The following is a 72089-nucleotide window of genomic DNA, read 5'->3' on the forward strand; positions in this document are numbered from 1 at the left end:
ATAATATCCATAATAAGAGGTTATATTATGCAAGCACACAATCATATGTCAACATAACACATATTTATACCGAGCACTTGTTTATATTATATATTGTTTTTTCACCAACGGTTTGAGTCGACTCTTGTGTGTCTCGGTGGAATTCCGAAAGACTACTTGTGTAGTGATTGTCATGCGTCATCTAAACCCTAGTTTAAATGTAATGAGATATGCGTTACAGTTCGTGTGATCTTAAGTTTGAATTAATGGAGTTCAGATTAACGGAGTTAACCTGAAATTGACGAGTGTCATACTTATGGCCTCAAATCATGTATTGATGGGATGCATCCGGTTTCTAGACACTGTGAGTCTTTATGCGGCTTATTATCTGGGCATTCATAATCTGAATATTTCAAATGCTTTAAGAGCGAACCCTAAGTCAATAAAATTAATCACTGTTGTACTTCATACAAATTCATTACTGACTTGATCAAAATCCTCTATGAGTCATACATTGTTCCTCCCTTGCGTGCGTCTTAATACCAATAAGAAACGGAACCCAGGGGATACAATGTCTGTAAGCCATACAGATGAACTCGTGCATACTCATTCACAATAAAGGAAGCTTGGTGTATTTCTTGATAACGAGGGTATACCTTGTAGTGGGGATGATAAACTAAGATTGCCTAATCAATATAAATCATATATTTTGATCTTCAGGCATAATGGTTTAAGTCTAGTTGGGGTGACATGGTAAAAGTCAAATTAGGCCTGAATCAAGACTAGAGGCTAATAGATTATGATATTATGTGCCTTAATTGAAACTAAATCATATCACAAAAATACTAGAAAGTTTGTTATAAGACTTAAGTGGACAACAATATCAATGACCGACTTAACGCCAGTCATAATAACGCTGAAATATAAAGCTGAGACGGAAGGGCGATTTGTTAAATATGATTCTCTACTCAACTCTCAAAAATATGCACTCTTTCTGCTTTATTTTCATATTTGTCTTAATCTTATTTGTTTTTAATTCGAAAATATGCAAAATCCAAAAATATTTTGCAACGAATGGAACTCATTCGCTATCATTATTGATAACGAATGAAGGTCATTTGCAATAAAAAATAATAACGAATGTAACCATTCGCTACACCTATTCGCTTCCGCTGGCCTGATAACGAATGGCCTATTTCGCTATTGATTAGGATAACAAATGTAGACGAATAACATGCTATTCGTTATGGTTTTAACTTATTCTTGATTCGTTACCTGTTTGTTAACGAATGAGACAACGCATGAATGCCATTCGTTAATTTTTGAATTAACGAATGAACTAATTCGTTTGTCTATGTATGTGTGCCGAACTTATCATATATAAAGCACATTGATCTGAAGAATAAACCATTCATCTACCTCGTTTGTTGCAATTTCTTAAAGATACTCTCGCAAATTTTTCACAAAAATTTTAATCATCACTAAACCTTATTTTGTTGATTGATTAAGTTTCATAAGGAATAGACGAGTGTAACGCAATGATTTAAGTCAAAATTAATGATGGTTTAATGGGATAATTAGGATTTCTAATAACCGACCAATGTATTAATCAAATGAACCATTTAAATGTGTTCGTGTGCGCTATATGTTGTTATGTATCGATTAGAGATGTCACTACGAATCTAGTAATAATAATTTTACATCGATTCATTGTGATTTCAGCCAAATTGCAAATTCTGGGTTGCAATGCTTGACTATTATGATTAATCAATTTGACTTTGACATATGTGAGTCAAAGTTTGATAAATATTGGGTCTAGTCGTTATGGACAAAGAATGGAAGGTCATGCGTGTCTACAGTAGACGAATGAACCCATTCGTTTTATCTGGATAACGAATAGACACATTCGTTTGATTATATAATGAATGAAACATCATTCGACCTATATATTCAATGAATGGACCCGTTTGTTCCTAAGTCTTTCTTTATTCAATAATTCGTTATTGTGATAACGAATCACTTCATTCGTTATAACGAATGAACCCATTCGCCATAACGAATGGATAACGAATATGGTTTGGAATATGTAACATAATACAATTTTCATTAATTTTCACTAAGTGTTTTAGTGAATTGATTTATGTTAAATGATGCTCGGGTTTACTAATGTTCGGGTTTTCTTTACAGAAATGGCTGGTGAGATAATAGCTGATGCTCCAACTCAAGAGAACCCTATTGTACAAGAGGATCCTATGATTCAAGAAGAACCACAAGCTGATGCACCACAAGCACAACAGGATCAAGCACCACAGCCCCAACAACAACAAGCAGCACCGGCCGTAGAAAAACTCGCTTATGATAAGAAACACAATATTTGTGCTTTCTTACAAGAAGAATTTGCAGACCGTAACATGTTTGGAGAGGTAGTTGCATTCTTACGTCGTTCACGTGTTTATTATGCTATGTCCTTTCTTGGATTATACTCGTTACATTGATGCTGAGAAGACTATAACAGCAGAGGTGCATGATAAGACAATAAATATTCTTGCGAGTTTGACAAGACGCTTATCCGTGGTTTATTTCGACGATTGTTTTACAAAGGCAATCTAGATCGTTCCCAATATAACAAGGCATACGTGTGCGAACAATACAAGTATCTGCTACATGTTCTTATACATTTCCTTGGGGACGCAATGGTGGCTTCGACGATTGAAGAATCATACTACAGCTTGCGTTCGTCGCACTGATATTGAACAAACCGTTCATTTTCTCGAAGCTCATGTTTTATCACCTAAAAGAGAACTGTCTGGTCAAGCATCAGAAGAACAAGTTTTTGATGTATCCATGATTCCTCGAGCTCATCATTTAGGATTTGATACCTGATCTTGTGATTGATCAAACATTGATGGATGATGTTTTAGTCTTGGAACATATGACAGCTGACACTATGAAGCGTATGAAGACATTGGAAGCAAACAGCTTAGGATAGACCAAGGTTCAAGTGTTTGATTGGTCATCTAGCGAATCCAGATTATGTATGTCCTTCTAATGATCGTTGGATCCATGATGACGCGGATTCTGAACGTGAAGAGGGACCAGGTGGGAACAATGGTGGTGATGACGGTGATGCTGGTGGTGAAGGTGGTAACGTTGGAAATGGGGGATATAGGAGACATATTGTGGTTTAGGCAGTTAGTTGCACGACTGCTCAACAAAAGAGAAAAGGCAAAGCTATGATGAAAGAACAACCGCCAAAGAGTAGAGTTAGGAGTGAAGAGGTGTGGAGATTGGTCCTCAAATACCAAGGTCGTCTTCTCAACAAGTACCGGTGGTTTCGCCTAATGCTAGCACCCCGGTTTTAACTCTTACGACGACGGCTTCCACAGATCCGAGATTCGCGTCGATTCCACAATCGATGCTGTCCATCATCCCAACCTCTCCTATGACAATGATGGTTACATCTCCTGTTCCATTAACAATACAAATGCAGCCTCCGGCTCTATCATTTATGAGGTTTAACCTTCCACATGGTTCAGTGCAGCCTGTACCTCCTACATTCCATTCCTTGCCTGTCTAACAACAAAGGGACATGCTGTTGAGTTTGATTCATATCCAGGAGAATCAAATGGCTGCCGATCGTTATCAACAAGATCAAATGTTGATGAATCAATGAGATTGGTAAGCCATATATGGTATTTCCAAAAGGAGAATCGAGAACTGCATGAGCTTGTTACTGCTCAGGGGGAGAAGATCAAAGGCTCAGGAGGAAATCATTCTTCAAAACTTGTAAGGATGATGCATTGAAAAAGTTGAAGAACAATGATGATGATCAAGATCCTGATGCGGCTGGATGTGGTGGTAGTGAGCAGAAACAATCTGCATGTATGTCATCTGCTGCTGCCTTTAATTTAAAAAAACGAGAGGCGAAGAAAAGCGATGAGGTTTAAAACAGAAGCATTAAGCGCCTGGCGTAAAAATCAAGAGATTTTTGTACTTGAGTCGAACTTACTTATATAATTTTTATATAATGTATATAGCATAGGTACTTAGCATCCTGACTCATAATGTAGCTATACTTAAGCATAATATATTATTTAATAAATAAACTACCTATATATACAGCCTAAAACGCATATTGTACAACATTTAGATACTTAAAAACCACTTGCATACGAGAGGCGAGCGCCTCAACTTCGCCTTAGGTCGCTTTTTTACTAAAAAGCTCGCCTCGGGCTCGCCTTGACTAGCCTAAAGCGAAGAGGCCCTTGCCTTAGGTCGCTTCTCGCATCGGCTCACCTCAGGCGTGCTTTTTTAAGCCAAGGCTGCTGCTACTGATACTGAGGGCAATGATCGACAATTAGTAGTGTATAGATTTCTATTCGAGGACTTGGGTAATTATGTGTCGACCCGCAATTACTTAGATCGTCGGCTGGTCCACCTAACTCATTCCATTGTGTGGGTTACAAAACATTTGAAAGACATGATTTTGAGAAAACAAAAGTGTTAAGGAGTTTTAATTATAAAACTAGAAAATCACCAATGTATAAGACATTTCAGAAGTGGATTTAAATAAAATAAAGAATTTTCGAAGACATCTTTTAACGTAAAAGTATAAGTCTTTAAAGTTGTAAAAGGATAACTCATTAATAGTTGAGGTTAAATAAATGGGTTGTGATGCATGAGGATAAGAAAATAAGATAGAAGTAGGCTTTAATAAATAGTCTATTTAGTTAAAATAAACTTCATTCCTGAGATAAAACATGCAAATGATATGTAATTCAAATTTAAATAATCCAACGCCATAAAGAGGCGTTATAATTCACTAGCATAAGTTCCCGCGCGTTGCGGCAAGATCGTATTAATGTGTTGGCGATGACGTGTTTGTTGGTATATCTGTAGGACCAATTTGATTAGTCGAACCAGAGTCAAGAACCGGATAAGTATATATATTTTTATATAATTTAGTATATAAATTAATTTGATGAACCGTTAAATTGAATAATTAAATAAACTTTGTTTAGAGTAAAACTAACATAAGTATTATCCTTGACTTCCTTGATCATGAACTAACTTGATAACATTATGTACCATTGTTGGACGCATGGACGTCTTACCCAAATATTTAGTTACATAAATTAATAATCAATTAACTATAACTTAACAAAATGATTAAGCTATATTAAATATTTTGGTTTAATATTTTTCAACTAAATGATAAACCAAAGAAAATGGTTTTCAAAAGCTTAAAAACCAACAGAAAACCTGGACTTTTGTCATTCTCTCTTCTTTATTTTGAGCAAGTGTGACATAAAACGGTTTATTTTCATTATGAATTTCAAAGTTACTTGGTTTGATAACAACCATTTTTCTATCTATACTCGTAAATTATATATTAAGTCTAATGTATAGTCAAATTATATTAATTACTTTGCACGGTTAAAATGTATATTGACATTACACATTTTAGTTTTAAATGTCATTTAGAGTTTGAGAAGCTATTTAAGAAGTTAAATGCAACAAAGAATGACCCTATGCTATTTTCATTGTTGTCCGATATTACCTATTAAATTATCTCAACTAATATACATATAAAATTTAACAAAAACTTAAAAATAATTGAGCAACAAAGCGGCAAACATTGCACGAGGCAATTGTACCAAACTAAAAAACAATTATTTACATAATCTAGCCTGCCTTATGTGACATATTGTTGTAGAGATAATTTTCAACCGGCGTGCGAAAGGCGTCGTACACCTAATGGGTTTATGCTAATTCAAGTCACATTGAGTCCGCCAATTATGTTATAAATATCTACACCCTAAACTTTAATCTAATATATGTTATTTAATTATTATCTCAGCTGAGCAGATTGAAAGATTAATGTGTGCAAAATTAAGAAAAATTCAAATCAACAAGAGGACCATCTCACTGGTTTCGTTGAAGCAAACTCACAATAGACCATCCAAGTGTGCTAGTATTTCTACACCCGTGAAGCCGTTCTGGAACGGGAATGAAATTATTGTCTCTGGACCATAAATGTTGTGTTTCAGGTTCATCGAATAAGTTGTAGTTGAAATCATGTTTTAAAATAGTTCTTTGCTTTGCTGCAATACGCGAACGGGAGTAGTGAGCGGCCTCAAACTCCGGTGTTGATATCATGTCACGCCATTTCCTACACACAGACCTACATTTAACAACTTCGATGGCATCCAAGCGTGTTAGTATGTAGAACATTATGATGTCGAGAGGTAAGAAGACCATATTTGTGGGCTGTAGTGGTGCAAGAAAGGAACATAGATGTTGGAGGAAATTAAGGGTAATAATAACTTATATAATGTAGGAAATGTTGAAGTTCAATGCATGCATAAATAGGTGTTAATTGGTGACTTCATGGAGTGTGAGTTTCATAGATGTTGGAGGAAAGTAAAGGTAATAATAACTTATATAGTGTATGAAATGTTGAAGTTCAATGCATGCATAAATAGGTGTTAATTGGTGACTTCATGGAGTGTGAGTTTCATTTCATCAATATAAAATGATGAGTTATTTTATTTTAAATGACTTTAAGGGATGAACTTAAATACATAGGAAGCTGAGAATTAAAAACTGTAAGCCCTCCATTAAGAGAAAATGGAAAATAAGTGTGAATTATGTATTATCCTATTATCCATTTATTTTAAATACTAAAAATATGGCACCTTTTGTAGCATATCCTTTGTTTGATCCATATGATTAGAAACTCGTGGTTGTTCGTTGTTACTTTTTTCTTTTTTTTTGAGAAAATATTTGAAGCCAGTTTTTTAGTAATAAAACCCCTAAACTCTAGACATGTAAACAAATAAAAGCCAACTTTAAAGAAAAAAAACTAAAATCAGACTATTAAAGAGCCCAAAGTTACAAGAAATAAAAAGAAACAAACACAAACTGCAACAACAAACACAAACTACATCAACAACTATCTGCAACGGAAAGTTAATAAAATTGAACCGACTCCATTTCTCTCACTCCAAGCCGGTAATGTGCTGTTTTGATTTGAAAAGCTTGACAATTTGAAACTTGAAACTGACTTATAGATTGTTAGTTATTCTACCCATATTATTAAACTTACATTTTAAAGTGCATATAATGTATAAAATTTTTATGAGGTAATATGGTTAACAACATCTTATATTGTTAGTTTTTACCTTTTTTTTTGGATAAAATATTTGAAGCCAATTTTCCAGTAATAAAACCCCTAAATTCTAGATATGTAAACAAATAAAGGCCAACTTTAAAGGAAAAAAAAACAAAGTCGGACTATTAAAGAGTCCAAAGTTACAAGGAATAAAAAGAAACAAAGACAAACTACATCAACAACACAAACTACATCAAGAACTGTCTGCGACGGAAAGTTAATAAAATTGAACGGACTCCATTTGTCCCACTCCAAGCCAGTAATGAGTAATGTGCTGATTTGATTTTAATAGTTTGACGGAATTGAATCTAATTGTTGTTAGAATCAATTAAGCAGTGGAAACAATAATCAAATAGCACTATACAGCTTTAATGTCATTAATCACTTTAGACTCCCTATCTTTTAAAACTTCTAACAGTAATACATACAATTAAATATGCATAATACTAACAATCCATATAATCAAAGTTCACAAATTTATAGACAAACAAAGTCTAAATTCGATGTCTCAAATCAACATCGCATTGGTCATCTTAAAGAAACTTGGTTAGTTCTCTCAATCTACTTTACTTTACTTGTTCAATGTATTACCAATTCAATTTAATTCAATTCATTGCTTACTTATTTACTTACTTGCATATTGTAGGTTCCCAGCCGGATCTACACGGAAGTATCTCGTACTACGTAGGTGCGGAATCCCTACGTAAGACGATACGAGCGTAGGATGTAAACTATGTTAATACCGAACACGAATACACGTTACAATACTCAAAAGACACGATGTATTGCAACTCCTTTAACACGTGATACACAAATCACAATTACACTTACTGAAAACCTTACTTACAAACAAGCCGTAGCCAAACATATATAGTTATCGACAACTTCGCCTAACAGAGTAGGCGAAGTTGTCTATAACTTCGCTTGTCCACAAGTTCGCTTATATTAGGCGAACTTGTGAGAATAGTTATCTAAAACACATAAACAAAACCAACTAACACGATTACAGACACTAGATACTGAACTACTGACATCATGTACCAACAGACTCCCCTTGGCAGTAGCTTCATATCTCTATCTTCAATCACTTGTCTTGTAATCCCAAAATCTTGTCTCTCCCGTCTTCAAGCATGAACTCCCTGTCTTACACAGACAGAGACAACTCTCTGGTATTTCTTGGCTTCTTCTTTCCATGCAGGAATATAGAATAACTTTTTCTCGTTCAGCACCTCCAAGTCAGCTTGAGACAAATTCACCAAGTGCATAGGATCATACACTCTCAGCAACTCTTGTTCATCTTCATCCTCCATCACCGCTTCAGCTGTTTCACTATCGGCATACCACCATTTCAGATTCTTTAAGACATCCTTGGGCATTTGTTTCATCAGCACTTCTTTTAAACACCGGATAGGCTTATACTTCATTATCATCCAAGGTTTGCCATCAGCTCTCATACCTCTGTCTTTGTCTTCAACGAGCTTCCCTTTCTGCGGCTTTAACAACTCGAACCTTTTCTCTTTTATACTTTCTTTCCACACGATCTTTCCAATAATCCTAGCCATATTATCATCACTCCTGTTTATCAACCCCAACTTGGCTAAATCCTTCACCTCACACTCCGGCAAGGTATTCAACGATCTCAACAGCCTCTTGAAGTACTGAACTCCGTCAAAACGTTTAATTACAAATAACTTCAACTGCTCATCATATAACCAGCATATAATCCCCTTCTTTGATTCAGCATACCCTTTGATATTATAACTCTTTTTTAGACATAGTAGGAACCGCTGGTTTCTTTGTCTTTACGAACCATTGAGCGTAGCCTTCTTTCCATCTCGGCTGCTCTTCCCATTCAGTCTCATCACTTCCCATATCATGACCCACATTTGTCTTATCAACTTCCGGAATCTCATGCTCAACATTTTTCTTCACAATCTCTCCCTCTTCAATCTCACTATCAATTACAATCTCAGCTCCTATCTTCTCAATCTCTTCAACCGGTAACACATCGTCGTCACCTACAATATCATCATCCAAACTTTCCACATCATCCACTACCACCACATCATCACCCCCTGATTCACCAGTTGCACCAGTTGACTCCCCCTGAGATGTGGAAGTCCCAAGAGCTTGTTCAGTTCTTGGCAACTCACCACCTGCACCTTTCGATGTATTGGGATCATCGTCTCTATCATTACTCTTCTTCGTCCTCAGCTCATCGCCCTTGCAGCTCATCTCCCCCTGAGATGCCAAGAACTGTTTCAAGGCATCAAAAAGTTTACCGTGCTCAATCAGGAGGGACGACTGAATCTGATTTTCTGCAACAAGGCGCCGGATAGCGTGAGTCTGGATCAAGTTTATTCTCGACTATTCTGCCACGACCCTTTCAAGAGCTGCTATCCTGTCTGAGTCAGATAAGGTTGCATCAAAATCAAAACTCATATGAGAGGTGTCTTGAGCATACGGTGAAGGGATCCCCAAAGTAGCCGGAACATCAGAAACAGGCTGAAAAGTAACCGCAGGTGGTATTGTAACAGATAATCCTGCAGTGGCAACCAGTGTCGACTCAACTAATCTTGCAACAACCTCCGATGGAGTAAGTGTAGGAGGTGGCAAGGAAACAATTTCTGGAGCCGAAAACTGGAATGTAGTGGGTGGAATGCCAAAGGAGGATGATGTAGATATAACAGGAACGTCCGAGGTGATTGGTCTTGTCACAGTCATGGATGCAGGGACCATAGTCATACCAGATAAAGCGGGTGGAGAGAAACGAACCACCCTCGAGCTTTCACCAGCTCCCGATCCTTCACCCGTTCTTGCCCTTTTTGATCAACGAACCGACCGATCTAACTCCTCCTCAAAATCAGATTCACTGTCATCTGTATCTTTCTTTCTTTTTCCATGAATCCTTTCTTGAGCGACCAGTATCTGTCTTGCTTCGGCAACATCATCAGCTGAGTAGTCAGAGTCGGTTCTTTCAGAATCAGCTACCGACGTAGCTATCAACGGCACATCAGCACTAGAAACCTCTGCTACTGAGACCTGAACCTCTGCCTCAGGATCAACTCGTTCCATATCGAAAAATCCTTGGCCACCAAAAGCAGCTTCAAGGTCTACTTGATCCTCCGGCGCCACAACAGGAGCAGCAGGAAACGCTTGCTGTACCACAGGTGGTGGTTAAGAGACAACAGCCTGTTGCGGTGCCGGATCCGGAAACTCGTCTCCACGAGGACCAACATACGCCGGGTTTATCAAATACCCAAATAGCGGAGTATGTCGTGGACGAAGCTCTGGTTTACTTCGAGCACTCGATGATCTGCATTGTGCGAAAATCCTCTTGCTGACACTCTCTACATAACGAATCGGACGGCGCTGAGGTAGCGTAGGAGCTACATGATTCAAGATCATTTGTAAAAACCTTGGATACATTAAGAATCTTTCACGAGCCACCGCTCGTCTCTGACGGTCTATCTCATAAAACACCATCTGACTGAAGCTGTAAGGCTTGTTGTAAGTCAGTGCTGTCATTGCCGATTGCATCGTGGCACCCATACCGTTCGTTCCAGCCTTACGACCCGACATGCATACGATCATCACGTGCATGAGAAAACACCATTGATCCAACAAGAATCCTTTACGTCTCTGAGTGTCACCCAATGGACCAGAATAGCCCATTCTTAAAAATGCACCATCTCTGAATGGAGCAACAAAGTCTGTAGGATAATCCCTCGTTTCATTCCCAAACTGCAAGGCGACCCTTATCTGTTCCGATGAGAACTGCACCTCTTGATTGTTGACTGCGGCGCGCATGACTGGGGGCTCGACTCTACAATCGTATTCAATCGTCTGCCAGAAGTCTTCTATATTCGGCAGAGAAATGGGCAGAGTTGTAGTAATTGCATGAAAGATACGCGAGCGAATAAGAAAATTGATGATCTCGCGATAATCATCAACACCGCTAGCATCCGGGTCCAGTGTGATGTACATATTGTGCCCCAGAAAGAACTGACGGTTGTTATCACCACCTTCGTCACCACCAGCACCACCAACTCCTGCTACAGCTGCCATATCTGCATAACAAACGGACTAAGTTAGAAAATCGTCAAAGCAAATCATAACTTCGCCTATTACCATCAGCGAAGTTACGAGAAAATTTAGTGTGCAGGCGAATTTAGACATAGGGCGAAGTTGAGCACAACTTCGCCTATACAATAACTTCGCCTGACAACTGATTAACTTTTAAAAAAATATGAAAAGCACAAGGCGAAGTTAAGTCTAAGGCGAAGTTAAGGATAACTTCGCCTAACCATAACTTCGCCCCTTGAACAACTTCGCCCCTGAGTTGTTAAAGATTGAAGTAGCTGGCGAAGTTAAGCCTAAGGCGAAGTTGAGAACAACTTCGCCTAAACTATAACTTTGCCTGATCTGAAACGGCAAAGTTTTAGAGGGCCAGAAGAGATGTCTTTTGGAGAATTTGATGATTGTGGACTCTAAAAAACATGTTTTTATGGAGATCTAGACGATCAAGTTGGTTACGACCACGTTAAAACAAGTTTGAAAATCGGGTGTTTAAGGTTTGCATGAACGAGGTCTCAAACTGGACCAAAACGGCATCTGATTAACATGATCGACACGAATTATACGTTATCCCGACTCTACACACCTTTAACACGGATTGTGTTGGGTCAAGAATTTGACCCAAATGAGAAGATTTGACCTAAACGAAGAATATGGAAGATTGGAATCTTCTCAACCTCCTCAGAAACTGCTAAGTATTGAATCCGAGCACACCTTGGACCTTCGAGTAAGCTTTTACTTAGCCGAGTATGAGATTTTGCCTCCCGAGCAAGGTTTACTTCAAATAGTCTTCTTAAGTGGATATCCGAGCAAGGTATGCTTTTTAGTGATTTCCGAGTAAGGATCATTGATTTAGCATATCCGAGTAAGGTTCACTTTGTCAAGCAGGGTTGTTCTTCAAGACCAAGTATTTTACTCTTCCGAGTAAGGTTTGGTCAACCAAGTCCATGAAGCCAAGTGATTGGAAGACCGGGCAAGGTATTCTTTAATAATTATGGTCCGAGTATACTTGATGAGTTAATAGAATATCTCTAAGTTATTTCGAGTAAGGTTCTGCTCAAGTAAGGTATGTACTCCCGAGTACGCCTTATCAATAAGTTGTTCAACTGACAATGAGCCGAACAGGATCATAGAAGAACAATGTTGCTCGTAAGGATTTGTCGAGCAAAGTTTGATAAGTCTGAGAAGATTGAAGTCTACTCGGTAAATATTTTACTTGGTAAATATTCTTTAAGTAAAGTCTACCCGGAAACTGATCCCGAGTACACTTCTATGTTTACCAAGTCTAAAGGAAGGCCTAGTACACTGCGTACTCGGAGACTGAAGTTTAATGAAAAGCCTACCCGGAAGACTTGTTTTACACTTAGTTTTATTTTTGAATATGTAATTTGAATATGTACTATCGGATAGGGTTTCTAGAAGGAATGACAGCTGTCCTAGGTTGGCAGGCCTATAAATAGAATAATTAGGGCACGCCGCCAAAAGACATCGAAAAAAGAGAGAGACGGAGACAGAATACACATGACACATTAATTGAGAATATTTTGTGTGTGTAACGGCTGTCCGAGGATTCCTTATAAACCCTAAATCGATTACTCCTTTTGTATGACTAACATTTTATAAATGGAAATCTTTTGAGTGAATCCTGTGTGTGTCTTCTATCTTTGAATATTCATTGCAACCGTATGTTTGTTATTGATTCCGCCTTTAACAAACGGATATCTTTCTAAATACAGCAACCCGTCATTAACTCTCTTGTCGACACGATTAATTTTTGTGTGAGTTATGACATGATTGATTAAAGATCTGAGCCGAATCGACCATACAAAATTGGGACCTGACAGATTGAATTTGAGAATAATAACAAGGTTTGATTCGAGAGTTAACTTCGCCGAGGTTGATTAGAGTATAAGTTCGCCTGTTTTGAGAATATGAAAGGGTTTGACTGAGTTGACTCTTATATAGGTCTGAATATGCCCAGGCGAAGTTATGGTTAACTTCGCTTATCCATAACTTCTCCCCTTAACAACTTCGCCTACCCTGCACAACTTCGCCTAGCATCAAACTTACATAACAGGCCCTCATACTTTGAACAGAATGTAATTGTCTTTTAATAACTTCCGTTAAAGATTTAAATGTTAAAATCAAAGAACCAAGTAACCAAGCTTTGAACCGTAAAATGAAATATGTAAAGTAAATTTTAGAAATAAAGTATACGGGATCAAATTTCAGTCTTGACAGGGACTAGCATGTTTTAGAAAAGATCCGAACAGGAATCATACTAGTTAAGTGACTGTCACATAGATCCATGTTCAGCGGTATTATGACTTAAAGAAACAGGTTGTAAGCAGGTCAACAACTTAGTATGGTTTTCATCGCTTCTGTGATACGGATTAGGTTCAATTAAGCTCAAAATTTAAATGGTCAACACATCAGAGATTGTGATGCCTCCTATCTATTCTCAAAGCGTATTTGGCTTTCCCCAAGTCACCCCGAGTTGACCTCGACCCGTAGTGTCTGATTAAACCGTAAATACATCTTGATCTTTTAGAGTCTTCTTCCCGTTCTTTTTCTTGCCTCTTGATTGATAAGTATAACATTATAAGCTTCAGAAGTCTTAACAAGAATCAAAAAATTTTTTATTTTATTTTATTTTATTTTATTTTTATTTTATTTATTTTTTTAATAATAAAGATTTACATAGCTTCAAACAGTAGACTACTGCAAGTCCCGAATCTGGATCACTGCAGGTACTTGACACACTATCTTCGTGGGAATAAGAACACTCACGGGCTCGTGTATGACTGGGTAATCGCTTTTCTGCCTATCATTCGGAAAGATGTATATGGAGACATACACAACTCTTAATGAGTCTTCCCTTTAAATCGAGAAGATTTAGTTAGTATCACTTTAACTTTTACGCACCATAAAAAGCTACCATAACATACAATGACTGTTCTAGAGTCTTTTAGACCTAATAACTTCACTAGTTAAGCACACAGAAATAGTTTGTGTATCACTTTCCAAGGTTGGATCAATTTTCTTAGAAACATTGTATAGAAACTTCTTACGAAGTTGTAGACTTGAAAAATTATATCATCTCCCTCAAAAAAAATTAAATTATATCGCCCCGATCAAGTCAAAGTCTTCAGGTAAACGGCTATCCTGAAGATCCAATGGATCAGCTGGACCGACCACATACGAATATGTGTCCTTCTAACTAAGTAAGAACGACTATTTTTCAGCGAAAGAATAAAAACACATCATAAACCGCCCCGGTCACTTTCAGTCATCTGGTTAATGGCTATCCTCATAATATACTTGTAGAAGTGAGGACCAAACACATCCGAAGATATGTCCTTCAAACTGAAGCAAACGACATAATTCTAAGCGATAGTGATGTTTTTTTTTTTACTCAACGAAAAGTACGGTTACTCGGGATTGATCATCCCATTTAGCTCAACAAGATTTTGAAAACGAGTTCGGTCAAACGCTTTAGTAAAAAGATCAGCGAAATTATCTAACGAATCAACCTTTTCGAGCACTATCAGTTTCTTCTCAGCACAATCCCGTATAAAATGATGACGAATGTCAATGTGTTTAGTTTTGCTATGTTTTACGGGATTGTTAGTTACTGAGATTGCAGCAGTGTTATCAATACAAATAGGAGTTTGAGTGAAATTCATACCGTAATCGCGCAATTGCTGTTGTATCCAAAGAACCTGGGAGCAGCAGTTTGATGCTGCCATGTACTCTGCTTCACAGGTAGAAATGGCGACAGAGGTCTGCTTCTTGCACTGCCATGACACCAATCTTCCTCCCAGAAACTGGCAACCACCTGTTTTCGACTTCCGATTCTGATTGCATCCTCCATAGTCAGAATCCGTGTAAGCGATCAAATCCAAGTCTCCCCCTTTTGTGTACCACAGACCCAGCTTAGGCTTGCCTTTGAGATACCGCAGTATTCTCTTCACTCCCTTCATTTGAGATTCCTTTGGGCTTGCCTGAAATTGAGCACAGAGACAAACTGCAAACATAATATCAGGTCTAGATGCAGTTAAATACATTAAAGAACCTATGATTGCTCGATATTGGGTGGGGTCCATGTCTTCATCACTGTCCGAATCAGCACCCAATTTGTGATTGACGCAAACCGGAGTATCAAATGGAGTGTTATCCTCCATCTTGAATCGCTTGAGAACGTCTTGGACATATTTAGTTTGATGGATGAACATCCCATCTTTCTTCTGATCAACCTGCAATCTTAAAAAGAAAGTTAATTCACCCATTGCACTCATTTCAAACCTCTTTTTCATGACTTCTTCAAACTCCTAACACATGACGACTTTTGATGCAGCAAATATGATGTCGTCCACGTAGACTTGAACTAGTAGAAAATCTCGCCCTTTTCTCTTAAAAAACAGCGTGCTGACGATCTTTCCTCTTTCGAACCCATTTTCAAGCAAGTAATCAGATAAGGTGGCGTACCAGGCACGAGGGGCCTGATGTAGTCCATAGAGCGCTTTACTCAGCTTGTACACATGATCAGGAAAGTCAGGGTCAGGAAAACCCGGAGGCTGTTCAACGTATACTACCTCATCGACTTTACCATTAAGAAAAGCACTTTTCACGTCTAATTGGAACACCTTCATCTCATTGTGTGCAGCAAATGCCAAAAATAGTCGAATCACTTCCAATCTTGCCACAGGAGCAAACACTTCATTGTAGTCGATTCCTTCCTGCTGAATAAACCCTTTTACTACCAGCCTTGCCTTGTTTCTTATGATTATCCCTTTCTCATCTCTCTTACATTTGAAAACCCATTTGGTGCCAATTGCATGCACATACTTCGGTTTTGCAACCAATTTCCATACCTCCATCTTCTCGAACTGGGCTAACTCTTCTTGCATGGCTTCGACCCACGAGCTGTCCTTTATAGCCATTTGATAGTTCTTTGGTTCAATCTAGCTGATGAAGCAGGTGTACAAGCATTCATTTAAGATACCCGTTTCTTTAATGCTTGTGTAAACACAAGTGTGCTCATTCAAGCTTCTTCGTCTTGTTTGTACACCGTCAGACAGATCACCTATCACGTTCTCCAAAGGGTGATTTTTGTGAACTCCAGTAGTCGGAACCGAACTGACTTGGAGATTGCCTTCTAGGTTCGAAGAGAGTTCATCAATGGGTGATTGTTGTTGAGAGTGAAATGGATTGAAAAATTCGTCTTCAGTAGTGGCAGCAGGGGTATCAGCAGCAGTTGACGAGGAAGGTTGACATTCATCGTACTGCGGACGTTGCACAAAATTTTCTTCCTCATCATACAGAATCTGTGTCGCAATTTTCTCATCAACTTCTACAAAATCCAAGTAAGGCATATTTAAAGATTTGAACAGTTTATCATAATCGAAAACCTCAGCGGGTCCCATGCTAGGCTTTGGTGGTTTGTAACTTGTGATGTCAGTGTTACATACCACCTCGACCTTGCTGGTCGATATATTAAAGACTCGTCTGTTGGGTGTCCCAACAACATATCCGACTAAAATACCTTCGTCGGCTTTCTCACCAAATTTAGAGTTTGTCTTTAATATCATACATGGGGACCCGAATGGTTTGAGACCATTCAAGTTTGGCTTTCGACCATGCATAAGTTCATAACAAGTTTTATTTAGCCTTTTAACAGTTAAAACACGATTAAGGATATAACAGGCTGTGGCAACTGCTTCAGCCCAGAACACCACGGGAAGTTTAGCATCAGCCAGCATGGTTCTGGCTCCTTCAATTAGCGTCCTGTTCTTCCTCTCAGCCACCCCATTTTGTTGCGGAGTATACGGGGCACTGTATTGATGGTCTATCCCTTTCTGTAAACAGAACAACTCCATCTGGTAGTTCTTGAACTCTGTCCCATTATCACTCCTTATGTACTTGACCTTTCTCCCAACAATGTTTTCAACCTTGGTAATCAAGTTAATTACCAACTGAACCGTCTCATCCTTTGACTTCAGAAAGTATACCCAAGAGTATCGAGAGTAATCTTCCACCTAGACTCTTTACATTCACGGGCCCGAAGAGATCCATGTGAAGTAGGTCTAGTGTACTGACACTTGAGTTAACCATCTTGGAGTGATGAGGTTTCTTGTGCTGTTTTCCCTTTTTGCACGATAAGCATTGATCTTCAAAGTTGAAATTCTTCAAGGGAACACCAAGCACTAGTCCATTCTTGACAATATAATTCATTTTACGGAGATGTATATGTCCCATTCTTCGATGCCATAACTCGGACTCGGATTCAGTTGCCTTTGACAGAAGACATGACTCTTCTGTTGTCATCTCAGTTGACCTCATATCCATGACGTATGTGTTCTTTTCTCTTAGAGCTTTCATCACCACCCATGCCTCTGGTATCTTAAAACCAGATACAGAACAATTGCTTCATTTTTAGTAAAGTGCACTGTGTAATCTTTGTCACAAATCTGAGACACGCTCAACAAATTATGCTTCAACTCTTCTACAAAATTCACCTTTTCTAACTTCATTTTATCATTTGTCACAGTTCCAATACCAGTAATTCTACCACCACTCTCTCCAGCAAAACTTACCCTACCTCCTTGAACAGGTTTCCATTCGTGTAACAAATTCTTGTTACCAGTCATGTGTCGGGAACAGCCACTATCCACAACCCAACGATTATTTACAGTCCTGTTCAACTGTTCCTGCACAGTTAACGAAAAGATTAAAATCTGGGGACCCAAGACCTACTGGTCTTGGGTCGATTAAATCTGTTAAATGGCATCCCGTACCTTGACTGCCCAAAGTTAGTTTGAGAGTGATTTCTGTAAGTTCTGAAAGGATACCTTCTTGAGAATTGACTATGAGGCCATCCAAACCTTAGTGGATTAACCGAGTTATAATTGTTGGTTTGGTTGTTAACTGAGAAAAAATGAGATCGATTTCTTTGAACTCTTGGATTAGTCCAATGTATGAACTTTGGTGAGTTAGCATTCTTACCATTATAGTAATTACTGTTAGTTTTATTCTCAGTTTTCGGAGGCCTCATACCTCTGAATCTCTGATTCAGAGGACAACCAGCAATCAGGTGTCCTATTTGATTACATCTGAAACAGCTCCTGTGTTCAACTTTCGTCTCAACAGTTGTTTCAGATGTTGAGGTTGCATTACTATTCGTTTGTCTAACATATGGTGGGACAAACGGGTTTACGGGAGAGTTCTTTTCAGTTGGCTTACATTCCTCCCCACGTTTTAGTAACACTACCTCTTCTTTTATCTCACTAGATTCGGATGTCTTGTCCGAATTTGATGAGACAGAACTAGGGACAGAAACCTTAACATTCGAAACAGGTTTACTCGTTTCATTTTTACTAACCTCAGGTTCTTTAATCGAAACTTTGACAGGAACTGTCTGACTAATCTCAACATCAGCAGATTTCTGATTACACGGATTATACGTATAATTATGGTTATACGGTGGTGGAACTTCAGAAAATCCAATTCCCCCTTTGTTAACTGGGGAATGTTGAACACTTACGATGTGATCAAGCATTGCTGAGGAGTTTCTAAATTGTTCAATTTTTCTGTTTAATTCCACCACTTTTACCTGGTAATCAGCCATCTGTTTATCCCTTTCAGCAATTAGTTTGGTTTTTCCTCTAACACTTCATAACTAAGATCAATTACTTGTATTTTTTCAGCTAGACTGGCTTTAAGACTTCTGATATCTTTTTCACTAACTTTTATTTTTACCGAGTAACTGTTTTCTCTAGTTTTAGTGTAATGATGATCTTCTTTTAGTGTTTTAAATTGAGCGTCCAAACTAACAAACTAATCAGTTATTGTTTTCAATTGTTCAGACAGATTTTCACATTGCATACAATGAAGTTCAGAACTTACCTCAGAGAGCTGATCGTTCACTTCTGCCATGTAAGCTTGATTTTCTCCCGTCTCTTTCTCACTTCCTGCAGCTTCGATGTTCACCAAATTTGCCTGTTCGAAGACTTCCTCAACCTGTAGATTCCAGCTATACCCACTATTGTGTCTAGCTACCATAGCCTTATTCTCACTATCTCCCCCATTCTGTTGTGCAGGCCTGTTCTGACTACGTTCGACTCTCTCATTGGTACATCCCTTGGCAAAGTGACCATTTTGTTGACAGTTGTAGCATCTAACCTTTGATTTGTCAAACCCTGGTCTTTCTCCAACGAACTTTCTGCATGTTTTCTTCATGAATCTCTTAACCCGTCTTACTATCATAGCCATCTGCCACTGCAGATCCATCTCTTCTAGATCATCAGCATCAATCTGATCATAGTCTTCATCTAAAGTTGTAGGGTCGACTATTTTACCTTTGATGTAGTTTTCGTAAGATGCAATGAAGGATGCATAGAGAGCAAACTGTTGTTCAGCTGATTTAACACTCATGGGCATCTGTGAGTAGTTGTTGGTCGGAACATTTGAGGAAAAACTACCAGTTGTGGCTTGAGGTTTTGAAGAATTACTTCCTCCAGCTACAAAACATACATCACCATCCATGTTGAGAGTCACATGACCATCATGAGTTGAGCTTGAGCTTGAGTCTCCCTTTGAGTAGTAAGCAGATGATTCTGACCTTGAACTTGAACTAACTTTTGCACCGTACATTCCCAGATCCTAAACCTGATCAGTTGGTGTCTCTTTCCGAACCATGTTTAGTTCAAAAGTTCGTAATTTATTGACTGATGTTTCCAAATCAATATCGGCAAACTCTTTATCTTCTCTCATCAAAACTGTGTACATTTCCCATTTCGGTGGAAGAGCATCAAGAAGTTTCTCTACTATCTCCTCTTCTTTGTATACAATGGAGTAATTGCTGAGTTCGGTCATCAGGTGATAATATCTTGTGATGATATCATCAAGTGATTCATTTTTCAAATATTTGAACACCTAGAATTGGGTTTTTAGTAGTTTAATTTTGGATGCACGTATCCCCACATTACCTTCATATCGATTTTCTAGAGCTTCCCATAGCTCTCTAGCAGTTTTGTATTTCCTGAAAGTGTGAAGAATCTCTTGTGGAAGGGCCATGGTGATCGCCGCATGAGCTATACTCTCTGCCTCATACATTTTCCTCTCCTCCTCATCCATCTTACTGTACTTCTTTATTTGATCACGACCCTCAAACAAGGCCGTTGGTGGAATGCATCCATCTTGTATGCACACCCACATCTTAGCATCATGATATTTAACGTACTGTTCAAACCGATCTTTCTAAGCAACGAAATCGGTACCCTTAAGCATTTTCGGAGCCTTAGTTGCTGAACCGGCCTCAACTTCCATTTTCACCAGTTCCGTAATGTTTATCGAAGTCATCGTTGAAAGAAACACAACTCAAAACACGAGGAAAGTATAAAATAATTTTTTATTATTTTAAACAGTGCCCAGTAGGCGAAGTTATGCTTAACTTCGCTTAAGCTTAACTTCGCTGATTTTCCACAACTTCGCTTACTCAGATGGCGAAGTTATACTCAACTTCGCTTGAGATTAACTTTGCTTCTTTCTAAACTTCGCCTGATGTTAACTTCGCTTAATTCAAGCGAACTTGTGAGACAAGCGAAGTTAATGATAACTTCGCTTAAACTAATATCTTCGCCTAAACCCTACGAACAGTGACAGCAACTTCGCCTGATGAACACAAGGTTTTTGCAGGTTTTAATTTGACGTATTGCGAGGTATGCGAAGGTGTAATGGGTTATATTTGATAGTGGGAGATGGGTAGGACACAAAAACGCGGTATTTCAACGTAAACTCGTCCCGCGAAGAATCGAACGGAACGATTTCTACACTCGTGTGATAATCCTGAACCACACAATCACGAGCAAATGCTCTGATACCAATTATAGGTTCCCAGCCGGATCTACACGGAAGTATCTCGTACTACGTAGGTGCGGAATCCCTACGTAAGACGATACGAGCGTAGGATGTAAACTATGTTAATACCGAACACGATCACACGTTACAATACTCAAAAGACACGATGTATTGCAACTCCTTTAACACGTGATACGCAAATCACAATTACACTTACTGAAAACCTTACTTACAAACAAGCCGTAGCCAAACATATATAGTTATCGACAACTTCGCCTAACAGACTAGGCGAAGTTGTCTATAACTTCGCTTGTCCACAAGTTCGCTTATATTAGGCGAACTTGTGAGACAAGTTATCTAAAACACATAAACAAAACCAACTAACATGATTACAGACACTAGATACTAAACTACTGACATCATGTACCAACACATATCATCAATCAATCAATCTATTATTAATCTAGTAGTAGTGGTGGTGGTGGTGGTGGTAATAGTAGTAATGTTCCTTCATATGCATTACAATTTTAATAATAATAATAATCTCACAACCACATCTAGATTGTATTATATATATCATATCTCAAGCCGCCAGTTGATGTAAACCAACACAATGAATTTTACAAATTTCCGACACTACCAAAAGTGTGGTTAGTTTAGTTCGAGCTTTCACAATATTCAGGCATTATATAGCATCTTCTTCCTTGGCCCAAATCGCCTCAACATTTCCTTATTACATTCTTTGAACCTAGAGAAATAGTGTATATAGAGCATGATAAGTAGAGAAAATGGAGGTTGTTAGTCATTGGTATCTATGTATGTATATCTAATACAAGCACAAGAAGCCACTATATATAAGCTAACAAAGTTAATAGAAACATAATGAAACATGAGAGTTAAGAATGTAGATAGTCACGATAATAATAATAATAATAACAACAACAACAACAACATATTTAAACCATAACCTTTTGTTTTCTAAAGGATTGAAGGGTAATCTCACAAAAAGTGAAGCTTCATAATGTTGTACTTAAAGCTTTAAGAATTTGTGGATACATTGACAAATTAATTTTCTTGCCCTATTATGAAATGTCGGTTTTATCCTTCGCATGCAATTATGAAAAGACGCTTGTGCCCATCACTCTTCCTTTATATATAATATAGATAATTGGGAAAAGAAAAAAATAAATTAAGATAGAATAAGGAAAATAGCAAAAGTCTTTCGAGTCCTTGAATAGCTTAGTTGATTTGACTTGAAGCACCTTGATAATTCATAATTGGGAAAAGACAAAAATAAATTAAGATAGAATAAGAAAAATAGCAGAAGTCTTCCGAGTCCTTGAATAGCTTAGTTGATTTGACTTGAAGCACCTTGAGGATTTGAATTCATAAGAGCTTGAGCATTCGAGGTAGATTGACTTAGAATAGCTTGAATGGGTTGAAGTTGCATAGCAGGGGATTGAGTAGAATATGTTAGGTAAACTTGAGCTTGCGGGTGTGGGGTTCGATAGAGTTGGGTTAGGTAAGGCTGACCTTGATTTATGGGAGGAGCTTGAAGGACATGGGGTTGATGGGTTTGAACTTGGTGAGCATGGGTAAAGTAGTAGGGTGTAGCCATAGCTTGAGCTTGATGAGCATAGATAAGTTGAGGGCACGTGTTGCGGAGATGGTTTGGTCTCCACAATGATAGCAAGCACGGGTATTAGGAACACCGGGTTGACCATGTGGGGCAACTTGTGCATTAGGCGGGACACGACAAGTATTAGTAAGGTCGCCATAACGATTAAATTGGGTGCATAGTTGGCAAGGGAATTGAGCAGGGCGATGATGGTTACACTTGGCGCATAGAGGATGAGGTCCGGCGTAGACTATTTTCTTCGGGGCATTTTGGTTTTGGATAGGAGGTTGGTTAACATCATAGTTTTGATGGTTGGCTTTACGCTTGTTGTGGTTGTTGTTGCAGTGATTTTTGTTGTAGGAAGCAGGCTTGGGTTCGGCTTTAGCATCAACGAATGAGTCGGTTTCGGTCTTGTCGGGATTAGGCTTGGAATCCTTTCGGGACAAGGTTCCATCCCTAACATGATTTTTGGTGAGGGAAGCAGCTAGGTCCATAACCTCACCGATGGTTAAAGGGTCACGACTCACCACAACATCATAGAAAATGGTTGGTAAACCGCGAATGTATTTTGAATGCCACGGTTCTCGGGGGTTACAAGGTGAAGTAAGATACGGCTAAGCTCACGGAAGCGGTTGGAATAGGTGGAGTTATCCCCCACCGATTTGCTTGAGCTCCCAAAACACAGCTTCAAGCATTTGCAGTTCATGTTCGGGGCAAAACTCTTCCTTCATGGCCTCCTTGAGATCGTCCCAGGGCACGGCCACAGCCAACTCAGTTCCTCGATCGGCTTTGAAAGCATTCCACCAAGTGATAGCTCGATCCTCGAAAACGCTCGAGGCGAACTTAGTCCGTTTGGCGTCCGGACATTCAAAATGGATAAACACGTTCACCATCTTCTTGAACCATTGCAGAAGTTTAAAAATATGATAAGGACATGGTGGATACGCCGTTGGTACATCCTATATATAAGTGCACATATCAAATTTTCATTTGAAGGGTTGCTTCAGCTATTAAAAGTTCCGTATTATGATTAGTTTTAAATTATACTTAAAATTTTCATTTCCTTAAAATTTAATGGTTTTGTTCTAGTATTCTTTAATTTGGGGGCGAAATTCCTAAAAGTAGGGGATACTGTAACAACTTAGATTTTAATTTACTATTTTATTAACCGTGACCCGACCCGTTTTTATGTTCGGGAAATTTTATCAATCAAATATCATGTTTATCAATATATTATTATATTATTATCATTCGTTTATTATATTTATTAAATATATATATTTAACTGTGACAATCGTCAATTTCAGGTTAACCTCGTTAACTCAACTCCGTTAATTCAAACTTTAAGATCGTTGAATCTATAACGCATAATTCATTACATTTAAACTAGGGTTTAAATGACGCTTAACACTTACTACATGTGTAGTAGTCTTTCGGGATTTGCACCGAAACGCAAACGATTGAGGAATAAACGAAGCACACTAAAACACTAATGATGTGATAACTATGTGTTAGGATTATGTGTTATATTATTGTCATGATTATGTGCAAGTTAGGATAGAATGTTCTAGAAAAACAACACTTGAAAGTAGAAGGACTAGAGTGTAACTTGTTTGTTTATAAATATATCACTAATAAACAAACCCTAACCTATTATTCTAAACCTACAACACCACCGATCGGCTCTCTCTCCCTCTCTTGACCCACGGCTGCCGTCCACCATCACACACATATACACATCAAATCAAGAGATTAATCCAAGAACTAGGTGCTAGGAAGGTATACTTGATCATCTCTTACCTCTTTGTTGTTTAATTTTGATGTTTGATGGGTTGTGTGAAAACCCTAAATCGGCCGATCTTGTATGTATGTGATTGTTATGATTCTTGTTAGTTGGATAATAGATTGATAACTAGATTGATATTGATACATGATTGATTGTTGTTCTTGATTTGAATTAAAACACAAACCCTAATCTTGTATGTATGGTGTGATTGATATGCATGGATAGTAGTTATAGTGTCTAGAGGGTTATATGGATGCATGATAGTTCATAGATTGTTATTATGATGAGTTTTGATGTGAACAGATTCTGGACAGAACGTATATACGATGTTTAACTGACTGTAACGAAGTGTAAACGTGAAAATTGATTGAGATTGTGGGTACTGCAGTAAACTAGGTTGAGTCTAGTTTCTATGAAGTATAAATTCGTAATTTTTGGATAAGTGGAAGTATACTTTTATGATTTTACAAAAACGTGATGCAAAGCTGAGCTGTTAGACCTGCTGTTAGGTTATGTTGTAAATGTTATATCTCATGAACTACGAGACCAATTGGGTTGGTTCCACTTCTGGAGGTTGACTCACTGAGTTAGGAACCAAACCCAAGTGGTCTTGCATTTATTGGATTTTTCGTTTAACGGGAATTGCAAATAACATTCTGATGTGCATGAATCTGACTGATATAAGTTAGCTGTAATGTTTTGATCATTATGAACAATCTATATGGAATAAAAATAAGATAAAAGATGTTCTGGAAACCTAAGATATGTATGCTCCTGTGGTAATTTTTGGTAAATTAATTGAGACGTTATAATCGGTAAACTAGTGCAATCTTTCAAGTAGAAATTCTGTCATAACGAAACTAGCTGCTGAGTTGTATAGGAATGCATGAAATATGATAGTTTTTATATAATTGTTGTATTTTGACCAAAATACCCTTGCGGGGAATAGTTGCTAGTTGATTGCCATGAATTGACCAAATTGCCCTTATGGGGAATAATGGTTAGTTAGTCTTTGTTTGTTGACCAAAATGCCCCTACGGGAATAATTGCTAATAAGTATGTTATTAATACGTGACACGAAAGTAATTGCTCACTCATGTATCGTATCACAATTTTACTTGTTTAAGTCACACACGATTCACAAACGAAACACGAAACATGTTACGTGCATAGGTATTATGTGCCGAGTCTAGAGACTCGTTAAACATTCCGATACTTAGAAAATCTCTTTGTTATTTTAGAACGCTAGAGAGTTTTCTACGACGCGCATCACTCGGTGATCTAGATCGGATATTCTTCGCAAACAGTGAGTTCACTTACCCCACTCTTAAACTGTTTTCAAACGTTTTTCACTTGGGGGAGATAACATACTCCGATAAACATATTTTCTGAGATAAACGCATATGAAAGATTTTGTTATAAATTATATATCACTTGTAAAGGCTAAGCGGCATACGTAACATTTGAAGTCCCACACATCGGACCGGTTAATATTTGGAATAGCGAGTCACTTTTGGGTAGTACTACTGGGTTTGACAAACCCCACCCGACGCTAAGCTCAACTGGAGGTTGAGTGGGTGTAAATTTTGGCTAACACTTACCATGGTCTGGAGGACCTGGTGACGGGCACTTGATAAACAGTCAGCTTCGGTCGCGAACCACTTAGCGATACTTGTTGTATAGATTAGCTACCTATCGATATATAATTTGACATAACACTATCTGGTAATGCAAAACACTTAAACGCTGTAACGTGGTTACACACTTAAACGCTGTAACGTGGTTACACACTCAAACGCTGTAACGTGGTTACACACTCAAACGTCGTAACGGGGTTACGCAACATTTAAACGTCGTAACGAGGTTACGCAAAACGCTAAACGATTTATCTTATTTTACTTGTGAACTCACCAACCTTGTGTTGACACTTTTAGTATGTTATTCTCAGGTAGCCGAGGCGGGCTCGCGGTTTAGGAGCATGCATTAATGAAAACACTTTTATTCTGCAAACTTAATTTTAACAGTTACATTTGGTTTTAAGTCGTCCTGCGTGACGCAACTTTTGAATTAAGGTTTTACGCTTCCGCACTTACTTTCATTTAAACGTTTTTCTTTGGTTTGGTTATAACTAATGATTCCGATCCTGCCAGTTCACACCCTCTGACGGTAAAACTCCGTTAGTGGATTTTGAGGGTGTGACATTAACATTCAAACTTATACAATTTCCACCCCAAACTCTACTTTTACTCGTTTTGGTTTCCATTTTCATACTTTACGGACCTAGTTGCAATATATGCATATTATAATTCAATTAACTCATCTAACCCATTAACCCGTTACCTAATCCCTTATATTTGACCCATATCGCAACCCGTATACCCGCTTTGTATCTTGAGCCACAATTTTCGTCATAATATTGGTAATTGAATCAGGCATAATATTATTATTGCCTAATTCGTTCTTACCGACACTGTTAATTTAGAAAATACAATAAATTCTGATACGTATTGATTTTATTGCAAACCGTCATTGACCTAAATTGATTAATATACCTTAGGAGTGATCATAACTCAATTCCACACATTTGCACATTCCTAGGCACGTCGCGATCAAAGCCCTATAACTAATTACATTTCCGAAGCTTGTGGATACTTGTTCGTGATCGTGTTCTTGTCGGCCTTGTTTTGATAAGTTTAACCATAAATCAAACATCGTATTAGGTAATTAATACATGATCTGGTTCGTATTTGTGTCTGCAACATTAACCCTATGAACAATGTTCCAAACATCAAGTGTATTGGCTGATTGTGATTGTTAGGGTTCATTGTATGAACTAGTTTGTTGTCTATCTCTTTATAATAATCCTTTTCATGTTATTACCAACTAGCACCCTAGCCCAGTTGGCTAGGGTGTGTGTGTTAAGGCTTGGAATGGCTGGGGGCGCGGGTTTGAGCCACCCTCAACCCGTTTTTGTTTTATTTTTGGGTAATAATTCATTTAAGCTAATATCTTATTATATTTAATTATTTAAATTATATTATAAATATAATATTTAATCAGTATTTTGTTAAAACCGACATTTTAACTAGTCACTTTTCTGAATCTTGGTACACACACACACACACACACATATATATGGGGAAAATATATGCCAGAAACCCTCTCAAGTTGTGAAAACCCTGGAAACTCAAGTATGTGGATGTGGTGTTGCCATGTGTTCACTTGATATATTTAATAGTTGTTTAACTATAAGGGTAAATTAGTCTTTTTGAATCCATCCTCTTATTTTTCCGGCTTTATGCTTTCAACTTGTCAAATCACCGATTTTCTTGTTCGTATCTTCTTTTTCCTGTTTATTTCGTATCCTCTCTCTTTACAACTTCAAATTTTCAATTTTTTTTCCAGTTTACCTTTCTTCACACATGTCTCCCAAAGCAAAGCGACTGTTAGATTTTTCAGGGGTTTCTCCTTCAAAGAAACAACATCAACTAACACCATACGATTCTTATGATCTTCATTATTCAAGCGTTGACCTCCCCGTGCCTGTTGATGTTGTTCCAGTTGTTCATCAAATTAATCCAACACTTGACCTCCCCGTATCTGTTGACGTTGTTCAACATGTTGATTATACATCCGAGCCGGTCACCGCACTTACCCATCTCGATGCTTATCATGTTTCTGATGAAGTTACATCTTCGGTTATATCTGGTTCTCCGACTCCTGATCCTAACGATTTTGATTTTTGCGTTTTGTGTGATGATTACCACTCGTATCCAAATTTGATGGGTGATTAATGCTTACTGTGGCAGTGGGCTCGAGTCAGTCCAGTTCGTTATAACCAATATGGTGATTACACTCCTGATATATCACCTTCATTTTTTTTTGTTTTGTACCATTTCCTTTTATTAGCTTGTTATTTCTTTTCTTTTTAGTATGCTTTTAGTCTTTTGTATTTGTAGTTCTAATCTTGAACTCATTTTTTTATTAATATAATCTAGATCTTTGTGGTTTATCTTTTTATTTTACTGTATTTCCCTTTATCTTGTCACATTGTGTTAGTATGGTCATTGTATGTTGTAGGACATAAACGTATGATAACATATGTCCTTTTTATGATGACATGTCCTTTTTATGATAACATATGTTTTTTATATGTTAACATATGTTATAGAAAGCTTCTTAACATATGTTCTTTGTGTATATATTTTTAATTACTTTTTCTTTATGCTAGACTGTATGTCCTTTTGAGATCCAATCACGTGATAATTGTGGATTAATGTAAAAACAGGGTAAAAAACATAGAGTATGTTAACAAATAATCACACCCAAGTTTTGAGTAGAGCTACAACATTAAACTTAAACCAATAATATACATAATTAAACATTAAACCATTGTTATACATATTAAACATTAAACGTAAATTAAATATTCAACCTACATTAAACTTTAAAATAATTAAACGTTAAACCTAAGTTAAGAATAGAAAATAATTAAACATTAAACAACTTATTTTCTCCCCCAATTGTAGTAGTCCCATGACTCGTCAGAATCACTGACATAGTAAAAGGGTTCGGGTTCAGACTCGTAACCATCTGGTTCCGGCTGTGAAGGTGGAGGAGAGTGTAACGGTGGTTCTTATAACGCCCCGGGGTCTGTTTCGTACCCTTCTGCCCAGTCAGGTACTTCTTGTGTGGGTCGAAGACAAGGAGGAGGAGGTGGAGGAGGAGGAGGATGGTCGTCTTCATGTGAGTTCTCGTCTACCTGTGGTTGATTGTTAACCTCACCATTCGGTTCAACCTGGACAATGCCAGTTTCCACTGGCTGATTAGCTGGTTTACCACATTGTTAGCAGGATTTTCAACTGTGGTGTTATTTAGTCCAAAACACCTTTTGTTTTCAATAACATCCTCCAGAGGTGTACTTGGGCCGGGATACATTTTTGTTTTTTTTTTTTGTGGGTAGAGTAAAATGTATCACTTGAAATGTGAATGGGATGTGGGTGGGAGTTTGGGAGAAGACACTTATTATTTATTTGGTGGAACCACTTTGAACTCCTTTGAACCCCATTTATTTTAATTTATTATATTGATGTTGGAAGATCTTTTTTATATTGTTGTTCTTTGGTGTCTTTTCATATTTCAGTAGATGTCATTTCATACTTTCCCCCCTATATTTTGTTTACTTCTTCTTCTATAAACACAATTTAAAACTCACCATTAATCTTATCCACCTTCCTTCACCCACTTTACCTTTATCATGATGGATGTTGCAGCCGGCTATAATCCTCCTCCTAATGATATCACATTAATTACTCCCAGCAGAAAAGTTTTTAGTATCCCTTTTGATCAGTCTACTTTGAATACTTTTCTGAACAACTTAATTACTCCCACCAGACAAGGTAGTATTCATTAACTCATATTGATGTTATGAGTCTAGTTTTTATTGTTTCTAAATACTCCATTGGGTTATAAATGGTTTTGATATAATGCTTTAACAACTTAAAATCCCTTTTTTTAAAATATTATTGTCTACTATATTTAAATATTTTTTTAGAGAATGTCTTTATCAACCAAACATCCTTAGGCCAACCAAATGTCGTATCTCCTGTTTTCATAGAACCAACAATTCTTCAAGAAGAGGATGCTTATTATGTTTATTATTCTCCTAATGGTACGAAGTTTTGGCATCCAAAGATTGATAAAAACTTAAAACCTATTAAAGGCACTGTTTTTAAATCCTGGGAAGATGTTGTTACTATGTATTATAAGTATGCTGAAGAATCTAGTTTTTCTGTCCGCAAAGGCCAAACTAAGAAATGGAAAGGTGTCGTTACACACAAGTATTTGAGTTGTAACAAGTGCGGTACACCCCAAAGTAAAGGTTCATTTGATTCCATGTCTGAACCCTAAATGTATGTCAGGCAAAAGACATTCACCATAACTGATTGTAAGGCTCACCTAGGTGTTTCATTTTGTCGTGAAACATCTAACTTTATTGTGTCTTAGTTTGTAGAATATCACAATCATTGTCTTGTTGACACTTTTAACCGTGACTTGACTAAGATATCTAGAAAGCTTTCATTTTCAACCAAAAAATTTATCCACCAGATGAGTTTAAATAGAATTGGTCCTACTGTTGCTCATCGTCTACTTTTCTCAATAAAGGGTGGTCATCATAACGTTAGAGGCACACCTATTGATTTCAAGAACTTTTACAATGGAATGAGGATTTTCATAGGTGATAGATATTTCCAGTTAGTTATTAACCGGTTGAAAGATCGTTACGAGTGTTGCCCCAGATTATTTTTTGATTTTACAGTTGAAAATGGCAAGTTAAGATCTATCTTTTGGGCAGATGAGATATCTAAGTTAAATTATAAAGCTTTTGGTCACGTTTTGGCTTTTGATACCACGCATCAGACTAATAGGCGAGTCATTTGATTCCACATTTTGTTTTTAATTTATCAGATGTACTTTATATTTAAAACATATGATTATAATGTTAACAAATTTTACTTTTCCAGGTACAAAATGATATTTGTTCCCTTTACTGGTATAGATCACCACAAAAAATGTGTTACTTTTGGAGCTGCCTTGATTAGTAGTGAGACTATCGACTCTTACAAATGCTGCTTCAATCCTTTCTTAATTGTAATGGTGAACAACCCAAGTTAGTTTTAAGTGATCATGATCCTTCTATACGGCAAGCAAAAGTTCAGGTATTTTCTGAGTCACGTCATAGGCTTTGTATGTGGCACATAATGAAGAAATTGTCGGCCAAGGTTATGATCTTAAATTTGAGCAATGATATATTTTTTGATATCTGTGTTATGTCATTTTGATATATTTTTGTTTCTTTTAAATTAGGTATCTGGTGATGTTATTGAAAATACTAACATTCGTTCGAGACTACATCGTTTGGTTTGGAATTTGTTTATCACCCCTGATACATTTGAGTCCAGATGACATTATCTTATTGAGACGTTTGGCTTACAAGACAACGAGTGGTTGAATGATATGTTTGAGATCTGAGATCGTTGGGTTCCTGCTTATTTTCATGATATCCCGTTTTGTGGTTTAATGAAGACTACATCTCGTTGTGAAAGCTCTAACGCAACATTTAAAGTAAACTCAACTAGCACTAATACGCTTGTCCAATTCATGCTGTGTATGGAGTCTAGACTTGACAGTCAACGTTATTCTCAAAGAAGTTTTGAGTACAAGACTTCATATGCTTCATTGTTAGTGCAAGATTTTGCGTCTCGAGTCTTTGTATTTATAGTTTTGTATTTATCGTTTATTATATGAAAAAGTATATTTATATTATTAAGTTAGTTCGTTTTATGTAAGCTAGTTCGTTAATGATGTTTAACGAACTAGTTAGTTTATTTAATGTATCACCCATTCGTTAAGGATGTTTAACGAATGGGAGTTTAGTTCGTTATGTAAGTTCCCATTCGTCATGGAATGTTGACGAATGGGACATAACGAATCAAGTGATTCATTATGTTTATTATTCGTGTCTGTAATGTAACGAAGTGGAGGTTGTTTCGTTACGGGTTGTGTCACGAATCAGATCCATCTTCTATATATAGGGGTGTTCCTTCCCCTGTTTATTTAAGTTTTTGAATTAACATATTGAAACTCCGTCAGTTTTCTCTCTCGATCCAAACTTCGTTTAAGCTATTACATAATACCACTAATACTAATAATAACATAGCATATATATATATATATATACAATCAATATCTATAAAGGGTAATCAATATGAACTAGATCCGTTTAACTGTATTAAGATCTTAGATCTGAGATCTGAGGTCCTCTCAAGTGGTATTAGAGCTTTAGGTGTTCGATTGCTCTTGATTTGATGTTATTAGATTAAGATTTGAAGTAGTTTCAATAGATTTTAATGTTATTTAGTTTCAGCTTAAATTTAATCAAATTAGATGTTGATTTGGTTGATTATGGACTGATTTGAGGTGAATCTGTGTTGAATAAGATATAAGGATTGTGTGGTTAAGTGGAATTACTAATTGGAATGGATTTGAGTTGAATTGGTTTGGATCTGAACTTGTCCAAAATAGAGGTTGTGTTTGGATTGATTGGGTGGGGTTCGGAATTGGTTGAATTAGTACACGAAATGTTGCGATTTGGTTTCGCGATGAGTTTACGAGTAGTTTGATATATTATTTAAACGATTTGGTGGTATATCGAGTGAGTATTACGGATTTGTGTTGGTTTTTGTTGTTCATCAAATTTCCAGTTTTCTGGAAATTGAAGATGAAGATTTGAAGATCTTCATACTTCGCTTGAAGATTCGTTAAAGTTTACAATTCGTTATTCAGTTCGTTATCAAATCTAATTCGTTTGATTTGATTCGTTAGACACGTAGTCTGATTCGTTAGCCTTGTATCTAACAAACTTGTGCCACGTGGCAAAGTTTGTCAAAGTTTGTTACAACCGTTTTTAACAGCCTGATTCGCTAACTATAGTTGATTCTTTATCAACTATAGCTACTTCGTGCTCTTTGATTCGTCACCTTGAATCATTGATTCGTTACTTTGATTCTTTAAACTGAATCATTGATTCGTTACTTTGATTCATTTTGATAAGTTCTTATTCGTTAATCTTATTCGTGAGATTGATTCGTCAATTTACATGATTTGTTTGGACCTGATTCGTTGACTCAGTTCGTTAGTGATTCGTTACCAGTTCGTTAAAAGCTAATTCGTGTAATACCGTTTCTTGTTCGTTACTCAGATAACATTCAATTCGTACAATTGATTCGTTATTTTTAGTTCGTTAAAATTATTGTTCTCAGTTCGTTATAAACACTACTCACAGTTCGTTATACTTACTGTTCACAGTTCGTTAATCTTGTTATCATTGTTTGAACCTTCCTAGGATCTAGCCGCGTCGATACATCAATTAAACACAATACGAACATGAATACTTTAAACACGGTTTATTGATAAATAGGGAACACGCCAAGGATCTAGCCACGTCGATACATCGATTAATACATAATAAGTTAAGGAGAGAATAACTTAGATCTAGGATTAATACAAACATGAATACTTTAAATACGGTTTATTGATAAATAGGATTAATACATAATAAGTTATGGTGTAAATAATAAGTTAAGGAGAGAATAACTTAGATCTAGATCTCTCTCTATATATGTACACTCTCAAATGAGCATGGATATGCCTATTTATAGGCCAAATGCTCTAGTTCGTTAAATTAGTCTAATTCGTTATATTTTAGTTAACGAATTAGACTCCATTCATTATGATTCCATAACGAATGGTAATAACTTAACGAACTAGCCCTCATTCGTTATGCCTCCATAACGAATGAGGCCTCCATTCGTTATGATTCCATAACGAATGGGTTTATAAGTTAACCAACAGTCTAGTCTATAACGAATGGGCCTCATTTGCTATACAACCCATAGAAAATGGGCCATTTTACATTAAATATAAAGACTAGACGACCTATAACTTATTGGATTGCTACGGACACCAAAACCGTGCACTAACAGACACCCTCTTTTCCGTAGCTATCGAATACTTTAACTGCAAATCACCAGTCACAAAACCGTGCACTAACAAACAAGATGGCTGGTTTTTATGCGTTAGCTTCTCAAAATGCCCTCATGCAACAAATGTTACAACTAGATACTGAAATTGGATCTCATTCCAATTGTCCTCGATTGATGAAATATAGTGACTTTGCTAAATAGGAACCTCATTTTCGTGCTCATCTTGGTTTTGTTCATCCTAATTGTTCCTATTGTCTTGATGAAGTTTATACTGTACCGATGATTGTAGATGAGACCATTGGTTTTACTCCTAAAGCTATTTCACAATATTCTCAAGAGGAGAAAAGAGCATTGGAGATTGAAACAAAAGCTTATTCGACTCTTACTATGGCTTTACCATATAATATATTTCATCAAGTGGGAAGTATCAAGATTTCTGCATCTTTGTTTCAACACATCAGAATGAGAAGTATGGGTAACACTGAGGAAAGTAAAAAAGGTGATGTTAAAGGTTCAATTCAGAAACTTTAATCTACTCAAAGGTGAAACTGTTGAGGAAATGACTACTCGTTTCACTCATTTAATTGCTGAAATGGACAAGTTAAAGATTGAACCATCTGAATCTGATAAGATTGATACAGTCAAAAATGTTTTACCTAGTTCTTACTCAACATTTCTAATGGTGTTGAAAGAGAATAACTATTTCAAGAATGAGGATTTGACTGCTTCTGAGTTTATGCAAAAAGTTGAAGCTCGAGAATATGATTTAAAGCTCGAGAATATGATCCATCTTTTTATGGAGGTCTCATGCCTTTAAGCTCGACAGTTGCTCCAATTACTGCATTCCTCAGTCAAAATGCACATGAAAATTCAACAACAACTTATAATGATCCACGTGCATGTTTCTTTACTCCTGGAGTTTCTGGAGGTTCTGGATCTGCAAAATTCATTTACTCCACCACCGAATGTGAACATCAAAGAAGCCGAACAGAACTTTTCGTTTCTTTGTGCCTTTGTGACTTCATATGAGAATTTGGTTGGTAGTAAAATTGCATCAAGTGAATTGACTGATGAAGATTATGATCAAGTAGACTCTGATGATTTGGAACTTATGGATCTTAAATGAAACATGGCGATGATCGTGAGAAAAGTGAAGAAATTTATGCAAAGAACTGGTAAAGATTTACCTGCGCTAAACAAGAAGATTGGGTTTGATAAGCTGAAAATCAAGTGTTATAATTGTCAAGAATTTGGTCATTTCGCGAAAGAGTGTGATAAACCGAAGAAAGAATATAATGGACCTCGAAAGAGTGATAATGCTGATAAACCATCTAGTGGTAAACCGTTTGCTTCGGGATCACAAGCCTTACTTTCTGATGCTGATGGAACTGATTGGTCTCAACGTTTGTTATGCAACGAGAATCAACAAAATTTGGCTATGTTTGAGACACATGAAAGATTTCAAGATGCAAGTGGGAATGACACAGATTCAGACTCTGTTGATTCTTGTCGTATGCAGCCAACTACATTTGCACGCATGGCTAAGATCGATGAGGTTAGTCCTTCTTCTTCTAACTTTGTTAAATTGTATGCTAATGTGCCTTGTGTTACTTGTGAGACAAACAAGCCTAAGTTAGAAACTTTGAAAGCCCATAATGACAGTTTGGTAAAAGAAATTGCTTCACTTAAGGACACTTATAGACAATCATTAGATTCTCAAATGAGATCTAGGGAGAAAATTGAAGCATTGCCTGTTAGTAACCATGATCTTAAGGCTGAATTGTCTGTAAAAATGACAATTAATGATAAAAAAAATTTCAAGAAATCTTGAAACATCGTTCTAAGATAACTGAACTTGAAAATGAGGTTCTTGAGTTGAAAAATAAACTGAGCAAATTTAGAAATTCATCATTTTTATTGAATGAAATTATTGAGGTGTCTGGTAAGCAAAAAGATTCTAAAAAAGGTATTGGTTTTGTTGAAATACCACCACCGTTTCACAACAAATACACAGCAAATCCTTTTGCTGGAAAAAAAGAAAATGTTGTGACTGAACCAATTGTTGACATAAAATCTAAAATTGCTAAAAATGATAATGTGACTATTCAATCAGCAACACAAAAACCTCATATTCAAAGCAAAAAGGTCTTCGTTGAAGATAATGTTGAGAAAGTACTCGTTGAGGATGTATTTGAACCAGAAATTGTACACAAAAATCAGGACATTCCACGTTCGAATCACATTTTATGTGATCCTCATGAATTTGAGGAAGCTGTGTATGGTTCAAATACGACTCAAGTGAAGAAGGAAACACATGTTAAGGTTAAAGCAAAGAAATCTGAAAAACCAAAGATTTCGGATGAGGATTAGTTTCGTTTCATCAATCATATTGCAAGTAAACCTTCTACTGGCCATGTGTTTAAGTTAAAAGGTTTGGACACTATTTTCACTGAGAAGGACATTCCGATTAGTATTATCAAACCAGAATTGATCGAAAGTGTCTTTCACAATGAAACATCCAAGATACAAGATCTTGAACGTCAGTTTACTTGTGCCAAAACATCAAACACATCAGACCCATTGATTAAATCTAAGCAACTGTTAAAAACTACTAAGAAAGTTCATTTTGTGAAATCAACTAGAACTGACACATTGCAAAGTTTTTCAAACTTCTCTAATCTTGATTTCTACATGAAAAATAAATCTGTGTCGTCTGATGATTTGGCCAAGAGTTTTACTAAAAATGCGAGTCATCAACCTTTAGTGGCATCAATTTTTACCAGATCTCAACATGATTGAGTGGACATGAGAAGTTGCTTTCTTTGTGGTCAACAAGGTCATGTGGTAAGAAATTGTGGAAAGAAGAAGTTTCAGAATCTTCATCCATTTATCAAGGACCAACCAAAACTGGTTCATGTGATAATGAAGATTTTGAAACGACCTTTGTCGTGTGATGATGAAACTCATATAATGTTTTCTAATGTGAATCCTCGTAAAGTAATTCATGTGAATGAAACATCTGTTCATGTAAAACCAAAGTTTGTTCCAACCGAACCAGTTTGTAAGAACGTGAACTCAAATGTCGTTCAAGCTGCCTATCTAAGACAAAAGTCTAAAAGGCCTGTAACTTATTCCCAAGTTGCTGAACAACAATTGAATTCTGTTAAGTTTGATTCTTCTCATGAAACTAAAAAGGTGCCCAAGACTGAGGCCTAGGCCGCCTTTTTGAACTAATCACTTTCAATTTGTGTGTAGGGTACATCCAAAACCATGTATGGTGAGAACTGGATAATGGACAGTGGATGTTCTCGTCATATTACTGAAAATCTTGACCTCTTAACAAATGTTAGAAATATTCAAGGGGGGGTATGTTGCTTTTGCTGGAAAATCTGGGGGTATGATAACACAAGAGGTGATGTTTCAAATGGGCATATCACGTTTGAGAAAGTCAACTACTATGACAAAGTTGATCGTAATTTATTAAATGTGTCACAAATTTGTGACAAGAAGTACACGACTATATTCACTGACAAAGAATGCATTATCCTAAAACCGTGATATGTCATTCTAGAAGATATGGTTGTCATGCTATCACCTCGATCGAATGATATTTATGTTTTAAATATGAGTTCTAAGGTATCGACATCAACTGAAACATGTTTTGTCTCTAAAGCAACTTAGAAGGACTCTATTATATGGCATCGTAGGATGGGTCATATTCATGTTCGAAAGATGAATTATTTAATGTCAAATGACTTGGTCGAAGGTGTTTCTTTGAAACATTTTAAATTATCTGACCACTGTGTTGCTTGCAAGAAAGGCAAACAAAAGAAAAAGTCACATCCTTCTAAGTTATTCAAATTCCATTGATGCACCATTAGAACGACTTCATATTGATATGTTCGGCCTAGTGAATCGTGCTAGTATCGCTGGAGATTGGTATTGTCTTGTAGTTACTGATGACTATACAAGATATTCATGGGTTTTATTTATGAGTTCGAAATATCAAACACCTGTTCTGGTTCAAAATTTAATCACTAAGATCAAATCACTATACAAGCAAAAAGTGAGAAGACTTCGAAGTGATAATGGTACTGAATTCAAAAACACTATATTGGATTTCTTTTGTATTCAAAAAGGAGTTCATCGAGAATACAGTGCCCCTTATGTACCACAACAGAATGGTGTTGCTGAGAGGAAAAACATAACTTTGATTGAAGCAGCTAGAACAATGCTTGCAGATTCTAAGCTTCTCGTTCAATTCTTGAATGAGGCTGTGAATGCTGCTTGTTATACGCTTAATCGAGTTTTGCCTGTTAAGAAGCTTAAAAAGACAAGTTATGAACTTTTAAACAACAGAAAACCTAATTTAAAGTACTTGGAACCGTTTGGGTGTCCATGTACAATGTTGAAAAGGGACTCGGGTAAATTTGAATAAAAAGCTATTGAAGGCTACTTCTTAGGTTATGCATATCCTAAGAAAAGAGTATTTAGTTTTACTTCAGGTTGTGTGGAGAAAGGGTATCATTTTGACTGTCAAAAATATACCACTTCGCGTAAAGATAAAGGACCTGACTGGATGTTTGACTATGAGAGTCTATTCAACTCTTTTACTCCAATAGTTGATCAACCAGATGAAGACTTGGTGCGTGCATATTTTGAAGATTAGTTTTTACCACCACGAGCTTTTAGTTTAATTTATCAAGATGCCACACAAGATGATCTACCGGATGTTTCTGATGTAATCTCCATATCATCTGATGATGGTAATTTTGTTGATTCTTCTTCAGCTCCTCTTCCTGAAACACTTGAGACTGGTGAATCATCTCATGATGCTGAAGAAAATCTCACTAATATATCTGAAACAGTTGTTGTGCCTAAAAATCCGACTCTTCGGATTCATTCGTATCATCCGCAAGAAAACATCATTGGTGATCTTGATGTAGGTGTGCAAACACGTCATCAGATTGCTTCTTCTGGCGATGATCATATTTTATGTGTTTATACTGCTATGGACACTTCGAGGGTGATGAATCTAGCTAAATACACTTGTTTTCTTTCTCAAGTTGAACCATCAAATGTTCGTATGGCTCTTGCTGAATCATCTTGGGTAGAGGCAATGCAGGAAGAACTGCAAAAATTTCAAGATTGGGTGTATGGGATCTTATTGATAAACCTGCTAGAGTAAAGAAGCCGATTCGTGGGGTGATTGTTCGAAATAAAGCTAGACTTGTTGTTCAAGGATTTCATTAATAAGAAGGCATTGATTACACTGAAGTATATGCTCCTGTCGCTCGATTAGAAGCTATACGTATTTTCTTGGCCTATGCAGCGTATAAGAATATCAAAGTATATCAGATGGATGTGAAAAGTGTGTTTCTCAACGGAGAATTGCATGAAGAAGTGTTTGTTTCACAACCTCCTTGCTTTGAAGATCCTGATTATCCGGACCGCGTTTACCAATCAAACAAGGCCCTGTATGGTCTCCACCAAGCCCCAAGAGCTTGGTATGGCATGCTTGCCGACCATCTGACTGATAACGGCTTCAAGCGAGGAACTGTTTACTGCACTCTCTTTTATACATCTTTTGGTGATGATCTGCTCCCCCTCTAGATATATGTCGACGACGTTATCTTTAGTTCAACAAACGACAAGCTGTGAAAGGATTTGGAGAAGTCTATGCAAACGAAGTTCGAAATGAGCTCGATGGGAGAGATGAACTTTTTCTTAGGGTTGCAGGTTCACCAGTGTGACAAAGGAATTTTCATTCATCAGACAAAATATGTGAATGATGTCTTGAGCTGATTCAAGATAACTGCCGGAAAAACCCCTTCAACTCCTCTTCCCGTGGGTCACAATTTATCACCGGATGAATTGGAGGATACCGTTTATCCTACCCTCTATCGTGTTATGATTGGTTCTTTAATGTATTTAACTGCTTCTCGACCTGACATTATGTTTGCAGTTTGTTTGTATGCTAGGTACACATCCAGTCCCCGAGTGACTCACCTGGCAGCGGTTAAACGTATACTTCAGTATCTGAGGGGTAATCCTGACATCGGGTTATGGTATCCCAAGGACGATAACTTTGAACTCATTGCGTTTTCTGATTCGGACAATGGAGTTTGCAAGATCATCTTTAAATCGACTTCAGCGGGTTATCAATTTCTAGGAAGCCAACTTGTTTCCTGGCAGTGTAAAAAGCAGATAACAGTCTCAACTTCAACTGCAGAGGCAGAATACATGGCAGCCTCGAGTTGCTGTTCACAAGTTTTATGGATACAACATATGCGCGACTACGGTTTGAAATTTCTTACTACTCCAATTCTTATTGATAACTCTGCTGCCATTAGTATCACCAAGAATCTTGTGCAACATTCTAAAATTAAACATATTGAGATTCGATATCATTTCATGCGTGATTGTTTTGAAAAGAAACTAATCGATATATATATATATATATTTTTGGATCTTGTAGAGATTGATATTAAGAAACATCCAAACGATTTACAATGAAGTAGCAGGTAAGCGGGCAACAAGTTGCGCCGCAACCCCCTTTTGGATAGCAAACCCAATCGATATCGAAAAAGTGCACACGGATTTTCAACGTGCAAATTTGTTTACCAAGGCATTTGACAAAACTCGTTTTAAATTCTTACTTGGTCTAAACGGTCTGAAGACTCTTGCTGATGTCCTTCAACAAGGATAACTATCTTAACTTGTTTTGTTTATTTTACTCTATTTTTACTTTGTTTTTGTTTTTTACTTTGTTTATGTTTTGGGTTTTAGGGGGTGAAAATTTGAAAAATACAAAAATATTGTGGTTTCGGTTTGTAAAGAGAAAAACCAAAAACATTTAAAAATTTGAAAAAGACAAAAATATTGTGCCTTTTTGTTCTAAAAATTTCTGAAAAGACAAAAAGATTGTGAATTTTTCGTATATATAGAAAAATCCGAAAAAGGCAAAAAGATTGTGAATTTTAGTGTTTATAAATTTTTGAAAAAGACAAAAAGATTGTGTATTTTAAGTATGTAAAGAGAAAAACCAAAAAGATTTTTGCATACGTTCGCTGAAAATTATGTCAATTACTTACATTTGATGGACATATGCGTGTATATGTTTGGTCCTATTGTTTACTCGTAAATGTTCAGGTTAGCCATTTACCTAACAATGGAACGTAGTTGGGGCGTTTGTTATGCGTTTTTACTTTATTCTTTCGCTGAAATTTATGTCAGTTATTAAGTTTGTGGAACATGCTTGCATGTTTTGGCCATGTTATCTACTTGTAGATTAATAGGATAACCATTAATTTATAGACTGAAAGTGACTCGGGCGATTGAACTTATTTTTATGCTCCTCAAAAGTTGAGTTTTGAAGCAAAAAGAGAAAATGATAGTACATTGATCATTTGACCCCATATCCAGAAAGAAATAAGCTTAAAAGACTGTGTGTTTAATTTCATTGGTGCATTGATAGTTCTTAAATAAGCTGTTAGAGTAAAGTATGTGATATAAACATAAAGAAACGCCAAATTGAAAGAGGTGTTAGTCTCTACCAAAAATCTAGGTAAGGATGGCAGAAATGTAATAGCCTGTCATACTCAAGCCTTATATTTGTCTGATCACCAAAAATAAAATAAAGCAAATAACAAGTGTTAGGATTCTGGACACTGTGAGTCTTTATGCGGCTTAATCATCTGGGTATTCATATGCATGAATATTTCAATCGCTTTTAGAGCAAACCCAAAGTCATTAAACTTGATCACTGCTGTACATCATACAAACTAAACTACTGACTTGATCAAAATCCGTTGTTAGTCATACATTTGTTCCTCCCTTGCACGCGTCTCAATACTAGTAAGAAACGGACCCCAGTGGATACAAGGTATGTAAGCTGACAGATGGACTCGTGCATACTCACTCACAGTAAAGGAAACTTGATGCATTGCTCAAAAATTTCTATAAATTCAAATTTTGGTCGACATTATAATGGTTTAAGTCAAGTTGGGGTGATTTGGTAAAAATCAAATTAATCTTGAACCGAGATTAGAGGCTGATAGTTTCTGATATTATGTGCCTTAATTGAACATTTAATAATATCACAAAAAATGCTTGAAAGTTTGTTATAAGATTTATGTGGACGAAAATATCAATGACCGACTTAACGCCAGTCACAATATCGCTGAAATATAAAATTGTGATGGAAGGGCAAATTGGTCAATATGATTCTCTGCTTAAACTCACCAAAAATACAAAAATATGTACTGCTTTTGAAAACATACAAAAACACAAAAACATTTTTCCTACTTTATGTATTAATTTTTCAGATATTTTACCTGTAAATACTTTGAAACAAAAACGCAAAATACCAAAAAGACTTTTCATTTTCGTTTACATATTATTTTAATTCATTTTAAGTTATGTGTCTGATCGTAAAATACGTTAAAGTATTTGACCATCGGGATACAGGATTCATTGATTTAATTATTTAGTTAAATATTCTTTTATTTAATTGCTTTATTTATTCAATTTCATATTAAATAAATCTGATTCGTTATTTATGGATAACGAATTGGGGTCACTTATAACGAATTACAATTGAATTCGTTAACCTAATTCTCTTTCGCCACTCTGTAACGAATGACCTTTAGTTCGTTATAGATAACTTAACGAATTAAGCACGAATTACGGCTAATTCGTTATTAATTCGTGGTAAGTTTTAATGATTTAAATCTAATTCGTGTGACACGTGTATTTAAATATGATAACAAATCGGTTGATTCGTTATTTCAAATTTGAACGAATCAAATGATTTGTTGCCTTGGGAACTGTGCCAAGTTGTAACTTATAGGGTTTCGTGAAACCCATTTGTCTTCACTATTCCTCTTCTTCTTCTTTATACACCGAAACTCTGCCAAAATTTTCTGAAAATTATGACCTTAACGAAACGATGTTTTGATCATCAATTCTGAATCGTAAGGTAAAGGCGATCAATACGTAATGATTTTCGTCAAAGTTAATGAACGTTTTGTGGGTTAATTAATTGATAATGTAATCGGGTTTTAAGTTATACATAAAACCTATCATTTATCTAATTTATACCATGATTGGGTGCAACTGGACAAGATGAATCATGTTGCGATGTGTTTCCAAGATCCTTGTGATCATCTATTCGGTTTTACATCATCAATCATGTGAAAATTGCATTCAGATTGCAATTTTGACTTTTTGCAGTTCTTTCCAATTTTGACTTGGACTTTAATAAGTCAAACATTAAGCTACTTAGGGGCCATTCATTATGTTGTGATGAATTGGAACTAATTCGTGTCCAATTCGTTACTAAGGTCACACGAATCAGAAGGTTCATCATACTTTATAACAAATCAAGTTCTAATTCGTTAATTCTTTCACTTTTGATTCGTTAGACCAATTCGTAAGATTTACTTGATAACGAATTAGTCAATTCGTCATAACGAACCACCATTTCGTTATACCGAATCAGACTAAGTTAACGAATGACATATTTTATTTAGTTATATTATAAAAGCTTATTAATATAATTAAGAATTAATTAATATTTATCTTATTTTCATTTTTACTAAATCTCAGGTCTTTGCGCGTGTCATTGATATGGCTGAGGAAAATGTTCAAGATCCTCCGGCAGCTGAGCCACAGCAACAAGCACACAGTTTTCCATTACTTCTGTATGACAAAAAACACAATATTTGTGCTTTTGTCGGTACGAATTTTGTCGATGAGGACATGTTTGGCGATTTATTAACGTATCTCAGACGATCTGTTATTTATTATGCCATATCTGCCAATCCTACTGTGCATTTCAGTAATAACCACCAATTCTGGAATTCGGCACGATACGTTGAAGCTGAGAATCACATTGTAGCTATCATCAACGGGAAGTCTATTACTATTACTCATGAGGTAATTAGAAGAGTGTTGCAGTTTGGGGATACGATGGATAACCCGTGTGAGTTTGATTGGGATTTGATTCGAGGTTTATTTGCTCGTGTATTTTATTCTAGAGATTTGAGCAACTTCATATATAACAAGGCGTACTTGTGCCCAACATACAAGTACCTACTTCATGGTTTAATTCATTGTCTTGGTGGACGGAAGGGTGGCTTCGATGAATGTCGGATTATGTTACAATCGGCATTTGTCGCTTTGATATTGAATAAGCCATTCAACTTTTTTGAGATGATCTTTTGTCATCTCAAGGAGAATTGTCTTGTGGTGAATAGACGCAAGAAATTCTTAATGTATCCTTGGTTTATTCAACTTATTGTCCAAGACCTAATTCTAGATCTGGTAATTGATCAGACACTATAAGATGATGTGATGATGCTGGAACATATGACAGCCAATATTGTCCGAAGAATGAAGATTTACAGGCAGGATCCACATCCAAGATCAAAAAGGTTGATTGGTCATCTGGTTCATCTAGATTATGTATGTCCTTCTAATGATTGCTGGATCCACGACGATTCGGATTCTGAGCGTGAAGAAGGTCCAGGTGGGAATGATGGTGGTGATATAATGATGGTGGTGATCCGGGTCAACAACAAGCTGAGGTTGAAGCAGCTGCTGCTCAAGCTGCTCAACGAAAAAGAAAAGGTAAAGAAGTTGCCAGTGGCGAACCATCTAAACATTGTGTGACGGCTGGTGCTGGTGTTTCTTCTAGAGTTCAACCTCCACGGTCGTCTGCTCCTCACAGACCGGTGGTGCCGCTTACTACTAGCACCCCGGAAGTTACATTAACGACGACGTTGGTTCATGATCAGAGGTTTGGTATGATTCCTCAATCGGTACTTTCTGATATACCAAGGCCTCCTGCTGGTGTTTCAATTGTTCCTCCAACGCCGACGATGACGCCTAATCAACCTCTGGATGTTACATTTATGAGGATTACACGTCCTCAAGGCCCTATCCAGCCGGTGCATCCATCTATTCATACCATGCCAGCAACACATCAAACCGATCTGCTGTTGAGCTTGATTCATCTTTATGAGAATCAAATGGCTGCTGGTCGTCAGGCTCAAGAGCATTTGATGGAAAATCAAATACGATTGATGGGGTACGTCTCATTCTATCAGAAAGAAACAAAGGCCCTCCGTGAGATTGTTACGTCTCAGGGGATGAAAATTAAAGAACATGAGGATCTGATTCCGCAGCTTACTTGTAAAGATGATGCTTTAAAGAAGCTCAGAAACAATGAAGAGGATCCAGATGCCTCGGGTGCAGGGGGAAGTGAGCCGAAACAAGATCACGACTCATCCTCTGGTTCAGGTACGAGCGGGGCTGCTGAAAATGTTAACAAACAGTTGGTTGTTTATCAGGACTCGACGAATGCTAAGCCTATTGAGTCGATAAAAGACAATACTATTATATTTGTTGATGGTTCGGGGGTGGTCAGAAGCATTATGAATGCAGATGAGATAGAAATGGGACAGTTTGTGGAAAGAACCTTAACACGAGAGCATATATCTATACTGCTGGGTTTGAATGAAGATGAGCTGAACGTGTTAGAGACTGAGAATGATGTGGAGGTGGAGAATGACGAGTAAATCCTGAATGATCCAACGATTTAGATGAACACGTTATTTATTTATGATGATGAGGAGAGATTGAGGACGTGACGGCTGAGGAATACCCTGATTTATTTCAACACTCTAATGTTGATCATGGTGCTCCTATACTACTGAAGAAAACGTCAAAGCAGCCGAAGATCACTTGGAGAAAGTCTCAAAGGGCAAGAGCGTTGATACCAGATTTGACTCGAAGCCGGATCCATCGGTTGCTGATAAGGATGGTTTGCTTGTCGAAACAAGAGAACTCGTAAGATTATAGATGCATACAGATATGTTGATGAAGAACGAAAGAAGGAAGCCATTACACGTGCTAAAGCCAATCATATGACTTCTTTCAAGGTCGTGTAAAAAGTTCGAGGTGATATTATTTCATGGCTTTTCGATTCTGATTTAAAATTTTGTATCATCAAATGGGAGAACGGCATTCAGTACTACGAAAACATTACTGACGTTCTATCATTACCAAGATGGGATGTACGGACTCTTGCATACCGACCTTTCATTAACCGTGGGGGAAATCGACAAGTAGAATGGTTCCATCAGCATTTGCTTTTCGAGGTCAATCACGGGTTTAAATTCTTTAAGCCGCAGATTCCTATTCGTAAACGTATTGACGAGATAGATCCAAGAACGGGTTTATGGAAGCGTGTGCTTAAAGTGAAACCACCAAAGACTATAAAGATTGTGCCAATCAAGACGCTGAATCAGCATATCTATTTATCGTTCAACCGTTGGTACTATGATAATCGTACTGGCGAGGCCGTTATTGTTTTGGGAAAGGGTTTAAAGACTGAGCTGGTTAAGATTATTGATTCGATTTGGCTTGTGAACTTGACTGAGACCGAAAATGATGTGCTATTCAAGAAAAAGATATTAATCGAGCGTCGTGAAGACTATGACCGAGCAATGCAATTTCAACGTGTTGTTCGTGTGTGTCATTAGTTCGGGGTTCATAGCTGAAGAGACTGGCAGACCAAGCGCTTCAAATAACTTAAAGACAAAGAGCTCAAGACGAAGGGGTGTCTGCTAGTGCATGGTTTTGCGTCTCGAGTCTTTGTATTTATCGTTTTGTATTTATCGTTTATTATATGAAAAAGTATATTTATATTATTTAGTTAGTTCGTTATATGTAAGCTAGTTCGTTAAGGATGTTTAACGAACTAGTTAGTTTATTTAATGTATCACCCATTCGTTAAGGATGTTTAACGAATGGGAGTTTAGTTCGTTATGTAAGTTCCCATTCGTCATGGAATGTTGACGAATGGAACATAACGAATCAAGTGATTCTTTATGTTTATTATTCGTGTCTGTGATGTAACGAAGTGGAGGCTGTTTCGTTACAGGTTGTGTAACGAATCAGATCCATCTTCTATATATAGGGGTGTTCCTTCCCCTGTTTATTTAAGTTTTTGAATTAACATATTGAAACTCCGTCTGTTTTCTCTCTCGATCCAAACTTCGTTTATGATATTACATAATACACCTAATACTAATAATAACATAGCATATATATATATATACACACACACAATCAATATCTATTAAGGGTAATCAATATGAACTAGATCCGTTTAACTGTATTAAGATCTTAGATCTGAGATCTGAGGTCCTCTCATTCATTTAAAAGTTCTACTGGTGAAGAAATAGATAAACATGCATTTTAGTTGTGCACTCAAAACAATTTTTAATAAAGTTAGAAAGGAGATAATGAAAGGAAAGTATTGTTGTTATGTAACAAATACTGAATCCGTTGATGCTCATATTTATATTATGTGACACACTTGGACAAAAGGAAGGATATAACCAACATCTTTCTGGTACGTTAAGGAACATGTTTTAACACGTTAACATATGTTATATTGTTAACATATGTTATACTTTAACCTCAAACATATGTTATAAGTGAACTCTATGTTAACATATGATATAATCATACATTTTCTTTTTAATCTACAGGTTAAATTTGATCCTGCTGACAACTCGGCGTCTTGTTTTTGCATGGGATTCACTCGTGTTGGGTTTTATGCTGCCATGTGTTTTGTGTTTATAGAATTAAAAAAGTTGACAAGATCCCTTTGAAGTATGTAAGTGATAGGTGGAAACGGGATATTCTACCTAGAAGTGTTTTCTCACTTTCAAATCGTTTTAGTGTTGATTCGAACCCTCAAAGTGTTTTAGGTTTTGAGATTTTGGATATGGTTAGTCAGTGTGTTGACATGTTGAGGGTTGATTCTGAAGGTCTTAACTCTTTTGCTATGAAGATTAAAGAATTAAAATCTGTGTTCTTTCAAAAAAGTATTAAAAATACGGATGTTGTAGATGACAACGAATCTGTTTTTGTAGAAATTATTGGCTATGTGAATGAATGTGATGATTTTATTGAGAATCTAGATGCTGTTCGGACTAAAGGATATGGCAAGGTTCGTTGAGTGATGGGTGAGACGGGGAAAATTGTCGAGAAGGCAGGTAAAGTCGCTAGGTTATGTCGTACTTGCGGTGAGTATGTTTATCACGATTCTCGTAATTGCCCTTTAAATCCCAAGAACAAGAAGAAAAAGTCTTTGGCAGAGCCTGAAACCAATGATAATGTTTAGATAGTTTCTCGAAAGCCATTTTGGATGCAACAAGATTTGTGGAATTAATAAATAAATTTCATAGGAAGGCATGATAGGTTCTGATACTTATTTTGTTCTTATTTTTCAGCATGTTCTTTCTTAATTACCTATTATCATGTATGACAATGCAAGTGGTATAATGGTTCTTTTATTTTTGTGTTTGTTATTTTTTTCAATTTACTTTCTTGTTACTTTTTCGTTGTTAATAAAATGAGTGTATTATCCATGTGGACTTAACAACCATTTGACCTTTGGACTTACATTTACAACCATATTTATAACACATCACATCTTCATCTAACCTCCTTTATTTTTTCATTATATAAAGGTGATACATAAACTCTTATTTTCTATAAGATCCTTTTTCTCAATTTTTATCATGTCTACACCTCGTCATAGATTAGTTCCTCTTTCTAAGATTAAAATTGAGTCGTCTTCTAGAATGTACTTTAAACCTGTGGTCAAAAGAGAGAGCCTACCTTCCTTCAAAACTTACCAAAATTCCGTCGAACCTAAAGTTGAAGAATTTAAGTACAAAACCCCGAAAGTTGAGAGGCCCAAAGTTGAGTAAAGTTGCATAAAAAATTCAAGTCGCTGCGATCAACGTCATGATGATGAATGGATGTTTTATTATGATTTTGATAATACCCTCCCTAACATCACCACTCTCTTTCCTTACCCGACTCCCTCGTTTGACTTCTTTTATTGCTGTAAACGTTTCTACTTTGTTCGTTAGTTTGTGAGATTCTCAATTCAGTTGGTCAAAATTATCTAAGTTTATGTACTCTATTTCATGTATTTTTTTTATTTTAAATGTATTAGGTGGTTTTTAATGTTTCCCAATGTATGTATACTATGTTGTTGTACTATCTTCATAATATATTGTTTTTTTATTGTTCTAGTGCATGGGAAATATGTTTATTCATCTATTTTGTTTACTATATTGGGAAACGTGTCAAGGCCCCCCTCGTGTAAATCAATTAATTGACTTCTCTACTTTCCATCCTACTATATGTACTTACATTTATTTTCTTTTATTAATTTAATATCTCTCCACCCTGAGTTGTTGTTAAATACCCATTAAAAACTCATCCTACCACACACACACCGGTATGTATGTTTGCTACTACCATAAGGTTGCCACCTTACGTACGTCCTGGACCGATTTGAATTCTGGCTGTCGTTTTTATTCATGTCCTCATTTGGTATATTATGTCCTTGTCTGCATAATTTTTTTTTCAATTTCACTATATTTATATTTTTTTATTTTTTTTTTATGTTTTTTAATCTGCAGGAGAACAAGTGTGGTTACTTTGTTTGGCTAGATAAACCCATGTGCGACCATTCAAAGCAAATAATCCCTAGGTTGTTGAAATCAAAAAACAAGCTTGAAGTTGATGTCCAAGTTTTGCAACGCCAAATACGCGATAGGGACATTCTTATTGTTATTCTAACTTTAATTTTGTTGTCTTTTTTCTCTTATTTTTAATTTAGTTGGTTAACTTACATAGTTTAATTTATCAAAAGATTCATTTTATCAGAATGACTCTAATATGTTCCCTCGTTAACTTAACGTTAAAGTTAAAGTTTTCCTGGGTAAATGTGCACTGTACATGTGTATAGTTGTTATGTCTTATCCTAACTAGGTTATCTTTACTTGCTATGTCTTATCTTATATAGTATTTTCGTATAGTAACGAGGTAAATGTGACCCTTGAAAGAATACAAACTTTAAAATAATCTTATTCAACCTGCAAAAGTACAAGATAGTACAATATGCTTTAACAATAAAACTTTATTTTTAACAATATCAGTTGAACTTTTTTTTAAAAATTGTATACGAAGAGATGTAATAAGAAAGGATCCTGTCATACGAATACGTCTTTTACTATTTTGATGTAAGCTATATTTGATTTAACTTTAAATAGAATGAGACCCCGCGTGCTGTGGCAGAAACCTAGTTAACACACTTGAAATCTTACTTCCAAAAAATGATTATCATGCTTCCTTTAGACTTGTGCACATACACCAAAACCTTTGAGCAGTAACCAATTACTTTCATCAAATTAGCAAGGTGTTGTTGCCCAAGATTTGTCACCTCAGTCGGTCTGTAAAACAAAAACATCAAACAATCAACAAAGATTTGGGAATGTGAACACACAAGGTAAATACCGGGAACAAAAAGACTCATACTAGCCTTGTGACCTTGGAAACCCTAGGTTTTAAGCTTTTTGACGACGATGGTTCCAGCCTGTTAGTGCACGGTTTTGCGTCTTGAGTCTTTGTAATTGTAGTTAACGTATTTGTTTTATATTTAATGTAATAATTAGTTTAATTATTGTCTAGTTAGTTATGTGTAAGGTCTAGTTCGCTAGGGGATGTTAGCGAACTAAGATTTAAGCTTATTCCCTATTGATTCGTTAGGGGATACGAATCAGGGGGTGTTTCGTCTTATTAATGTATGTAACGAAGTAGCGTCTGGTTCGCTAGGGGATGTTAGCGAACCAGACCTATCTTCTATATATAGTAAACACTGTTCACGTTTAATTTAAGTTTTGAGATTTAATTAACGAAACTCAGTCCAGATTCTCTCTCAATCTTCATCCTAATATTATACAATTACTATTATATACATACTGATAATACATACATACATACAACACTGAATCAAAGTTAATTATAAGCTAGATCTATAGTTAAGGTATTAATCTATTATAAACAGATCTGAGATCTGTTAATTGTTATTGGATTGTATGAATCGGGTTCCAACAAGTGGTATCAGAGCCGTTGGGGCTCAATTACACTTTGTTTGGTGTTTATTTAGAATTTTAGATTGCGATTGTTTTGTTTTAACGAATTTGAATCAAATTAAAGTTTATTGAATTAATTATGGTTGGTTTGGATTGAGTTTGAGTTGATATGAGTATTGGTAAAGGATTGTGAGTTGGAATTGAAGTTTGGATTGTTTTTGAGTGAATTTGGTATCGGTTTTGGTTTAAGGCCGAAACAGGGGTGTATTTTGGTATAATCGAGTTGGTTATCGGAGGAAATTTATTACGAGGTTAGATGTATTGAATTCGCGATCGTATTACGAGTGTTTTGGTTGGTTACTTGTGTGATTTGGTTTAGTATCGAGTTTGTATTACAAATTTTAAGTTTCTGGGTTTCTGGGTTGGTGTTTATCATTTCCAGATTTCTGGAAATTCTTGTTGAAGATTTGAAGATTCAAAGATGAACATGATTCGCTATGTTGATTCGCTATCATGTTTATTTTGATTCGTTTATTAAGTTCATCAATTCGTTATTCATTTCAGGTGATTTGATAGCCAGTTCGCTATAATAGTTGATTCGTGTGATCTAATTCGTTATTTGGGGATAACTGATTCGTGTGACACGTGTCCACTTTGGGATTTGTGTCATAACAACCTTTGCCACGTGACATAAGGTGTCAGAGTTTATTACAAACTACAACCTGATTCGTTATAGTTGATTCGCTAATCAATTGTAGCTGGTTCGTTATCTATTTCGCTAAGTTTTCCTTAGTGATTCGCTAATGAATACTTTCTAATTCGTTAAGTTTATCTTATCAGTTCGTTAGTCAATTCGTTAGTTTGAATTTCTAATTCGTTGACCTTCTGATTCGTTAGATTGATTCGTTAAACTCAATTGTGATTCGTTATCTGATTAATCTTAACTTCGTTAAGATTTGATTCGTTAATCTACTGTTCACAATTCGCTACAACTGTTTACAGTTCGTTAAAATTCTCATTCGTTAATCTTATTCGTTGGTTGATTCGTTACACCTTCAAATTTAAAAAAAAAAAAATCTTTCGAACATGGCCTGTATGTATGCATAAGCTTTTCAAAATATGTTGATGCAACAAATGTTGCAACTTGATACCAAGATAGGTTCACATTCGAAATGTCCAAGATTGATGAAGTTCAGAGACTTTGCCAAATGGGAACCTCGGTTTCGTGCTCATCTAGGATCATTTCATCCTGATTGTTCATATTGCTTAGATGAAGTTTATACTGTTCCTATGATTGGAGACGAGACTATCGGATTTAGACCTAAAGCTATATCTCAATACTCTCAAGAAGAGAAGAAAGCACTAGAGATAGAGACGAAAGCATATTCTACTCTAACTATGGCTTTACCTGAAAATATATTTCATCAAGTGGGTAGTATTAAGATATGTGCTTCTCTATTTCAACATATCAGAATGAGAAGTATGGGAAATACGGCTGAAAGCAAAAAGGTGATGCTTAAGTTTCAATTCAGAAACTTTAACTTACTTAAAGGTGAAACTGTTGAAGAGATGACTACGAGATTCAATCACTTGATTGCAGAAATGGATAAAATGAAAATGGAAAGTTATGAGATTGACAAGATTGATACTATTAAGAGTGCATTACCATGTTCGTACTCTACCTTTCTAATGGTATTAAAAGAAAACAGCTACTTCAATGAAGACTTGACTGCAAGTGAGTTTTTACAAAAGATTGAAGCTCGTGAGTATGATCTCAAGTGTCAAAAATCATCAAAGGAAAGTCAAGATCCTGCTTTCTATGGGTGTAGCATGCCTTTAAGTTCAACAATTTCACCGATCACTGCTTTTCTGACACAGAACGCAAAAGAGAATGAAAGAACTATTTATAGTGATCCTAGAGCATGTTTTTATACTGCTGGTAATTCTGGATCACCAAATATTTCTTCTGGTACAGGAAGTTCGTCTTCAGCAAATCAATACTCATCACCTCCAAACGTCAATATGAAAGAAGCTGAATAAAACTTTACCTTTCTATCAGCTTTCATGACGTCTTATGAAAATCTGGTTAGTAGCAAAATTGCCACTAGTGATTTAACTGATGAAGACTATGATCAGATTGACCTAGATGACTTAGAAATCATGGATTTAAAATGGAACATGGCAATTATTGTTCGATAGGTAAAAAGATTCATGCAAAGAACTGGAAAATATCTTCCCGCTCTAAACAAGAAGTTTGGATTTGACAAGTTGAAGGTGAAATGTTATAATTGTCAAGAATTCGGTCATTTTGCAAAAGAATGTGACAAACCGAAAAAGGAATATAATGGTCCTCGTGGTCAAAGTTCAAACTCTTCAACACCACGAGGTAATGATGCTGAGAAGAAACCATCAAGTTCCGGGCCACAAGCGATGTTATCCAATGGAGATGATTGGTCACAACGATTACTGTGCAACGATAATCAAGCTAATTTGGCTGTGTTCGGGTTGACTCAAGATTTCCATGGAAGTGAGGTGTCTTTTGATAATGACTCTGGATCGGATTCTGATGATTCCTGTGACAAGCCTACAACAGTCTTTGCATGCATGGCTAAGATAAACGAGGTTAGTCATTCTATTTCTGCTACCTCATCTGTTAAAGTAGATTGTGCTGATTGTGAATCTAACAAATCTAAGTTAGAATCTTTAAAGAATCACAATGACAATTTAGTGAGAGAAATTGCTTCTCTAAAAGATACTTATCGACAATCTCTTGAATCTCAAATGAGATCTCGTGAAAAGATTGAAGCATTGTCGACAAGGAATCATGATCTCAAAAGCTGAGTTATCTGTGAAAATGACAATTAATGATCAAAAGTTTCAAGAAATTTTGAAACATCGTTCAAAGATAACCGAGATTGAGAATGAGGTTCTTGAGTTAAAGAACAAATTGGGTAAATTTCGAAATTCATCTTTTCTGTTGAATGAAATTATTGAAGTTTCTGGAAAACAAAAGGATTCAAAAAAAGGTATAGGTTTGTTGAAATTCCACCAACATTTCACAATGATTATAAAATTAATCATTTTGCTCCAACTGAGGAGGATGTTATTCGTAAAGAGCCTGTGATTTCAGAAAATTCTAAACATAGTAAGTCTGAAACTGTTAAAACCCAATCTGTTTCTCAGAAACCTCATGTTCAAAGCAACAAAGTTTTTGTTGAAAATGTTGACAAAGTTATCATTGAGGATGTGTTTGAACCGGAAATTATCACAAGAACAATAACATTCCAAGTTCTAATCACATACTGTGTGAACCTCATGAATTTGAGGAGGCTGTGTATAGTTCGCACACAACTAAGATGAAACAAGATGTTTTTGTCAAACCAGTGAAGGCTAAGAAATCAGAAAAACCCAAAATTTCTGATGAGGATTTGTTGCGTTTCATAAATCCTAATGCATCTAAGCCATCATCTGCTCGTGTGTTTAAGTTAAAGGGGATGGACACAATGTTCACTGAGAAAGACATTCCAATAAGTATCATTAAACCTAACTGATTGAGAGTGTGTTTCACAATGAAACTTCCAAGGTTCGTGAACTTGAACGTCAATATGCTCAAGCGAAAACATCAGTTCCATCTGACAAATTAACTAAAGCAAAACAGGTTTTAAAACAAGCTAAGAAAATTAATTTTGTGAAGTCAACTGGGACAGCTACATTGAAAAGTTTTTCGAACTGTTCTAATTTAGATTTTTACTTGAAAAAGAAATCTGAATTATCTGATGAGTTTGCTAAGAGCATGACCAAAAATGTGAGTCATCATCAAACTTTTGAGTCATTCGTTCCAACTACCTCTCAACATCATCGTGTAGACATGCGAAGCTGTTTTCTTTGCGGTCAGCAGGGTCATGTAGTGAGGAATTGTAGTCAGAAGAGCTATCAGAATCTTCATCCTTTTATCAAGGATCATTCCAAACCAGTTCCTTTGGTAAAGGAGATTCTGAAACGACCTGTGTCGTATGCTGATGATACTCATATTATGTTTTCGAACATACATCCTCGAAAAGTTGTTCATGTGAATGAAACTCATTGTTCCGTTAAACCTAAGTTTATTCCTACTGAACCATTATGCAAAAATGTTAATTCAAATGTGGTTCAAGCTGCATATCTAAGACGAAAGTCAAAGAAACCAGTAACTTATTCTCAAGTTGCTGAACAACAATTGAATGCAACTAAAGTTAACTTTTCTCAAGGAAACCAAAAGGTGCCCAAGACCGAGGCCTGGGCTACCTTTTTGAACTAATCATTTTCTTTTGTGTGTAGGGTTCATCCAAGACCATTTCTGATGAAAACTGGATCATGGACAGTGGATGTTCTCGTCATATTACTGGAAATCTCAACCTCTTATCAAACGTGAGAAATATTCAAGGGGGTTATGTGGCATTTGCTGGGAATTATGGGGTATGATTACACAGGAAGGTGATGTTTCAAATGGGAAGATTACTTTTGAAAAGGTTAACTATTGTGACAAAGTGGACCATAATTTATTGAGTGTGTCGCAAATCTGTGATAAGCAATACACGACAGTATTTACAGATAAAGAGTGTCTGATTTTGAAACCGGGTTACGTAATTCCCGATGACATGGTTGTCATGCGATCGCCTCGATCAAATGATATTTATGTCTTAAATATGAATACTAAAGTATCTACATCGATCGAAACGTGTTTTGTCTCGAAAGCAACCGAGAAAGACTCAGTGCTTTGGCATCGAAGAAGGGGTCACATACATGTTCGAAAGATGAATTATTTAATGGCAAAAGATCTGGTAGAGGGGGTGTCGTTAAAGAATTTTAAGTTATCTGATCACTGTGTTGCTTGCAAGAAAGGCAAACAGAAGAAGAAATTGCACCCATCTAAGTTATTAAATTCCATTGATACTCCGCTTGAACGTCTTCATATGGATTTATTCGGTCCAGTGAATCGTGCGAGTATTTCCGGAGACTGGTACTGCCTAGTTGTTACAGATGATTATTCACGATATTCATGGGTTCTATTTATGAGTTCAAAAGATCAAACACCGGGTCTTGTTCAAAATCTAATCACTAAGATCGAATCACTTTAGTAACTGAAAGTGAGGAGAATTCGAAGTGACAATGGTACTGAATTTAAAAATATTGTATTGGATTTCTTTTGTATCCAAAAGGGAATTCATCGAGAATACAGTGCCCCATATGTACCACAACAGAACGGTGTAGCTGAAAGGAAGAATAGAACGTTGATTGAAACTACTAGAACGATGCTTGCTGATTCAAAACTTCCTGTCCAGTTTTGGAAAGAGGCGGTGAATATGGCCTGTTATACACTCAATCGAGTTCTAACTGTTAAACGACTCAAGAAGACCAGTTATGAATTATTGAATAATCGTAAACCTAATTTAAAGTACTTGGATCCAATTGGGTGTCCGTGTACTATGTTGAAAAAGGATGTTGGAAAGCTTGACGAAAAAGCCATTGAGGGTTATTTCTTGGGGTATGCGTCTCCTAAGAAAAGAGTTTTTTTTTTAGATCTCAAAACTTAAATTAAACGTGAACAGTGTTCACTATATATAAAAGATAGGTCTGGTTCGCTAACATCCCCTAGCGAACCAGAGGCTACTTCGTTACATATATTAATAAGACGAAACACCCCCTGATTCGTTAACATCCCCTAACGAATCAGGAGGGAATAAACTTAAATCTTAGTTCGTTAACATCCCCTAGCGAACTACACCTTACACATAACGAACTAGACAATAATTAAACTAATTATTACACTAAATATAAAACAAATACGTTAACGACAATTACAAAGACTCAAGACGCAAAACCGTGCACTAACATAGCCCCGGGTTTTGAAGCCACATGAGAGTACTCATCAATCCAGCCTTTGAAAATATACCTTGATCCACCCTCACCAGGACGATTGTCAAGTCGGAAATAACATTTTTTTACTCCATAGAAGAGAACATTTTTCATTTATGAATGATAATATTTTTGTTTTGCTTCACCATCAATATTGTTGCTTCTCCCACTGTGTGTTGAAATCATAATGCTGGAAGTACCCCGAAGACGAACTGGCTTTAGTTTCAACTTGTAACATCCCTATTAAGATTAGATACAACCTGTTAGAAACAATAATCATCAATAGATTTTCTTGGAATATACATTATGATATGTTATGCCTATCTGCCTATCTGGCACTAATTGAGTGACGAATAACATATAATTTTTACTAACAGGTCGCACACTCGCACCATGTTGACCCGCATCCCATTTTTCCCGTCTTTTAGATATAAAAAATTTACACAACCAAAATGATTAGTATTTTGTTAATTTACATGTTCATAACAACTAAGATGCATCATAAGCATCAATTTTATTTAGCTATGCATTAATGCTCGAATTGGTAACGGGTCAAATTGTTCTAGTCAAAAAAGGCAAATACAAACGAATCAAAACCTGGTCTCAAAGTTCTCAGATTTCAATGGTAACTGGAATTTATCACAGTAAAAATAATCCAAACTCAATCTCGGGAAGGAGGATACCACAATAAACAACATTACTTGATTTGTGAAGAATGAAGATAACAGAAGCTAACCCTTTAGAATCCTGTAGCTAATTCCTTTATCTTATAACTAAATTGGTTGAGGTGCTGGTATAGGCTTACAACATTCCTTTATATCCCCTAACTATGACCTACTTTTTTTTTCCAAAATCCATCACCTATTTCACCTACCTCAAGTCTTTGAATCACTCTGAAATATGTATTTATTTTTTTTTTTTTTTTGCTACGACTGTATCTTCTATTTTCTGCAACCGAGTTGAATTGTTAATACTAAATCAGATGCATAAAAAATAGGGTATTTGGCTTGCAGGCATGCTAATCTTGCTAAGGTAGTTCCAGCAGAAGTGGCATTTGCAACAACAATATTAGATAAGTCGAATGAGTTTCTTGAATATTCAAAGGAAGAGTTAAGGCTCAATAGTATTACAACATTTAATTCGTTCCAAAAATGGGTTTGAGCTTCAGTTTACATATGAACATAAACCCTAAATCTGAAGTGAAGAAACGATAAGCTTAACGTGTATAAGAAAACCTCAAATTGACGATTGCTTAGGAAACATCCATCACATATGAACATCGAAACCCTAAGAAATAACCTATTCGCCTCTGCCTTATCACTTGATTTGGATGTGTCTTAGAGAGAGAAATGGAAGGCTCTCGTGGGTCTATTACCGGCCACCGCTCTGCCTAATCCATTATCCTCTTTGGATTTCGTTTTTCTCTCAACTCCACTCTCTCATTTTGAAGCAGCAGAAGAAAGATAATCGAAGCAAGGAAGAAACTGCCGGAGACTCTTGAAGGCAGGTGATAGTCAGTTACGAGGTGGAACTTGGAAGGACACGCGTATCACTACGTGGCAACAAAAGCACGCATTAACTACTTGTTATATAGGCTTAAAAAATAGCAGTGGTAGCACAGTAAGAAAATTTGAGTACCAGAATCTGCACATTTAATATATATATATAATGGTGGTTAGTACCTACATGCATGTTTAATTTTACTTTAATGAAAAGAGAATTTAATTTAACTTAATATAAAAAAAACCTTTAAATTTACAACGTAGTACAACGTCGTTGGATGTCATTTCACTTTTAGATAAACGCTTTTGATATTGTCTACTCGACCAGCTCATGGTTTTTTTTTTTGTCAGTGTCATCAAGTGTCTACTCGAACATTATGTTATGTAAAAAGAGATAACATATGTTATGTTAGAAAAGGAAAGCATATGTTAAAATGGAGAACATACGTTTTTACAAAAAGGGAAAACATATGTTTTTCTAATATAAACATATGTTATTGACAATAATAGTTTATCCAATCAAACCAGTTTTTACAATTTCACATCTCTTTTGGTCAGACATTCTGTTATCTTTTGGTCACTTCATTTTATATTCCTCAATTACGTTATAACATCTTTTCTATCCTTCAGTCTAATCCTAAAAAAAATTGCCTTGCTAAATAAACATGGTACGATTTTAACAACAAAACGTTTTGTGTCAATCAAATCAGTTTTATAATCTAACATAGCTTTTGATCAATCATTATATTATCTTGTCAAACTAAACATCGTCTAATCGTGAGTTATATTATAATTTTTATACTATCCCTCGTCTAATCTTTAAAAAAAATGTATTCTATCTAAACTCGCAATTAATTTTTTTAAATAATCACGTGTACATTTTTTTTCGGTTGTTTTTGCTTCACGTGTTCAACCAAGTAATTATAGTACAACTTTCACAATGTCACATCTACTATTTTTCTACTATACCCCACTTAACATCTTATTGTCCTTAATATTCTCTACAAGGATCCACCTAACCTCCATTTCCCAAGAAACTTTTCGTCCATACTTCACATATTTCATAATCAAAACTTTGTTCCCAAACATATTTAAACATAAAATAAAAACATAAGCGGCCCACAACTACTACCTATCAGAGTCTCCACCGTCATATTTTAAAAAATAAAATATACCAAAACAGACGTCACATCGATAACGTCTGGCCCAACCACTTACTAAAGTTAATACCCTAACAACCCACACGCACCTACCCTAACAACCAGTCTTCAAAATATTCAGTTCAACAAAAACAAGTTTAGACCCCACACGGGCCTACCCCACACTTAATTAAAGTTTAACGAAACAAGCTACCCATTTAGCAAACACTAAAGTTTAATCAAAACCATACGGAAATCATTTCACTTACCTCCTGCCCCCGTCCAAACTTCTTCCTTCAGAGTGTTTATATCAGACAAAAGAATTCTTGATAAAAAAATTTTCCTTAAACCTTTTTGTTGACTCTTTTTCTTCATTTCTTATCTAGCAAACCCGGCTTCAAAGTTTTCTTCCTCCCCCATGAAAGTCTCCATACGCCTCATCAATACCACTCCACCTTATGTCGTGTGGTTTGTGATTGCCCACTTCACTTGAATTCTTTCAATCGTACTTCCCTTTATCTCCTGACTCTTTGAATTATTTCATGACTCCAAATATCTTACAAACATGTCCTTCTACAAAACCAATAATAAATTAATTAACATATTTGTGTTTATTATTGTATTTTAATACAATTTTTGGTTTAATTTTAATAAATAACCATTTATTAACTTGATTCTTACCAGTTTGTACGCGGTGTCTTTCAATTCGAACACTTCATTGTCCCGTATTGTTGCTAACATAAGCATATTTGGGAAGTAGTCAATTGTGAAAATTGACGGTTTTTAAGATAGAACACCACAACGAAGTATTCATCATGTTCTATAACTGGGAAGTAGAACAAGTCGATGTTTTTGAAACTACATATACTCAGGTCTGACCTCATTGAAGCGTACATGTTTTGTTCGAACTTTGCTTCTCTAACATTCTTGTCCGATTCCACCGACCCTACCATCCACTCTTCCTGTTTTCATATTCATTAATATTTTTTTGTATTTTTACAATCAACAAATACTTTTAAACAAGTACAGACTTACCAACACATCTGTGTTTAAGAAGTATCTTGTAGGTGTTTTCTATGTCCCGAAAGTTATATTCTCATTCAATACCGCCGACCACAAGTTCACAACCTTCTTGTTTATCCTCTCGTCATATTTTAAGCTCCTAATCTCCTCCACATGATCAGTAGTCAGCTCGTGACTCGTTTTGAATATTATTTTACTGCATTTTAATATATTTTTTAGGACTAATGTTTTTGCAACTCATAAAGAACACAACAAAATAACCATTTTAATACTACACTTACTTTGACGGTATGCCTCCAATTTTCTGTCCCCATTTTCTGAAATGCAATAACATTGCAGTTAGTAACACGGACACCATAATAACCCAATCATTACTTGTAGTAACTTACCCATATTTTTCTTTACTGTTTTCCTCCCCAACCATCACATAGACCCATATTCTATCTTCCAAACTCGTTGTCTTGCTTTCAATATCTGACGCCCCCCCTCATGATTGACATTTTTTCAACTTTTCCTCCAATTTCCCATGCCTTCAGTTCCATCTTCTTTCTCTCCATTTCAGAACTGACCCCACTCAGATCTATACCCTTTTTCTGCTGCTCAACTACATATAACACACGTTTTCACAAAATTAGAACGTATGTTTTCCTTACAAAAATAACATATGAAAATGATATTTTTAAAGCTTTTTTTAAAATTCATTTTTAATACCTCTCCTTTGATCATCTTTGTAACATCCTACTTTTGGTTATAATAATAAAATAAATTTCGTTTATTTTATATTGTGCCGTTTATCGATTTAGATAATAAACTGTACACAATTGGGCTTGGACTTTAGAAGATGGAATATAAGATGGAATGGGCCTTAGGTCCATGGGCTTAAGAGAGTATAAATACCCCCTAAACCCTAATCCTTTTCATTTTATCCATCTCTACATCATAGCCTATACCATGGAAAACACACACAAACACCATCCTAAAACCCGAGCCTAGATCCAAAGGTAGAAACCCGAACCCGTTGGTGCTAGAACGTTGTGACGAACCGAACCTACATCAAAGACCAGCTCGTGTTCGTAGTTCGACTCGTTTAAGGTACGTTTATAATTGAAAATCGTGTATTTAGGTTCAGATTCATCTAGGAAATCTTATATATGTATACATATGGTAAAAACGAGCCCAATACATCAAACCTTAATGAAATTCGATAACATTTGATGGTTTAATTATTGGATAAACAAGCCGTATGTATATATGCTCAAATCGCACCCTTTAAACACGTATGTTTGGCCGATTGGACACCTAGGGTTTGTAGGCGAGATGAATACGAATCCAGTGATACCAATTTCATGTTATTTCGTTGAGATTTGAGTGTTAATTGCAAATCTGAGGTCTGTTGACTATTTGCTGTTCTTGGCGATTTTGACTTTGACCCTGAGTCAAAGTCTAGATAAGATGGGTGTAAGGTAACGAATGAATTCACCCATTTGTTATGCCCAAATAACGAACTAGACAGCGAACCAAATCACGAATCAGCTAGCGAACCAAATAACGAATCAGGTGATTCGTTACTTGCCAATTCGTTAAGAATAAGGTAACGAATTAGGGCTTGTTCAGATAACGAATTGAAATGACAAATCAGATGATGATCAGTAACGAATTAGTTAACGAATCAGGCTTAATTTGTTATAGCGAATGAGTTAACAAATTAGAAAATAATTTAAAATCCTAATGGAAAATGTGTTAAGACAGTTTGGAAGTCATGCAAGAAATATCTTCAAAGTTTGATCAGATCAAAGCAAGAATGAAAGCCGCTCAAGACAGACAGAAGTCGTATGCTGATAAGCGGCGACAACCGATTGAGTTTAACGTGGGTGACAATGTGATCCTCAAAGTCTCCCCTTGGAAAAGAATTATCCGTTTTAGAAGGAGGGGGAAGTTGAGTCCGAGGTACATTGGACCGTTTAAGATTTTAGATCGTGTGGGTGAAGTGGCTTATAAGCTGGATTTGCTAGAAGAGTTAGAAGGAATTCATTCAACCTTCCATGTTTCTCATCTGAGAAGATGTCTAGCTGATGACACGTCTCACGTGCCATTAATGTACATTGAGGTTGATGAACAATTGAATTACATCGAGCAACCGATTGAGATAATTGACCGCAAGGAAAATCAATTCCGTCACAAGGTTATACCTTTAGTGAAAGTGATATGGAAGCATCGCAAGGGTTCAGATGCTACTTGAGAAGCTGAGAATGAGATGCGCAAGTTTTACCAGAATTTGTTAATGTAATAGTTAGATTTCGGGGACAAAACCTCTTAAGGAGGGAAGACTTGTAACATCATACTTTTGGTTATAATAATAAAATAAATTTTGTTTATTTTATATTGTGTCGTTTATCGATTTAGATAATAAACTGTACACAGTTGGGCTTAGACTTTAGAAGATGGAATATAAGATGGAACGGGCCTTAGGTCCATGGGCTTAAGGGAGTATAAATACCCCTTAAACCCAAATCCTTTCCATTTTATCCATCTCTACACCATAGCCTACATCTTGTAAAACACACACAAACACCATCCTAAAACCCGAGCCTAGATCCGAAGGTGGAAACCCGAACCCGTTGGTGCTAGAACGTTGTGACGAACCGAACCTACATCAAAGACCAGCTCGTGTTCGTATTTCGACTCGTTTAAGGTACGTTTATAATTTAAAATCGTTTATTTAGATTCGGATTCATCTAGGAAATCTTATATATGTATACATATGGTAAAAACGAGCCCAATACATCAAACCTTAATGAAATTCTATTACATTTGATGGTTTAATTATTGGATAAACGAGCCGTATGTATATATGCTCAAATCGCACCCTTTAAACACGTATGTTTGGCCGATTGGACACCTAGGGTTTGTAGGCGAGATGAATACAAATCCAGTGATACCGATTTCATGTTATTTCGTTGAGATTTGAGTGTTAATTGCAAATCTGAGGTCTGTTGACTATTTGTTGTTCTTGGCGATTTTGACTTTGACCCTGAGTCAAAGTTTGGATAAGATGGGTGTAAGGTAATGAATCAATTCACCCATTCGTTCTGCCCAAATAACGAACTAGACAACGAACCAAATCACGAATCAGCTAGCGAACCAGGTGATTCGTTACTCGCCAATTCGTTAAGAATAAGGTAACGAATCAGGGCTTGTTCAGATAACGAATTGGAATGACGAATCAGATGATGATCAGTAACGAATTAGTTAACGAATCAGGCTTAATTTGTTATTGCAAATGAGTTAACAAATTAGAAAATAATTTAAAATCCTAATGGAATATGTGTTAAGACAGTTTGGAAGTCGTGCAAGAAACATCTTCAAAGTTTGATCAGATCAAAGCAACAATGAAAGCAGCTCAAGACAGACAGAAGTCGTATGCTGATAACCGGTGACGACCGATTGAGTTTAACATGGGTGACAATGTGATGCTCAAAGTCTCCCCTTGGAAAGGATTTATCCGTTTAGAAGGAGAAGGAAGTTGAGTCCAAGGTACATTGGACTGTTTAAGATTTTAGATCATGTGGGTGAAGTGGCTTGTAAGATGGATTTGCCAGAAGAGTTAGAAGGAATTCATTCAACCTTCCATGTTTCTCATCTGAGAAAATGTCTGGCTAATGACACGTCTCACGTGCCATTAATGGACATTGAGGTTGATGAACAATTGAATTACATCGGGAAACCGATTGAGATAATTGACCGCAAGGAAAAGCAACTCCGTCACAAGGTTATACCTTTAGTGAAAGTGATATGGAAGCATCGCAAGGGTTCAGATGCTACTTGGGAAGCTGAGGATGAGATGCGCAAGTTTTACCCGAATTTGTTTATGTAATAGTTAGGTTTCGGGGACGAAACCTCTTAAGGAGGGAAGACTTGTAACATCCTACTTTTGGTTATAATAATAAAATAAATTTCGTTTATTTTATATTGTGTCGTTTATCGATTTAGATAATAAACTGTACACACTTGGGCTTGGACTTTAGAAGATGGAATATAAGATGGAATGGGCCTTAGGTCCATGGGCTTAAGGGAGTATAAATACCCCTTAAACCCAAATCCTTTCCATTTTATCAATCTCAACACCATAGCCTACACCTTGGAAAACACACACAAACACCATCCTAAAACCCGAGCCTAGATCCGAAGGTGGAAACCCAAACCCGTTAGTGCTAGAACGTTGTGACGAACCGAACCTACATCAAAGACTAGCTCGTGTTCGTAGTTCGATTCGTTTAAGGTACGTTTATAATTGAAAATCATTTATTTAGGTTCGGATTCATCTAGGAAATCTTAGATATGTATACATATGGTAAAAACGAGCCCAATACATCAAACCATACTGAAATTCGATACACTTGATGGTTTAATTATTGGATAAACAAGCCGTATGTATATATGCTCAAATCGCACCCTTTAAACACGTATGTTTGGCCGATTGGACACCTAGTGTTTGTAGGTGAGATGAATACGAATCCAGTGATACCAATTTCGTGTTATTTCGTTGAGATTTGAGTGTTAAATGCAAATCTGAGGTCTGTTGACTATTTGCTGTTCTTGGCGATTTTAACTTTGACCCTGAGTCAAAGTCTGGATAAGATGGGTGTAAGGTAACGAATCAACTAACCAATTCGTTAAGGCAAGATAACGAATCAGTTCGCCAATTCGTTAAGTCCAAACAACGAATCAATTCACCCATTCGTTATGCCAAATAACGAACTAGACTGCGAACCAAATCACGAATCAGCTAGCGAACCAGATAACAAATCAATTGATTCGTTACTCGCAATTTGTTAAGAATAAGGTAACGAATCAGGGCTTGTTCAGATAACGAATTGGAATGACGAATCAGATGATGATAAGTAACGAATTAGTTAACGAATCAGGCTTAATTTGTTATAGCGAATGAGTTAACGAATTATAAAATAATTTTATATCCTAATGGAAAATGTGTTAAGACAGTTAATGGAAACCAGGGGCTCTGCCCCTTGGACCCCGCTAGGGGCTGCCGCCCCTAGAACCCCGCTGCCAGGGGCGCTGCCCCCGGACCCCCGTTCGTTGTGGGTAATAAATAAAGATAGAAATACGATATGAATAGTAATAGTTAATTGATACATGTAAATATTATACAGTTAGCCGTGCACAGCTCAAGAAGGGAATAACTATTAACGGTGAACGTAACCGCATTCAGGTGAGTTTCTAGCCCCACTTCCTTGTTATGTTTTCGGAGCTGTGTGCATACTCGATGTGATAGTTAATACACTTACCTTAAATGGTAAGTGTATGCCATGTATGATTTATATGTTAATTATGTATATCTTGAATGTGAACAAAAGCTTGTCGGTACGTGAACGATCTTCGGATATTGCACATATGGACAAGGGAGGTATGTATATGATAGATGGGTGTGTATGATAGATATATGTACAACATATGAATATGTATGAATGAGTAAAGAATGTATATGTATGTTACGGGTATGTAGAGACAGAATGTACGAAGATGAAGAAGTAAGGGATCAGACCCTAATAATATCTGAGATAGAGAAGAAAGGGATCAGACCCTAACAATATCTGAGATAGAGAAGTAAAGAGGGATCAGACCCTAATGATATCTGAGATAGACAAGAAAGGGATCAGACCCTAATAATATCTGAGATAGACAAAGAAAAAAGGGATCAGGCCCTAATAATATCTAAGATAGAAAAGGAAGGGATTAGGCCTTAATAATATCTGAGATGGAAAGGACAGTAAATATATAGTATGAAAGAAATAATGCATGTACGTATGTATGAAATTATGTAATAAATGTAAGATAGTAAAGTAATTAATATGTATCTTTGGATGCATAATTGAAGGTAGTGTACGTATTGTATGATATATGATTAACTATAACTCACTCAGCGTAGCTGACTTTTAGTATGCACACAGGTAAGTAGAATAAAACAGCTGGCTTGAGCGGGGACACATGGCGGAAGAATAAGAGTCTGGCATCTGAAGACGCATGATGTTTTATATTTTATGTTTTAATTTTATGCTCAATTTTATGCCAAATGATATTTAGTAAGATTTTCTTTTTGCACTTGTTTTTTAATACCTTTTTTATCCTCTTTTACTGTTTGTGGCGAAGGAGTTTGTACATCAACAATTTTCTTTGTCTTTTTTGGTATGTCTACAACACATAAAGAACACAACAAATATGTTGTTACTACAATATTCATTTCCACATTACACGAAACCGACCAAAAAATATTAATATTTATTTTTACAAAATTATATTTCCCACTTTTTAGTTTTTGCACTTGTTTTTTGAATACCTGTTTTTTCATCCTCTTTTACTGTTTGAGGCGAATGACTCCCTACATTATCAGTTTTCTTTGTCTTTTTTGGTGCGGATACAACACATAAAGAACACATCAAATATGTTGTTAATACAAATTTAATTTAGACTTGTTAAGAAATCAATAAATAACAAATAATTTTTATTTTTTACCTATCTGTGAAACACCTAGACTGAAAGAAGGTCCATCGTCTTCATGATCTGGAAATTCCAACTACCTATAACTTTAAACTATAAATATTACCAATAATTATGCAATTTTTTGCTTACATACTGTCTTGGTTTTTATGACAATTTCCCTTTTTGGTGTTGCATCGTTAACCCCCTGAGCTTTGAGCTTTGAGCTTTTTCGGTTTCATCTTCCGGCATCTTGTCATCATCATCTTTATCATCCGCATCTTGGGTTGTTTTATCATCTGCATTGAAATCCACATCTTCAACTTCTATTTTTTCCATCTCATTTTTTCCACCTATCAGAATTTTGTCATACATAGCACACGTCATCTTTTCCTACGTGTATGTATTTTGACAAAAAAAATTATGTTTTTATAAAAATTAATACTTACCTGAATCTTCAGATTTTTCACTTCTATTCATCTCCTCTTCATTTTCATGTTCACTCAACCCATTTTTTTCTTGTTGATCATTCACCTGTAGCTCATCTTTGCTCTTTCTCTCTTCCATTTCAGTCTCATCCTCATTTTTCCATTCGTTTTCCATATCCTCTCCCATCTCATACCCTTCGCTTTCTTCGTTTTTCTCTATATTCTGTCATAAAATGATTGACAAAAAATTATATATCAGATGACTTTTGTTATCTATTATTTTTTTTAAATTGTTTAATGTTTGTTTCACGAACCTCCACCGCTGACATTATCCTCTTCTTGTCATTGTCTAAGCTAACTTCTGTTGCATCTCCACGATTTTCCTCTTTTTGGACATATGTTTCTTCCTCATAATACTTTTTTTTATCATTTAGAAGTTTCAAAAAACATTACTCATTAATATTAATTTATAAGATAATATATTATTTTCCTAATATCTTACATTCACAGTTCAGATTATCCAAAACATTATTAATTAACTTACAAGTATCATCATCATCACCATTTGTTGGATCTCATACCACACAATTGACTGTTAATGCACTTCTGTAACGACTACAAATTTCTTCAAACTCCTCAGACTGTACGTTCTTATTGATTAGCTTTCTTAACATTTTATCCATTTGTTTTTTTACACTCTCAAACTCTTGGAGATATTCTTTGCTTCGCAAACCTTAGCCTTTGTAACAAAAAAAACATAATATATATATTAATTAACATACGTTTTATTTAATAGATAAAATATGTTACAATTTTTTATTTCTTACCTGCAAAACTTCTTCGTCATCAACTTTCTCTTCCTTTATCCATTTTCTTATTTTCTTTTTCTCCCATACTCCGAATCCTCCTGCTAACCTTTCTTTTCTATCTCTTGAACTAAGCAACTCCTTATTCCAAAAGGCATTGGGTTCGTATTTTCATCTGAACATACTTCTTTGAAGTCCATGCTTTCAGCATATAAAAGCTGTAACAAAAAATTAACAAATATTAGTTTCCTACCAGTTAATGTATTTAAAAGTTTCAAACATCCTGAGCATTAACATTCTTAAATTAACTAAAAAATTACCGTTATAACTGTCAGTGGCCCACATAAGTATTTGCTTACATTACATCTTTCTCATCCAAGCTTGCATGTTTTCAAGCATTCCATAATGGAAGAACCCCAACCAATTTTCTTGAAATTTATTTTGCTACTTATGTAATGCAAGATTTCCTCTCTACATCTCCCTTGAGTTTTGCAGTCCTCCATTATGCATAAAAACAACATTAAGAAATCATGACGGAACATGAATGTATCTTTGTCCTCAGCTTCCCTTATTTTTGCCACAATTTCGGTTGGGGCAACATGTAGTCCTGGATATCTCTATCTCTCCATTCAATCACACTCTTGTGACATTCTTCATAATACTTGAGATTTTCAATTTTTTCACCCTCACATGGTATTCCAAACAACCTTCTTATTGACTTCTTTGTTACCTTAATACTCCCCGACTCAACCTCAAATCTCATTTTATCCGGATTGAACCTGTCAACCACGGTATCCCGTCAATATTAAAGTTTAGCATCCTCCCAAACCCCATTTTCTTTACTCCTTTCCTTTGATTCTTTCTTAATTCCTTTATGCACATGCATAACTGAGACGGCGATGACCTTGTCCTTATACCATGTCACTTTTCCTTCTTTTCTTCGTCTGTCGTTTCTACCTTGTCTTTTTTACACTCTCTACTTAGTTACCCCACAAACTTTTTTCTTGACCACTGGACCTTCTCACCTGTTATGTAACTACAATTAGTTATCCTCATAAATTTGATCTAAACTTCACAAACATTTTAGTCTATTTTAAGTAACAATACATACTTGTTTCCTCCCCTTCTGAGTTTTCTTTCTGAGAATCTTTTCCCTCATAAGCTGTTAGTATTAATTAATTCATTAATTTTTTGTATAATTCTTAATCCTCTTTAAAATATATGTTTAACTTGACATGATACTAGTTACCTGTTTGTTTTTTCTTCCCCGCCTTACGTTTCCTCTTTGTTTCAATCTCATCACTGTCAAAATCGGTTATTTTAATTTTCCACAAATTAGTATCAAATGTATCTGAACAAAATTTAATGGCGTTCAATGTAGTATTTGTCTGTTACCATTGGTTATCTTTGTTAGAATTTTGTCCACCTTTTGAACTTTAACGTCCTTTATTAAACTCATCTTTTTGAATGATCTTAATGATTAACTTTGTTAACCTTTTATTCATATTTTTTACACTCTTAAAACTTTTAGAAATTATTTGGCTTAATACACCGTAGCCTTTGTTAAAAAAAATCCTTATTAAACTATAACATATGTTATATTTAATAAATAACATATGTTATACTTTTATTTAATAAATTTATTCCTCATCAACTTCCCCTACCAAAATTTTGAAACATTTCATACAACCACAATCTTTTAATTTTTACCTGAAAGCATTTTTTTCTGAAACTTAATCTTTTTCCCTCGCTTAGTTCTTGAAGTGTTTGTTGGTTGATTCATGTCCTCGGATCCCCCCTCCTGACTTTCTGCCATTTCTTATTCCATCAAAGCCATATTCCATAATATTTGACTATAAATTATTTTATCATTTAAACTATTAGTCAATCTATATACTACCTGACTCGGACTTGTTTTCCCGCTGCTTATGTCTCCTCACTTTCCATTTTTTTGGTGCAATATCCTCTTCATAATCACTACCTTCAGAATCTATTCATTCAAATAAATCTTAAAATTTTTCTTTCTCTATATAATAGATTTAAATTCTTTATAATTTAGTATATTTATAATGATGCCAATGTTTTACATATCTGACTCTTTATGAATTTTGATTTTCTTTTTTTTCTTTTCTTTTCTTGTTAAAGTTCCTTTGCTTTTCAACACAGGATCTGACAAATCTTCTTCATTTTCCTCTGAATCTGTATTTAATAATAATCAAACCAATATTTTCTATAATTTTTCCAACTCACTATACTACAACATAATTTTTAATCTTATAGGAAACGACAGTTTAAATTCATACTACCTGTTTCAATATTTTCAAGCTTTGTTTTCTTTCGACTTTTTTCCATGTCGGTTGATTCAATAAATATCGAATTTTGAATTGTATTCCTAAATCCCCTTTTCAAAGAGCATGCATTATTAAACAAAACAATTATTAACTATGAATTATCAAAACTAAAAATTCCAAAAAAGATACTTTTATTTTTGTACCCTTACAGTTTGGCATACCTTTTTCTTTCACATCAGTAGTGTCACTTCCTTTCTTTTTTGAGTTTTTCACATAAATTGGATTATTTAATGTGTTTTTAAATTCCTTTTTTGTTTTCTTTGAGATGTTTCTACTTCTTCGGTCGATTACAAAGTACTTATTTTTGGATGTGCTTTCCTTCATTTTCCTACAATTTAGCAAACCAATGTTAATGATTATATATAAAGGGAAACCTAAATCTTATTTTTTTTTAATTAATTCAGTCAACAATGTTTACAATAAAAAAAAACATAAAACAAACCCCCAATTTATGACTGTGTTAGACCATTTTAAAAATGTTCATTTTTCTACAATTTAGCAAACCAATATTTAATGATTATACATAAAAGGAAACCTAAATCTTTTTTTTTAATTAATTCAGTCAACAATGTTTACAACAAAAAAAAAAACAGAAAACAAACCCCCAATTTTTGACTGCCTTAGACCATTTTAAAAATGTTCATTTCTAAGATACACTATATCTTGTTTTCTTAAGCATTCTTTTTACTTTTTTAAGATCCTAATCAAATTATTTTTTTAAGATTCTAATTGACTTTATTAAAACACATCATATCGTAGGTTTTAAAACCATCCAAAATAAACTTTAGAATGTATTGACTGAATTTAGTTAGAAAAAACTTTCAACCCCATCCAAAATAAACTTACTTTTCTTAAACTTTCAAAACTCCCAAATATTTTGAAACCTGAACTTTAGAATTTTTTTAACTGTATTTCAATCGATGTCTACTACTGTTTTTCTTAGTTTAATATTTTAGTGTTTTAAACCTCAATATATTGTTTCTGATATCGTTACTATGGTTAACCTTCCATTAAGCTAAACAACCTTTCAAAATCAACTAGGTATTCTTAATCTTAAAAATAAACCTAAATTTCGAAAACCTAAAAATGAAATCGTTATTAAATCAACCACCTCTAAACCCAGACATAGATTATATATGAAGCAAACGTACCTATAATGTAGTCGACGGTTATCGGATCGCTGGATAGTGAACGTATATTGTTGTTTCTATCTCTAGAACTTGAAGAAGCTGAACGGGATCGGTGCTTTGGTTATGAGATTTGTTTCAAAATTTGAAAGGTTAATTATGTTTTGATAGTATGATTGTCTGCATGTATACTGATTAGACATAAAGCAATCCACATAAAATGACTGTTTTGCCCTTTTCTACTTATCTATTGTATTTTTTATTATAAATCTTGTGCTATTGTGATGTATTAAATTTCAGCCATCCATTAAAAAAA

Source organism: Bidens hawaiensis, unplaced genomic scaffold (assembly GCF_021521415.1).
Source record: "Bidens hawaiensis isolate Kalapana, Puna unplaced genomic scaffold, B.hawaiensis_p1.1 tig00041232_1, whole genome shotgun sequence".
NCBI classification, from domain to species: Eukaryota; Viridiplantae; Streptophyta; class Magnoliopsida; order Asterales; family Asteraceae; genus Bidens; species Bidens hawaiensis.